Source organism: Lissotriton helveticus (genome assembly GCF_964261635.1).
Source record: "Lissotriton helveticus chromosome 1_1 unlocalized genomic scaffold, aLisHel1.1 SUPER_1_unloc_8, whole genome shotgun sequence".
Taxonomy (NCBI): domain Eukaryota; kingdom Metazoa; phylum Chordata; class Amphibia; order Caudata; family Salamandridae; genus Lissotriton; species Lissotriton helveticus.
Window position 1 is genome coordinate 5,045,132 of NW_027611725.1, and position 72,089 is coordinate 5,117,220.

Below are 72,089 nucleotides of genomic sequence, written 5' to 3' on the forward strand. Positions count from 1 at the left end.
GGGCGGTCACCCATTGCGTGAGATTTAATCCATCTACAGTTTCTACCAGCAATGATACCTGGGAACATTTCTCTTCATCCACATGGACATTGAAGTAGCCTTCCACAGTTAGATTGGCGTACTTCAGAGACAGTTGAGCGACGATGAGCGACGAGAGCTTTAACAGGTGGCAGGATGGGCTGTCAGGAGGTCTAAATACCAACATCCCAGCCACTGAGGAGGAGGGTATGATTCTGACACCGGTCAGAGCCTCAATGTACCCAATGTGCTCCATTCTCCTAGTGGAGCTCTCCAAACCATCCCTCAGGATAACTGCCACACTCCCTCCTATCTTGTTGCCACCCACCGATTGGCACAAGTAATCCGAAAGCCGTCGGGTATCGCCAGCATCAGGTCAGGGTCAGTGCCCTCCCTCAGCCAGGTTTCCGTTAGAAACATAAGATCCAGGAGTTTGACTCCAGGGAGAGCCAAATGTCCTCTGCGTCTTTGGGTAACGATCTACAGTTGATTAAACAGGCCTTGATATTAATGCTATTGGCCAAGGGGGGCACCAGAGGAGGCTTAGATGCGGTAATACTGCCACTCACCCTTCCTCCGCTAACCACCAGCTTAAAGAGGCATGTGCTGTAGAAATATTCAGAGGCGCCAGTCCCCAGGTCTATCTTGGCCTTCCCTGGACAAGCCGCTTTGTCCATGTTTAGAAGCTGATCGCCAGACCTGGCAATACGGGTCAAGGTAGAAAATCAGGCAGCATTGCTGGCGCTGGCCATGGACGGGCGCCGACAGGCTTGCTTTTGGCGCGTCTGCATCGCATCCGTGTTGCGGCTCCCATTAGGGGGTCAGGTCAGCCGGTCGACAACCAGACGGTGACCCTCAAAATGTCAGAAGGAGGGTCCTCCACTTCTGCTTCAGTAGATGCGGGGAGTATGGGTAAGTGAAAGGGAGGCATAGCGTAGTCTTCTCGATGGTTGGTGGAAGTTCAGGCAGTGGTTAATGTATATGGGTCCTTGGTTGTATAGAGCCTTGTGTGTGTGGGTCAGCAGCTTGAATTGTCATCTCTTCTGTATAGGGAACCAGCGGAGTTGCCTGAGGTGGTCTGTGATGTGGGTTTGTCAGGAAAGGCAGAGGATGATTCTGGCTGTGGCATTTGGTATGGTTTGAAGTCTCTGTAGGAGGTGTGCGACAATTCCTACGTGGAGGGTGTTGCTGTAGTCCAATCGGCTGGTGATGAGAGCCTGTATCACGGTGCATCTCACGTGACAAAGTAGCCTCTTGAACATCTTCTGAGTATTCACACAGTGTGGAAGCAGGCAGAGGAGACGGCATTGATCTGTGATCTCATGGTGAGGTTGTTGTTGATGATAATTTCAAGGTTTCTGGCGTGGTTGGAAGGAGTGGGTGCGGGTCCTAGGCCTGATGGCCACCAGGAGTCATTTCATGTGTTGCTGCTCTTGCCAAAGATCGGTACTTCCGTCTTGTCTGTTTAGCTGCAGGCACTTTTTCTTCATCCAGTCAGCGATGTTTGTCATACATCTGTGGAAGTTGGTTCTGGTGGTGGTGAGACATCGGTGAGTGAGAGGATGAGTTGGGTGTCGCCTACGTAGGAAATTATTTTGAGACCGTGGGATCTGACGATGTTGACCAGTGTGGTCAAATATGTGTTGAAGAGTGTGAGGCTTAAGGATGAGCCCTGGGGGATACCGCAGGTGATCTCCTTGGGTTCAAAGGTGGAAGGTGGGAGGTGGGTCCTCTGGGTTCTTCCGGTGAGGAAGGAGGTGGTGGAATCTTTCAATCAGTGTGTGGTGGGATATGGTTTCAAAGGCTGCTGAGCAGTCAAGGAGGATCAAAGCTGCCGTTTCTCCTTGGTCGAAGAGGGTTTGGATGTCATCAGTCACTATTATCAGGATGGTTTCGTAGATGTGATTGATGTGGAAGCCAGATTGGGAAGCATCGAGTAGCTGGTTCTGCTCCAGGTGACTCATGAGTTGATTGTTGATTATCTGTCCCAGTACTTGCGCTGGGAATGGGAGCAGGGAGATTGGCGAGTAATTTTGTAGTTCTCTTGGGTCAGCAGAGGGATGTTTGAGGCTTGCTCTCGTGCTTTAAAAATTGTAAGAAAGGGAGGCACTCAACCAGTGTGAGAGTTAGAAAAGGTCTCCCATGCCCACAATTCACCAGCTACTAATCCTTGAATAAGCACTCACAGTGTCAAGACAAGTTATATCTCTCATTGGTATGCAAGAAGGACAGTATTGTAATACTGCTGTTATAGCTATAACTATGGAGCATCACTTGAGTCTGGGCATCAATGTGATAGATGCCAATTTAGCCACCCTGAGTCTAGACTGTAAAGCTCTGCTAAGGTTACTCATACAATGTGGGTAGGTGTTTGTTGGGAGGGCTGTGTGAAAGACTATTACTAGAACACAGGTGACACAGGGTTTTGATGGTAGAAATACTTCTGATCAAATAGTTTTGATTTGACAGAAAAGCTTAGCAGGAAGAGGAGGGTTCCAAAATTGCAGACACAACACATATGACTGGGGAAAGCGCTGGATGTAGGGCTGGGCTGCTCGCCTGTAATGTGAGAGGGGTGAATGACCACCACAAGGCCCGACTGGTGACTGCATACCTCATTAGGCCTAAGGTGTGTGTCATCCATTAGTTCCGGAGATGCATGCTGGTTATGTGGGGGTTAATCATTTCTCCAAAATCTGGAGCTCGTGCCTCCATTTCTTTTCCTCAGCTGCCTCAGAAATTTACGTATAAGTAGAACCCAAAAAATTCAGGTACAACCACAATTCCTTGAGATAATGATGGTTACAATAATTAGAGAAGGTCCTTAAAAGTACTGATCTCCTTTTTTTTTATTTTATGTTTTTACAGATTACACTGCGTCATTGCCCTGATGATAATCCCTTGACTCAGACAGGGATTTGAAACGCATCTGCACCATTCCACAAACAATCCATGAGGGAATTTGATTAAACATTGCCCATAAGTCATGAAAGGGATACTCAACAAAGTTTTCAACCCCATTGACTTTAAGCTTTATCTCCTTGGTCAGCAACTCTCCCTAGAAAAAGATTTTAAAGAAGAATCTTGTTAAGAGAGTTCTGTGAGGTTATTCCTCAGTAAATTCTAAGACTGGTGTAATACGTTCATTAATTTAGGCGACTTTACTTGCACTGTTTTGAATGCTTATAACTGTATTGATTGTTCATTTATTCATTCATTAACTTAGCTGACTTTATTTGCACTGTTTTGAATGTTTATATTCCTATTGCGTGCATGGTTATTGTTCAAGAACTATGTAAAAAGCAAAGTGTATCACTCTATGTACAGGCGTGCATGATAATAATGATGTAAAGATCTCAAATGTTTAAATTTTTGCAAAGCAATTAAGCCAGAACCAAGATTATTCATGTATATTGGCTCCAATACCTGCTGGAATAAACAGCAGATCACTACTAAACAAGCGGGCCGGATTCCTTTTTTTTCTAAAATTGATTGCATCCTATCTGACCCCTTTTTGACCAATACTTTCTAAAAGTGGCATTTCCAAACACACAATTTAAAAACCATCTCTAGTAAATGAGGTCTTATTAAATACTGAGTTCAGAGAGCCTAAACTTTATTTTTCTATCTTATCCCTATGGGAAGATATGCTTGTAAAATGTTACAACCACACCGGCCCTCTTCATCACAGAACGTGTCCACAGGCCTAAACCATAAGCCTTGTTAAACCAATATAACCACTTCCGTAGCGACTGAGGAAGCATTCCCCATTCTGCCCTATAGGGCAAGATAGCCTTTCAATAGTGATAAATGAAATTGGCATGTTTTCACTATCAGGACATGTTACACACATCAGTATATGTCCTATCTTTCACATACACTGCACCCTGCCCAGGGTGGTACCTTGGGCCTACCATAAAAGTGTCCTATATGCAAGAAAAGGGAAGGTTAGGGCCTGGCAAGTGGGTGCACTTACCAAGTTGACATGGCAGTTAGCAAACTGCGCACTGACCCTACAGTGGCAGGCCCGAGACATCCTTTTAGGGCTACTCATGTGGGTGGCACAATCAGTGCTGCAGGCCAACTAGTAGTGTTTGATTTACCAGCTCCGGCGCACCCAGTGCACTTTACTAGGGACTGACCAGTAAATCAAAATATGCCAATGGGGAGAACCAACCATAATAACAATTTACACAGAGAACACATGCACTTTAGCACTGATTAGCAGTGGTAAAGTGCTCAGAGTCCTAAAACCAACGACAACAGGCCGGGAAAAAATAGGAGGAAGAAGCAAAAAGTTTTGGGATAACCCTGCAAAAAGGACCACGTCCAACAGTCCTCAATACCTGGGTGTTTGAATAAGCCTACAGGACCTGAGAGCACCTGGATACCCTATTGAGCGATTAGCCACGCTTTATAAATCCTGCTCGATTGAAGCCTTGATCACCATGGAATTAACAGTTATCTTTTCATAAACAAGTAAAGCGAAGCGAACAGTTTTTTTGTAGCGTCTATCCAAGTATCAATGTCTTCAGGATGGTGAAACACTGACCTATCAATTGCCCCTTCTGTCCATTTAATAACTGTGGATATATTTTTGTATACTTCCCACTGTGGCTCTTCGGTCATCAAATGGGCCCATACAGTTTAGTAGTATTATGTTTTTACAATGCTACTTGGTGGGAGCCCAGTTGGAGAAGAGCGTGGTACAGCACTGTTGAATTTGTCATGCCAGTTTATTATAGTAGAATCTGGAACAGGAAAAGGGCCTTGTCAAGATGCTTAGTGACCATGACTCAGCTTTGTAAACAGGACACATCACTGGATGTGTCATCCCGTCACCACAACCAACAGTGACATCGCAGACCACCTCAATCTATAGAAATGCAGGCATAGATTTGATAAAATTGATACAATGTCTCTTGCGTTTTGTTGCTGGTTTAAAATTTGCATTGTGCTTATATACGTAACCAAAAGAAGCACAAATGATAGACAGAATTTGGAATAAATCAAACATTCACCCCCAATCAAGAGATCGGGTTTAAATCCATTGTCATTTTGCTCACCATGCCGCGCCAGTTTAGACCCTGCCATATGCAAACCATTGGCTCTGTTCCTCATGGGAACAGTCTAGCTCGAAATGCAATGACAGGTCCTCCCTAGACCAGAAACAAGCATCCTGGGACCGGTTTTGGGGTATAAACCCTAATCAGTCAGCTTGAATCCAGTGCACAGTGAGCCCGGGTCCCACGTCTGGGCATACCCTTGGCCCTTTATATTGTTCCTCCCTAGGGTGGTCTTTCCTATGGTACAGTGGCTGTGCGGTAACCTTCTAATAAATGCCTTGTCACTTTCTGTACATTCGTATGGTTACTTCTTTAAGAAAACTTTTTCACATTCTCCAGGAACTCGCCCCGAGTTTTGCAAAGTCATTCCTTGCTTCATCACCCAACTCGCCCTTGCCTCCGAACACTACATATTCTTAGCAGATTTCAACTTCCACATGGAAGACCATAGTGATGCCAGCACTAATAACTTAATAGAAAGCATGAGCAACATCGGCCTCACCCAAGTGATCATCAACCCAACACACATCGTAGGGCACATGCTTGACTCCATCTTCATCTCCAGCAAAACAATCAAGTACCACCATGTCACAGAACTCACCTTGACCGACCACTCCATTGTCCACTTCACCATCACAGGGCACAACGCTACAGAACCGAAGCCAAACAACCCAGCAAACCTCAGCGCAACTTGAAAACTGTCTCAGACGAGAACTGGAACAACATTCTCCATGCCAACTGTCCGGACACAGCTCCAGACCTTAAACAGGCCATCAAGAACTACACAGACTGGATCACCGACTATGTCAAGTTCAAGTTTCAAAGCTTTATTCGATTATTAAAAAAATCAGTCATAAAAGCATACAATACATGTACATTCATATTGTTACACTCTAATATGACTACCCCATAAAAACAGGTTTGGTGCAGCTCAATAAAACAAAATAATTAAAAGACCATACTTTTCCTTGCGGCCACATATTTCAGAATAAACGTGGCTGTGTGAAAACAAATGTCAGGGTCATCTAAGGAAAACAGCAGCCTCATTGCCGAATTTACCATTGTAGTTGCCCGTTTTATAAATAGTGGTTTTAAATAGGCAACGCGAAGATGTTTATAAAGGTCACACAGAAATAAAAAATGCACAGCACTCTGTTTGGTGACCCCGTCGCATGGGCATGGTATAGAGGGATAGTTTTTCATAGCTGGGAACACAACCAAATGGTCCTCAATTCCGAGTCTTAGTCTAATAGGGACAAAACGATGAGATGGTCTGGTGACAACCTTTAAGTATTTGGAAAAACCAGATGAATCCCTATTGGAGTGATAATACTGAGGGATAGTTAACAGCATAGTAGAGTCTCTACGCGCTTGAGCTTTTTTATGTAAATAAGAAGACTTTAGCTCTTTCTTTGAAATATCAGAGAGGCTCTCCTGATCAGCCAGGAGATTAAGATTAAATAAATCCCTAGCAGTTGTCACAACATAATTAATCCATGGGATCAGTGAGCTTTTGTCTAAGCGGAGACAATCAGTAATAATGCTCCTCATAAAGCTAGGTTCTTTCTTATGCCAGATTGCTCTCCACACCGACTATGTCACCCCGCCGAGCCGAACAAGATCAGAGAATCCACAAAATGTGTCAACTTGTTTACCCCGCAACATTAGACCTCTCAATGAGACTGTTGTTGGCTAGAAAGAATATGGAGTACCAGTAAGGATCCAGTGCACTACACCACCTTCAGGACAGCGATCAAGCACTACCACCTCCTCCTTAAAGAAGCGAAGAAGAGTGCCCTCACATGCTGCATAGAGATCAGCTCTAACCACAGCAATGAGCTCTTCACCATCGTTAGGGAATTCAGCAACCCTGCGTCCACTGAGAAGATCATAACTTCCTTCTGGGATCTCTGCAACATGCTTGCTGACTACTTCCATTAGAAGATCGCAGTCATCTGCAGGGACTTTTGACTCTCAGCTCTCCGCAAGTGACAGCCTCAACATCCTCACACCCACTGACACTAACTCCGACCTCCGGCTGCTTCCTGAGACCTCCGCATTGCACAAGACACCACCTCTATAATGAAGTCGATGCACTCTGGGGTACCCACTGATCCATGCCCCTACTTTATCTTTAATCCCAGGATCAAGGTTATCAGCTTACAGCTCACAAAACCACTGAACAGATCCATAGCCATGGACTCCTTCGCGAAAGAGTGGTAACACGCAGAAGTGAAACCCCTCCTGAAAAAACCTTCAGCAGACCTAGTGCAGCTGAACTACTCGTGACTGATACCCCTGCTCTCGCTCCCAGCCAAAGTCTTCAAGAGGTCGATCAAAAGGCAGGTGACCAGACACCTGGAGCACAACAACCTCCTGGACTCCTCCCAGTTCGGCTTCCGAGCCAATCAAAGCACAAATAGCAGCCATAGATGATATCAGAGCCCTCCTGGACCTCAGTGAGACTGCAGCCCTCATCTTCCTTGACCTCTCAGCTACCTTCAACATGGTCTCCCACCAGATCCTGATCGACAAGCTCCAGCACATCGGAATCCAAGGAAATGTCCTCAAATGAATCGCATCCTACCTCACCAGAAAACTCAGACAATCAGACTTCCGCCCTTCTCCTGAACCCAAGGACATCATCTGCAGCACCCCCACAAGGATCCTCAGTTAGCCCCCCCTTCTTCTACACTTACATGATACACCTAGCCAACATAGTCAGTTCGCACGGGCGGAAGGTCATCTTCTACACCGGCTAGACCCACCTCACTATCTCCAGAGACAACTTATATAGGTGCCCAGCCAACATCACTGACTGGATGAAGCACAACTGCCTAAAACTGAACATGGACAAGACAGAAGTCCTCATCTTCAGTAACCAGGCATCTCCTTGTTTAAAAAACATTTTTATTGAATAGTTCAGGTGTATACAAAAATAGCTTTTCAATTAATACAAATGTTCCAAAGAAGTATCAATCAATTTAAAAAGGAGTATAAAAAACAGTTCATCACAGGGGGCCATAAAAAGAAAACACAGCAGTGCATCATAAATATTTAAGATAAAACATTAAACCTAGGAATAATAGCAGGACACAAATTCATCAATTACTACATTCTATCATCCCTCCAGCTCGCAAGGGGGGCCCAGATCTTTTGCCCCATCTCCCTCATTCTTCTACCCCTGCGAGCATACAGGGACCTTTCCATGTTATGAATGCAAAGCAATCTTGATAGCCACATCTGGAAGGAGGGAGCCGAGGTATCCTTCCACCTTGCTGCCAGGAGTATCTAAAAAACTGATATTGAGATCAAAACAAAAGCATCTCCCCACTTATTCAGACTTAATTTACCATCTAATCCAAATATGATCAATACCGGGGATAGGGTAATCTTGATCCCTAGCAGCCCCTCCAAAAATTTCTCAATCTCTGTGCAGAGTATCTTCAATGCACTGCATTAAAAAAACATATGTACTAAATTAGCCGGCCCTATAGAGCACCTTGGACACCTATCATCATCCCTCTTCCCCCATTCAAATAACTTGGATGGGGTAAAATAGAGGTTATACAAAGTCTTGTAATGTTGAGCCCTAAGGTTCGTGGAGCGAAATACATTATTGGCCATCTGGAGCGCTCTATCCAAATCCACATCTGGTTCCCCAAGCTTTTGCGCCCACGAGGCCTCCACCTTCTCCATATCATCTTGAAGTGTCTCGGATAGAGCCCCATATAATATACCAATCCTCGTGCCACCCCCAAGAACATAATCCATGATCTCACTTCTTCCACATGGATTAATCCGTGGTCTGATGGATGCAAGGGTCTGGGATATTTGCATATATTTAAACCTGTGTTTCCCCTCTAGTCCAAATTTTTGTTGTAATTGTGTAAAGCTCAATGGGGCAGCACCTACCCAGAAATCCCCGATTCTGCCAATTCCTTGCACATCCCAGACGGGCCACCCTCCATCCCTGCTCAGATGTGGAAAAAGTTTTGACTTCCAGAGTGGAGTATAATGATTATATTTGGGGATTCCTAGTATTTTCCTAACCATATTCCACACACCCCTGGCCCCATCCAGCAACTTAAATCTCTTTTTATTGTAATACCGACAATCAGTATTACGGAGCAGAAACCCAAATGCTTCATTCCCCAGAAATAATTCCTATATCGAGGGGAGGACAGTATTTAAAGTTTGGCTATTGGAATACCCGGAGAGGTTACCCACAAGTATCGCCATTTGGCTAAACAAAGTAGTGGCATAGCAATACCTAATATTTGGTGCCCCAAGACCTCCTCTTTCTTGCGGTAATGACAAAAATTTTAGGGATCTTCTTGTCTTCCCGTACTGCAAAAGAAAACTACTAAATGCTGAATCTATGGATTTTAGCACCTTTTCCCCCACCAAGAGCGGAATTGATCTAAAGAGATAGAGCAGTTTCGGGAGCATGGTCATTTTTAAAACATTAACTCTCCCCATTAACGAGAGGTGGATAACATCTATCCTCTTTAGCTCTCTGACAATTGAATCAATTAGCGGCTCATAGTTTTCTTTTATTATAGAATCCATTGATGAATTGATTCTAACAGCTAGGAAGTTAGCCGAGTCTATATATGTGGCATCCCTTTTAACCATATTGTTTGAGCATACTATCTGGGTCTTTTTTTCATTAAGAAAATACCCAGAACAACAGCCAAACTCTAAGGTAATTGCCTTCAAAGCCAACATAGCAGTGACAGGGTCAGTATTCAAAACTGCTAAGTCATCCGCATAGCCTAGCACATTTGTCTCGAAACTGTTCTGAACCACTGCTTTAATATCTGCACACCCCAGGATCTTCCTTATCAGTGGGTCTATATATAGTGCAAATAAAATGGAGGAGCATGGGCACCCTTGACTGGTCCCCAGAGAAATAAAAATGTTGTTGGACCCCCCACCCATTAGCTGAACTCTGGCATACGGGCTGGAATACATAGCCTTGATGGTCTTAATTTAGGGCCAAGGCCCCTCCGTTCCAATATCCCCCATAGATAAGACCAGGTAACACGATCAAAGGCTTTTTCAGCATCAAGAAGGATCATGGCGATCCGAACCTCCGAGGCAGCATGCGCATCAAACAGTGTGATAGGCCGCCTTATATGGTCCGTTTTTCCCCAACCCGGGATAGACCCATGCTGCCACGGGAAGACCAACCCACCAATGACCCCTCCCAGCCTATTAACCAGTACCTTGGAATAGATCTTAATGTCTGCATTCATGAGGGATATTGGACGGTACGACCTGGGATCCTCCTTCGCTTTGCCCTTCTTATGGAAGATTATTATGTTCGTCTCCTTCCACGAATCTGGAATCCTTCCGGTATTAATTATACCACTAAATAAGTCTAGTAATATAGGGGGCAAAATTTCCTGCAAGCATTTATACATTTCGGCTGGAATATTATCTGGCCCAGTGGCCTTACCTGCTGGAGAATTCTGGAGCGACATTAACACTTCACTCAATTCCAAATCTTTATCAAGTATATTCCTATCTTCATTTGTCAGGGGGTGCCCACATTCCTCAAAAGATATCCCAGTTGGATCTACCCTAACCTCTTCTTGATATAGTTTTTGATAGAACTCCATGAAAATTCTTTTAATATCTTCCGATTCCGTATAATCTTGATTATCCGCCTGTATTCTTTCTATCTGATTTTTACTACGCCCCTGCCTAATCCTCAATGCTAGTAACTTACCCGCCTGTTCCCCAGTCTCATAAATCTTTCCATTAAATAGCTAGTATTCATCTGCTCTTTTCTGAGCCTCTGCTTTATAGATTTCTGCTTTAAGAGCCAAGATCTTACATAAGCTTTCATTTACATCCTTCCCCTCTATGATGTCCCTTACATGTTGTTCCTCACCCACTACTAATTGAGCCATTATCTTCTCATGTTATTCCCTGGCTTTTTTCCTCTGGCTTGCCGAAAAGCTAATTACTTCCCCTCTTAGTGTTGCCTTGAAGGCGTCCCAAACGGTGTTACAGGAAGCGCTAAACCTATTTAAATCAAAAAAACCTTGAGTCCAGTTCTTAATGTGGTTCACAAATTCAGGAACTAATAAAAGTTTATTCTCAAACGTCCAGCGAGTGGGGAGATTTATGATATTTAACAGTTCATATTCTAGAACCAGTGGACTATGTTCAGATAGAACTTTCGGCATTTTACAGATCCCTATCCTTCTTATCTCCGAGCCTGAAACAAAGAAGTAATCCAATTTGGTGTATTTTTTGTAGGGGCAGGAAAAATAGGTATATCCTGGGTTCGATGGCTCCTAAGTGCCCCATACATCCACCAGATTGTGAGTATTCATTAGGGCAGATATGGCTTTGAGCACCTTAGGTTTACGCCCTGCATACGGAGTACTGTTAGCTCTGCTAGAAAAATCTGCGGATATATTAAGGTCCCCACAGAGTATTAGGGGATATGGCCAGTTCAATAGCTCCAGCTCTAATTTATCAAATATATCTGGTTCGTCCTGATTGGACCCATAAACCGTACACAGGGTGATCCCTATTTTTAGTTCAACTATGGCCCATCTCCCCCACGGGTCTGATAAGGAGCGTAGATGTCCCCCCAAATTATTTTTAGCCAATATGGCAACCCCCCTAACTATGGACGTCTGGGTAGAGCAGCCCACAAGATCGAAGCCCTTGATGTTTAATAAGTGTTTCTTCGACCAAGGCAGGTGTGTTCCTGGATACATAAAACATCCAAGCGATTCAGGCCCACAAAGCATCCTAGTCTCTGCCTTTTGAGTCCTTCATTCAGGCCCCCTACATTTAGTGTACAAATCCTAAGTTTCCTCATCATATCCTTGTTCACAGATTGATCCACCATATAATGAAATGGTACCAGTACTACACCTAGAACTAATATTTTTACCCCTTTTTGTAACCAGGCATCTCCTTGAAGCAACGCATTGAGGTAAGCAGAATCTGGCTTCTTTCCCTCCCCCACCGACCATGTCAGAGACTTCAGCATTGTCTTGGACAACAAGCTCTCTATGAAGAAGCAAATCAACATGATCTCCACCATCTGCTTCCTCACAATGCGCATGCGCCGCAAGATCTTTAGATGGCTCTCCACCAGACATCTGCAGTCCGCCTCCCTCCGAGAGTCTAAAGCACCTGGCACGGAGGCCACGGTTAATCCCAACTGGCAGCAAAGACCTGGAATGAACTCACCCTGCACCTGAGATCTGCCTCATCACTGAATCTGGAAAGGACTCTGGACCTGGCTGTTCAACTGATCGGCCCTTCCGGACAACAACTCCTCACCCAGCGCCTTGAGAACCTCACTGATGGTATGCTGCGCCTAATACCCATTGATTGATTGACTTTGTACATTCATATAGATTTTTCTCAGTGGGGACTTTCTGATGCAGTTTTACCTCTTCCTTGCCAATACATGCCTTGCTAAATTTAGTGCGATCTTCAGGGTTGACTTTTGATGTCGAGTTAGCTCTCCATTGATGAATGCATGGTCACGTTCAATACATTTATAGAGTTTCTCTCCTGTGTGAACATTCTGATATATTACATTTTGTTTCATAATTGATCCCTTGTCACATTCTATTCATTAATAAGGTTTCTCCCTAGTGTGTGTTTGTTTATGCTGCATTAGCGTATTCTTCCCGTGGAAGACTTTATTAAACTCTCTACATACACTGGATTTCTTGCCAAGTAGATTTTCAGATTTCGCTTCAGTTTTCAATTTATTATGAATGCTTTGTGGAATTCAGTACATACATATATTTTCTCCCATGTGTGAACTTCCTGATCTTGTGTTACATTTTGCTTTGTAATAAATCCCTTGTCACATTCTGTAAATTCATGTGGTTTCTCCCCAGTGTGGACGCTGAAATTGCTTTAACACTCTCCTTAAAATAAATACCTCGTCACATGCAGTGCAGTTGAATGGTCACCCTCCATTTGGAATAAATGCGTTGTCACATTTTGTACAATTATGTGGTTTCTTTCATTTGTGTACATTCTGATGTATTTTTAAACTTTGCTTTGGAATAGCTGCTAAGTCACATTCACATTGTTTTTCACCAGTGTGGAATTTCTGATGTAGTATTAATCTTCGCCTAGTAATAAATGTCTTGTTGCTATGTACATTCATAGGGTTTCTCTCCTACATGGACTATCTGATGTTGCATAAGATGCGACTTTCTAATAAATGCCTTCTCACATTCAGTGCAGTCGAATGGTCTCTCTCCGATGGGGATTTTCTAATATTACTTCAGCTCTCCATTGGTTATAAATGCTATGTCACATTCAGTACACGGATATGGTTTCTCCCCAGTGTGGAATTTCTGAAGTAGCGTTAGCTCTCTATTTGTTATAAATGCTTTGTCACATTCTGTACATTTATATGGTTTCTCCCCAGAGTGGATATTTTGATGTCACTTAAGCTCCATGTTTTTTCTAAATGCTTTTTCACATTCTGTATATTGATATGGTTTCTCCCCAGTGTGGACTTTCTGATATTCCATTAGATTTGACTTTCTAATGAATGCTTTGTCACATTCTGTACATTGATATGGTTTCTCCCCAGTGTGGACTTTCTGATGTTCCATTAGATTTGACTTTCTAATGAATGCTTTGTCACATTCTGTACATTGATATGGTTTCTCCCCAGTGTGGATTTTCTGATGTAGCTTTAGCTTTCCATTTGCTATAAATGCTTTGTCACATTCTGTACATTGATATGGTTTCTCCCCAGTGTGGATTTTCTGATGTTGCTTTAGTTCTCCATTTCTTGTAAATGCTTTGTCACATTCTGAACATTTATATGGTTTCTCCCCAGTGTGGATTTTCTGGTGTTGCTTTAGCTCTCCAAGTGTTATAAATGCCTTATCACATTCTGTACATTGATATGGTTTCTCCCCAGTGTGGACTTTCCGATGTTCCATTAGACGTGACTTTCTAATGAATGCCTGGTCACATTCTGTACATTGGTAAGGTTTCTCTCCAGTGTGGATTTTCTGATGTTGCAGTAGGTATCCATTTCTTAAAAATGCTTTGTCACATTCTGTACATTGGTATGGTTTCTCCCCAGTGTGGATTTTCTGATGTAGCTTTAGCGCTCCATTTACTATAAATCCCTTGTCACATTCTGTACATTGGTATGGTTTCTCCCCAGTGTGGATTTTCTGATGTCGCTTTAGCTCTGGAGTGTTTATAAAAGCTTTGTCACATTCCATACATTGGTATGGTTTCTCCCCAGTGTGGATTTTCTGATGTAGCTTTAGCTTTCCATTTGCTATAAATGCTTTGTCACATTCTGTACATTTATATGGTTTCTTCCCAGTGTGGATTTTCTGATGTAGCGTTAGCTCTCCATTTGATATAAATGATTTGTCACATTCTGTACATTGATATGGTTTCTCCCCAGTGTGGATTTTCTGATGTCGTATTAGCGTTCCATTTCTTATAAATGCTTTGTCACATTCTGTACATTTATATGGTTTCTCCCCAGTGTGGATTTTCTGATGTAGCTTTAGCTCTCCATTTCTTGTAAATGCTTTGTTACATTCTGTACATTTATATGGTTTCTCCCCAGTGTGGATTGTCTGGTGTTGCTTTAGCTCTCCAAGTGTTATAAATGCCTTATCACATTCTGTACATGTATATGGTTTCTCCCCAGTGTGGATTTTGTGATGTCGTTTTAGTTGTCCATTCATTACAAATGCTTTGTCACATTCTATACATTTAAACGGTTTCTCCCCGGTATGCATTAGTTGATGCTGGTTTAGGTTCTTCTTCCTTATGAACACTTTATTACAGTCAATACATTTATATGGTTTCTCTCCAGTGTGGATTTTGTAATGCTGACTTAGATTCTTCTTCCTATGGAACACTTTATTACATTCTGTACATATATATGGTTTCTCCTCTACGTGGACACCCTGATGCTGCATTAGGTCTTTCATTGCAAAGAAAACTTTTCCACAGTCAGTCAATCAATATGGTTCTTCTCCAGTATGATTTTCTGATGTTGCACTTGCTCTTTCTCTCCCTAATAAATGTGATGTCACTTTCTAGATATTCATACGGTTTCTCTTCTGTGTGTTCTTTCTGATCCAGGTTAGATCTTCCTTCGTAATGAGAACCTTATCAGACTTGCTTCAGTATGTCAGTGTGTTATTTCATCAATGTATACCAGGTGATCCCTAAGAGCCAAGTACAGACCAGATTGGGCAGTTTGGGTTTTCTGCTGTAGAAACAGACTTACGCGAGGCATTAGCCTTCAAGGGAAGAATTTTCGAGGTGTACTGTTTTTACATCACTTCCTACACAAGTGATGTTTAATGCCTTCACCTTTTATGTTCTTTCCTGCTTTTATGTCACCTGTTGGAAAAAAATTAAAAAACACTGAATAAGCTTAAATGGTGGGTCCATCACGAAAATCTAGTGGCATTTAATGAGACATTTAATTGACCACATAGACAAGTGCGCAGAAAAAATTCTAGATTACACTTTCAATGTAAAGATGCAATAGGCAGAGCAAGGGCATACGATCCTTCCTTGACGCCCTCCTATCGCGGAGTGTAGACTCAAGGAGAAACCAAGACTCCAGTTGAGTCTTTTGTCAGCGGTTCTGTGTAGATCCATAAGTGTCGGATTTGATGGGGCCAGAGCCTCAGCATTTACGTCCAAATGTGCCTTTAATATGAGGGAAACTTCAAAGAGTGGTTTTGAAGTGCACCAGTATCTCTTCCAATCCCAGCATTCACTCCAGACTACCAAAGGGAGTTATCATTCCTTTGTATGGGGTCAGTCTACTACCCTGTAAAGGGTAAGAGTGGGCCCCTTCCTCCTATCTGCGCAGAAAGACATATTGGGATGCAGATGGATGCAGATAAGTGCTAAATCACACCCAACCCTTGCAGTGTCTGTGGCTCTCTAGAAGGAATACACAAAGGGGTCGGTCACCTAGGCCAGACGTGTATTAGAGACAGGGTGTAAGGCACAAAGAGCAGTACAAGCAAAGAAAAGTCCACTTTCTAAAAGTAGCTTTTCTAAAATAGTAATGTTAAAACCGACTTAACCAGTGAAGAGGATTTATCATTACCATTGCAAAGATATGAAACATGAAACGGCTACTCCTTTCCAATCAGGAATTACAGCTGAAAGAATTCCCAGTTCTAGCCAATTAGGGGAGTAGGCCTTACAGCAGTGAAAAAATAATTTAGCTGTTTGTCACTACCAGGACATGTAAAACATGGAAGTATATGTTCTGCCTTTTACTCAAATAGCGTCCAGCACTTTGGGTTCCCAAGGCCCTTCCTTAGGGGTGACGTATATGTAATAAAAGGGGAGTTTAAGGCTTGGCAAGTAGCTTTAAATTCAGAGTTGAAGTGGCAGTAAACTTCACACACACACTCAATGCAGTGGCAGGCCTGAGACATGGTTTCAGGCTGCATATGTGGGTGGCACGGTCAGTGCTGCAGCCCACTAGTAGCAAATAATTAGCAGGCCCTGGGCACATGTAGTACAATTTACTAGGGACTTATAAGCAAATTAAATATGCCAAGTAAGTATGAGCTCATGGTACCATGGTTAGGGGAGAGAGCACTGACACTTTAGCACTGATTAGCAGTGGTAGCTGGTGCAGAGTCCTAAAACCAGCAAAAACAAGCACAGAAAATGGAGGGAGGCAGGTAAAAAGTTGGGAAAAGATCATCCTAAGGCTGCCAGGTCTAACAGAGCCTTTTCCAGGGAATGGACCACACAACAAAGAGCATCACAATAATGGCAGAAAATATAATCAATTGCTGCAAGGGAGTCCTCTATACTATCAGAGAGCATGCGATGGGACCCGGACAATAATCTGAGCATCTTTCACATGGTGTAACTCCAGAGATGAGGCTCTGACCAGATCTACACAAGGAATACGAGATTTACAACCATAATAAACACAAATTGGCAAAGTCAAGAAGTCTCACCTTTTAGACTTATAGGCTTTGTAAATGCTGCACAACACCAACAAAGAACAAGCATTTGCAATGCAATAGGTCTCACATTTTTTAGAGTTGGAGCTAATAGTGTAAATATACATATTTTTTCCTTATGCGTTTAGTAGTGGAAGGATGTGATGGCAATTGTGTGTTTTACAATTAATTTATAATCAAGTGTATCAATTGTTTTGTGTTTCTCGTGTATGGGGCTTACTGGGATACAGTGTAAAGCAATCCTGGGTTTGTTTTAGCAAATGAATACTATGCAGTTATTAAGGACACAACGAGAATGCTTTATTACATAAAGGGAAATGCCGGGTATGGACATATTGAACCCAAGAGAATAAGAGTCACCTGATTATTTTATTTGTGGGTATTTAATAACGTTAAGCAGCATGATGGTGCTAATTTTACCTGGTTTTTAACACCCTGTTGGGTGGCTGCTATGAATCTCGTGTGATTATCCCTAGGGCCCCTCAACGAGCAGAATAAAGAGAAAATTCCAGGTTGTAACTAGTTGGTTTGTGCACAGACTAATCAAACCTCGCCGGAGGTTGTAATGATAGGATGAGAATGGGACAGACTGGGGAAGCAATGGATGCATAGGCATGGGGAGCAGAGACACGATGAGCAGGGCTACAGTGAGACAATGTGAGCTGAAGCAGACACAGGAATTACAGGTTATGAAGGTAGCGATACATAAACCAAAGGGGGTGTATTTGGGGGGTGGACACACATTGGAGCATGGGGTATCAACCAGGCATAAGGTAAAAAGAGGAGGATGAACACCCGTCAAGGCACAGAGACTGGGGGTGCAAGCAATGGAGACACAGTGGGAGCGAAGATGACTGGTGAGAGCTAGCATATTGCAGGGAGGCAGGGATACAGTGAGCACATACAGCTGCGGAAAAACCAAAGTGATGTACCTCTGCGTGAACCCATTAGGAGGTAGCAAAGAAGTGTCCTGAATTTTTACTCTCATCGTCCTAAATTTACACCCATGCCAGTAGGTCACCCTAGGTGCTAAGGGTGCATAGAGCGCCTTGGTGGGCCTAGGAGAGGGGCAAAGGCTAGTGCCTGAAAGGCGAGCAAAGCAGCGTGCTTTAGGTGAAGGAGACCAAGAAAGTGCTCCGAGGAGAAGGGGCAGTGAGGATTGCTTCAAAAGAAGGAGATTGTAAAAGAAAAACTCAGTGATGGTGAATCACCTTCTCATTGACATGGAGTCATCATGTAAACCTACCTGGTCAGTAAAGCCTTTGAGGGTGTAGCCATGTCAGGTTTTCACAATATCCACCTGAATCTTATTTACATGCGTTAATGAAAATGGGATCCAGAATGGGTGTGTGGTCTGGCCCTCATCAACCTGTGTTGGGTGACCCTAATTTGTAAACAATTAGCAAGCATTATCACGATGCTTCCACAAGTAGAGGAGGCATCTTTTTGATGCTAATAATCATATCCAAACTTAAACTCACTTTTATAAAAAAAAAATGCTCTAGCTAGGAGGCATTTGTTATTGATATGTATTGAATGACTAGAATATTGCCTTATTAAAAATACAAGCATTTTGAGAAGGCAAGCTGCCTGCCAAGAGTACTGGTTATTCCTTCCTCCTCAAGTATCACACACGGCTCGCCACTAATAGAAAAGTACTTGACTCCTGGAACTCGAAGGGATTTAGAATATAACAACTCTAAAGAGGGTTCATTTTACAAAGTTGAGTTTTTAACAAACCAGTGAGGTATAAGAGCCCACTTCAGAGAACAGAGCATACTTCAGAGGTCAAAAGGTTCGAACACCAGTGGGGATGACTAAGACCCTCGTTTCAAAGGTCGTGCAAATTTGGCTGTGATATACTGCTTATATATCAAAATGGGGCGGGGGGGGGGGTGTAGAAGCATTCTGGGAGCCCCACTCAGCTTCCGGATATATATCACTAAATCTACTCACTTTCCGCCAATGCGCACTCTAACCCATCCTCCCTTTGCTCCGGACTCAACAATATTGCCAAATGGATGCATGAAAATAAACTTAAACTCAACGGGGGAAAGACCGAACTCCTTCTTTTTGGTAAAAATGTAGCCCTGTGGGGCCCTCACCATTGGCCGCCTCAGATGGGGCCTCTCCCTCCCCCCTCCAAAACTTCTCGCAACCTTGGCGTCATCTTTGATGACCAAATGTTCATGAAACAACAAGCGGTCAGAGTTGCTGCTACCTGTTTCACTATCCTTAAGTGGCTCAGGAAGATTTTATGGATGCTTCCTCAGGACACATAAAAAAGCGTAGTCCAGGCTCTAATAACATCTAGACTGGACTACGGCAACATCTTGTACTTCGGAGCCTGTAAGGAAGTAACGAGGAAACTTCAGACGGTACAAAACGTAGCGGTTAGGCTACTTTGCAAACTGCCTAACAAATCCTCCACTTCCACCTCTTTACGCAACCTTCACTGGCTCCGAATTGAAAGCCGCACTAAATTCAAAGCCATGTGCTATATGCACAGAATCAAATCAGGCAAGGCACCACCCTATCTTAGCACCTTAATTCACCAATACTGCCCTTCACGTGTCCTTCGTTCCTCAAACCAGTATAAGTTTTAGGTACCCAGGATTAATCGAGCTAGAATGGGTGGACGCTCTCTCGTATTTAGCGCCCTCCCTCTGGAATTCTCTCTCCCTCCACCTTCGTACAGAACCCTGTTACCTCAAATTCCGTATGAATTTAAAAACATGGTTGGTTAACCAATAGGCTATTCTTCCCAGGCCCGAAGTCTCTTTACTGTGCCCTCCCTCATCCTGTCCTTAGCGCCGGGAAACCTCCGGGTAGCTGCGCGCTCTATAAATATAATAATAATATAATAATAATAATAAATCAAAAAGGAGTGGAGCCAAAAGGTCTCAAAGGATCTGGCACAAATGTGTAGAAGACCCTCAACAGCCATTATCCGCCATTGGTATGTTTATTGCCATTGGTGTAATCTTGGCTGTTAGCATATTCGGATCTTTTGTTGGCCGAGACTCATTCAATGTTTACTCAAAAGGTTCCTTCTCTGCTGTTGCTCTCTGGCCGAGACTCATTCAATGTTTACTCACAAGGTTCCTTCCCTGCTGTAGCTCTCTGGATGAGACTCATTCTATGTTTACTCACAAGGTTCCTTTCCTGCTGTTGCTCTCTAGCTGAGACTCATTCAATGTTTACTCACAAGGTTCCTGACCTGCTGTAGCTCTCTGGCGAGACTCATTCAATGTTTACTCACAAGGTTCCTTCCCTGCTGCTGCTCTCTGGCTGAGACTCATTCAATGTTTACTCACAAGGTTCCTTCCCTTCTGTAGCTTTCAGGCTGAGACTCATTCAATGTTTACTCATTCTCTGTCTTGTAGCTGCATGCCTAGCGCTCACCGGGTTTGCACAACTCTGCCGTTATCCCAGCTGAAGCGGCAGTGCTGCTCAAATTAACTTTAGTTATCTGTTTTGATAATTAACACATAAATAAAAGACATTGTCATTTAAAATGCCAATAGCTTAAACTCTTGTAAATGCGAGACCTATTTAATTTAAAAGAAGTGGCAGCCATTATCCCGGGCTGCTTGGAAAGTGAAAGAGCGTATGGTGGGCTGAAAGTTGCAGGAACAGTTACTCGGGTGACAATGTGAACAGCGTGGTCGGCGCGAGGTGGTAGGTGCTAAAGATATATACAGTGAACAATTAGTACACCACCGCCGGACTTGAGCACTCTGCCGATTCCTCGCCCACCGGAGATCTAAACCCGAACGATCGATCACTTTTTGGATCGACGCACTGCCCTCTTTGGACTGACTTTGCCTACAAGCTTCCACACACCTGGTGCATCCATAGCCGCCGGATCGACACAGGACGACGCCGCGGCTGCCTTTCAGCCAACCTGTCCCACACAGAGCACTGCACATGAACCCAACCCAGTCCTGATGATGATCCCGAGTCATGGGGATCGAAACGCCGTCGACATACCAGCGCAGCCATAGGCGCTCTTCTCAGAATGGTTCACGAACATCATAATTGCATTCAAGTCAATATGTACTGCTGAAATTATCCGGAACCATACTGTACTAATTGTTCACTGTATATATCTTTAGCACCTACCACCTCGCGCCGACCACGTTGTTCACATTGTCACCTGAGTTGCTACTTCCGGTTTTCACTCACAAACCACGAGCACCACGTGCAATTTGGGTTGCAAAAAATTGTATTTATTAATGTACTACAGTGCCGTTATAACTGTAAATTATTTCCTTTTCCCTTCTTCACCTTTCCTCAAATAGTTTATATAAATGATGCCATGGGTACATGCTACAACGGGGGCGTGGCTTGGACGCCGATCAGGATGGCGGTGTGAGCCTGAAGCTCCGAGCCTGATCCCGTCATATGTCCTGCAATCGAACGCGCCCGGGCCGCTTGTGGCACGGGAGCCGCTGCACGGAGCACCAGGGGTACAGACGACCTCTGTGGTGGACCGGCGCGGGCCTACCGGCGGTGCCTGGACCCGATTGGGGTCGTTAGAGGAGCTGCGAGACGGACCTAAGATGGCGGCGGCCCGGAGCTGAGAGAGCTCACCGCTGGGGCGAACGGCGCAGCAGCCGGGACACAGCAGAGGGAACAGAGCGGTGAGGTGAGCGGACGGGGGTCCCAGCCGTGGAGGGCTCGTTGGAAGTGGGGGCGGCGGAGAACGGCCCCCGCTGTACTGGAGGTGTTGGACCGGGGTGCCCCTCCCCCGGTGCCTGAAGTGCAGGCTGTGTACTGCGAACGTTGCTGCCCGGCAGGGCCAACTGGTGACTGTGGGGGCGGCGTGCTGAGCCCCTGCCCAGGAACTGGAGGAGCTGGCCGGCGGTGGCTCTGCACGGCTGCCTGCGGAGGAGTTGGGGCTGGAGGACTGGGGGCCGGGAGCGGTGCACGGCCCCGGAGCGGACTGTTGACCCCGCGCCGAGGATCCTGGGGGGCGCCTGCGGGCCAGCAAGGAGAGTGCACCCGAGGTCGGGTGCCCACTGACTGGCGGCAGGGCTTGGACGCCGCGGTGAGTCGGGGACTTGAACTGCTGCATGGGCATAGGGATAAAGCGGATGTGGAATAACGCCCCAGGGCTGGACCGGTGCGGAGTAGCGCTGAGCGGCCCGCTGGACACCTGGTACTCCTGAGTAGCGCCCTGCCTTCCTCGCCTGGGAGTAGGGGCACTGGCGCTAGGGATCACGTTGAGCGGTGTGGAGCAGAGCGCTGAGACAGCATTGAGGTGCGACAGGTTGATTGGGGGTGATCGCGACCTCCCTGCACAGGGACTACCAGACAACGAGCAGCCATCTTTGATGGTAGGTGAGAGCCTGGGGGATACCCGGAGACAGACTCTTGGTGGGGACCGCCACTTTTGAACCACTGTGTGTACGGGGAATCCGAAGGGCCTACTTCGCTGATCGAATGAACGTTGGGTCCGGGCTTACCCCCGGAGACGGCCTTGGTCCGATTTCCGCAGAGGGCAAGATGGCCGCCGAGGGAGGCGAACTGACGCTACACCGAGAACGGGAACGGGCGACATTACAGGTTGTCGATGGAGGAGCCCATGAGGACCAGGAAAGCTCGCCGCAGCAGAGGAGGCTGACGGCGAGGCTAGATGGAATACTGGAGGCGATAACCGCGACCAAGGAATCCCTGCATCAAGATATAGCGCAGGTGGCCACGGGGCTCGGCCTCCTGAAGGCGGACCACGCTAAACTCAAGGATAGGGTGAAAGAAAACGAACTACTGCTGCAGGAGCTGAAGCCGGCGGTGGTGACCGCAGAACATAAACTGACATCCTCAGTCGCCTGGCGACGATTGAGAGGCGCGCAGAAGATTCCGAAGGCCGCAATCGGAGGAACAACGTACGAGTGGTAGGCCTGCCGGAGAAAGTGGAGGGGGATGACGCGGTGGCGTACATGGAGACCTGGTTTAAGACGTCCGTGGCCCCGGAGGGACTTTCCCCCTTCTTCTCTCTGGAGCGGGCACATAGGGTCCCGGCCCGTCCGCCTATGCAGGGTCGCCCCCCAGACCGATGGTGGTCCGCCTGCTGCACTTCAAAGACCGTGACCTATTGATACAGAGGGCTCGCTCTGTAGGCCCCTTCCAAGTGGACAATAGTCCGGTCACGGTCTTTCCTGACTATACACAGAAGGTCCAGAGAAGTAGGGCCTCCTATCTGGCTGTGAAGAAGGAGCTGAGGGAGGAGGGCATACAGTACTCTTTGCTCTTTCCGGCGAAGCTGCGAGTGATCCTAGATGGTACGACCCACTTCTTTGAAACTCCTGATGAAGTGTGGTCGTGGCTCGAGTTGTACCGCGCCGGCACGGATCGTAAAGGAAAAGGGGGTAGAGAGAGGCAGCCGTTGGTCAAGGTGAGGAAATAACAACGCCTCCGCAAAAAGGATAAACTCAAGAGAGCGCAGCAGGCGGACCAGATGGCGGCGGACAGGAAGGGAGCGCTTACCGCGACGGCGATCATCACGGGCTCGCAACAGGAGAGAACACTGCTGGACTCGGACTCTGGCGAAGAAGATGGCAAATCTAAAGGGGACGTTTCGGATGGGGATAGCTCCGGGGGGCCGGCGGTCACCCCACAGACGGCGGATGGTCTGTTTAATGAATAACACTGCCTACGGACCCTGAGTTCTGGCCTTCTGCTGGAGCGTGCTGCCCTGGTGCTCTGAACATTGGCAGGTACTGTCCGGAACTGATGTTGGGGGTCGGGGGCTCGGGGCGAGGGCCTCGGCTGCTCCGGGTCGGCTCTGACTACCCCTTCTGTGGCCCTTAAGGCCTTCTGTGGTGGCGACTGCAGAATAAGGGAATGGGTGTTTTGTTACAGGTTTGGATGGGGTCTGATGCAGTGTTGTTAGGTCCTGTTCTGGGGAGTGGGGTTAAGGGGTTTTTTGGGGCGTTTTGAGTGGGGGGTTCAACTGCATTGATGTGGGTGGCGGGGTAACTACGAGACAGTGGTTGGGAGGTGGCAGCAATGGGGACGTTACCTAGGTTGAAATGCCTCACGTGGAATGTTCGCGGACTTCGAACTATGTCTAGACGGTATAAGGTGCACGCCCATTTGGTGAGGCGAGGTGTCCAGATTGCACTGTTACAGGAAACTCACCTAACCAAGCACGAATGTGCTGCACTGCAAAGGAGGTGGCACGGCCAGGTGTTTGGTACTGGGTATTCAGCGTTTGCCAGGGGGGGTGTTGATATGGGTGAGGGCGGGGATCCAGTTCCAGGCTACGAATCAGTTGGTCGACCCTGAGGGACGATTTGTGGTGGTAGAAGGGAGATTGAATGGCCGAGATGTAGTGCTGTGTAGTGTGTACGCCCCCAAATCGGACCAGGCCCGGTTTTTTGACGGCTTGTCGGGCTAGCTGGCGCACTTTCTGGCGGGCCCCATTATCCTTGGTGGGGACTTCAATTCAATTACTGATGTTACACTAGACAGATCGCATCCCCCACTATCTGACTCCCCAGTACGCAGGTTAGCAGCACATAGGAAAAATTGGCAGGAGAGTTGGGGCCTTGTAGATGTCTGGAGGGAGCAGCATCCTGAAATTAGGGATTATTCCTTCTTCTCGGCACTGCATGCACTGCACGTTAGGCTAGATTCAATCTTGTGTGGCGGCCTGTTGGCGGCCATGGCAACACATTCGGAATACCTGGCTAGGACCATTTCAGACCATAACCCCCTATTGGTGACGGTGCAGTGGCAACAGGCGAGGTCAGCGGTTCCATCATGGAGACTGCAACCAGCTGCATCAGAGGATCCGGTGTTTGGTGACACGGTCCTCCGGGAAATCGAACATTACTTTGATGAGAATGAGGTTTCTGCCACCACGAGATCGGTTGAATGGGATGCACTGAAAGTGGTGGTGAGGGGCGTATGCATGGGCAGGTTACCGAATGAAAGGGCGACGGTTGTGGCTGGACTGGAGAAGGCGGAGGGAGTGTTGAGTGATCTAGAGCAGCGTAGACCGGAGCAACCAGAGTTGCAGGAACGATTGCTGGAGGCGAAAGAAGTGGTTGCAACAGAAACGGAGCGTTTGCGATGTTTTGATTATAAGTTGTATGCCACCAAAATACATGCAGAGGGGGATAAGGTGGGCACACTACTTGCTAAACTCGCTAATCCGGATCCTAGAGGCTCCCCGGTCATGAACATTAGAACGGAGTCGGGGGAAGTTGTTTATTCACAAACGGCAGTTGTGCAGCGCTTCCAAACGTATTATACGAATCTCTATAAGAGCCGACTGGAAGTGGAAGCCCCGGAGATTGGGGATTACCTAGGGACGGTTTGTCTACCGGTGTTGGAGGCAGAGGTAGCGAAGGAGTTGGGGGGCCCTATCACCCTGTCAGAAATACGGGTGGCCGTCAAGCAGATGGAGAGGAATAAAACACCGGGGGTGGACGGCCTGCCGATTGAATTCTATGCAAAATTTATAGATGTTCTGGCACCTAAGCTGTTAACAGTATATTCTGAGGCACTGACGTTGGGACGCTTACCCCAATCGATGAGGGAGGCGTTGGTGATGCCGCTCCTGAAGCCTGGCAAAGAAGCTTCAGGTGTGACGTCGTATAGACCTCTGTCTATGCTGACAGTGGATTATAAAATTTTAAGCCGCATTTTTGCCACTAGGTTACTTCCGTACATGACCACACTGGTACACCGGGATCAGGCCGGATTTATTCCGACCAGAAGCACCTCTCTGAATATCCGCCGACTGGTACGCATACTGGACGATGCCTTGGACTCGGACCAATTATCAGAGGTCTTGTCGATCGATATAGAAAAGGCTTTCGATAGCCTAGAATGGAGGCATTTAGATGGAGTGCTGGAGAAGTTCGGCCTAGGGGATGGATTTGGGCGGTGGACGAGGGTGCTGTACTCATCCGCTACAGCCAGAGTACGGTTGGGACCCGTCGTATCATCGGCCTACCAGGTGGGTAGAGGGACGAGGCAGGGGTGCTCGCTTTCCCCCCTGCTGTTTGCTTTGGCGATGGAACCGCTGGCGGCACGGGCGAGATCGGGCACTTGGTACAAGGGGATTGTCTGCGGGGCGGAGACTCACCATATCTCACTATACGCGGACGATCTGTTGTAGTACCTGGAGGACACAGGGAGGGCATTGGAGGGAGCAGTGGAGATGTTGTCTGACTTTGGCAAACACTCGGGCCTTAGAGTCAATTGGAATAAGACGAGTGTTTTCCCACTGCGGGCGAATACACGGTATCCCCCTCTCGCCGCGGATGTGGTTTGGGAGGACGCATGTTTCACATACCGGAGGGTCAGCATTTACCATGAAACCGGGGATCTGTTGGAGGGAAATGTCGGTCGTTGTATAAGGACTTTGAGAGGTAGTATGGCTTTTTGGGCCTCCCTCCCACTGTCGGTGCAGGGCCGGGTGGCATTGCTAAAGATGGTGGCTCTCCCGAGATTGTTATATTACTTTGGTGCCCTACCAATTTGGATCCCGCAGCGGATGTTTAAGGATCTTAGGACAATGACCAGCGAGTTTATCTGGGGGCGTGGAAGGCGTAGGGTAGCTTTGAACACTCTGATGAGACCCAAACTTGATGGAGGGTTAGCGGTCCCCGATTTTGAATTGTATTATCTGGCGGCTTAATTGCAGGTGTTGACGCTGAATGTAGCTAAAGAATTTAGAGGCCCGGAACGGGAACGTGGGACCGGGATACAACGGCATGTCCTCTCGTACATAATACTACGGCAGAAATTAGATTTGAAAGGCCTATCCGTGGAAGAGAAGACTCTTCGGCTGAGTTGGAATAGAAGTCTGCGAAGGGCGAAGGCAACTGGGGATGTTGACTGCGCTCCCACATGGGGGCGACTGGTCCCCGTTGTTAGATTGGGAGGAGCAGGGTTTGCTAATGGTGGGGGATTTATTTGTCGACGGGATGTTGGCCCTCTTCCGGGTCCTGCAGGACCAGTATGGCCTCCAAGATGGACACTAGCTGTTGCATGCAGCGGTGGTGGCAGCGATGCAAACGTACTGGAAAAGGGGCCTCACGGAACCGGACACCACCTTGGCTTGCCAATACGTGGTGATGGCGGCGGGACAATTATTTATTTATTTTATTTTATTTTGAGAGTTTTATACAGCGCGAACAAGATCTTTGCAGATATCAGAGCGCTTTACAAGTAAAAAATACAAAGTAAAATATACAAAGTAAAAATACAAAGTAAAGAAGCGAATATACAAAGTAATATATGAGGTAGTTAGGTACAAGGTGCTAGTTACATAGGTATGTCAAAGGACATGAGGTAGGTAACAGGTGTGGTAGTGTAGGTACACTGAGTATAGACAAACAATTGTGTCAATAGCATAAAGTGCAATAGCAAGGAGCATATACTTGCTTAAGCGTGTTTAGAGTATTTAGAGTTTAAAGGTGGGCCTAGTTGAGGTGGGTGTGTGCAGGATGTATCGTCCCACAGGTGCGACAGTAGAAGGGAAGTAAGGATCGTTGAGGTGGAGAGGGTAAAGTGTGCAAAGTCAACCAGGTGCGTCAACAATATAACAATATACATAATCAACCAGGTGCATCAAACATTATAACAAAATACAAAGAGTGAGCGTATACAATTACGTAATTCGATAATACAGGGTACACTAGGCCATGGACGGGCAGGACTTACAGCGCAGATTCATGAGTGATACGTAGAAATAGGTCATGTGTATTTTGCCATGAGGATCGCTTTAACTTCATTCTTAAAGATAGTGTTGGAGGAGATGAGCCTTGTTTCAGGAGGGAGTGAGTTCCAGATCCTGGGTGCCATTCCTGAAAAGGAGCGTTTATACGTTTTTTCCTTCCGAAATCTTCGGGGTTTTAGCAAGAGATTGCTTGTGCTCCTAGTAGTTCGGGAGCCACCCGAAAATGTCAACTTTTGAGTGAGGTAGGCGGGTGAATTCAGATGCACAGCTTTGTGTGTCATGCATGCGATTTTCAGTTGGATTCTGGCTTCAAAAGGTAGCCAGTTCAGTGATTTAAAGTCCGGGGAGATATGTGAGTGTTTTTTTGAGCCTGTGACGAGTCTCGCTGCGGCGTTAAGGGACGCTCTTAGGGGTGCCGTAGTAGTTAGGGGGAGCCCGCAGAGGGCGGTGCTACCGTATTCTATGTGCGGGATGACTATAGATTGTACTGCAGTTTGGAAGTCTTTGGCAGGAAGGAAGGGTTTAAGTTTTCTCAGGGTATTGATTTGGAAGTTCGCTCCTTTGGTTGCCTTGCTGATGTGCTGCTGCATGTTGAGATTGGTGTCAAGTGTTATGCCTAAAGATTTTGCTGAGTCTACTACGATGGGCTGTACATTTAGAGCCGTTAATTGCTTAAGCCATGTTTGAGCCGTGGATATTTTAGCGGGAGGTGAGATCAGGAGGAACTCGGTCTTCAGAGCATTGAGTTTGAGGTGATTCTCTGCAAGCCAGGATTGGGTGTTACTGATCGTGGTGTTCAGCAGCATGATGTCCTTGGGAGATTGTATTTTGAGATAAAGTTGGGTGTCGTCGGCGTACATGTGAAAGTGCACATTAGAAGCCTGTAGCAACGTGGTGAGAGGTTCCATAACTAGGTTGAACAGTGTTGGGGAGAGGGAGGATCCTTGAGGGACGCCTAGCGATACCGGTACCGGAGAGGACAGCAGGTTGTTGCTTTTGATTCTTTGTGTCCGGTTGTGTAGAAATGAGGTGAACCACTTTAGCACAGTCCCAGATATGCCCATTCTTGTGTTTAACAGTTCGAGTAAGTTCTCATGTTTAACTGTATCGAATGCTGAGGAGAGATCCAGAAGGATGAGGAGACAGGTATTGTTTTGGTCTAGGATTTGGAGGGCATCGTCCACTATGTGAGTCATGGCAGTTTCGGTGCTGTGCCCTGCTCGGAAGCCTGACTGATGAGCGTTTAGGAGATCAAACTTATCTATGTGTTTAGTCAGTTGTAGTTGAACGCATTTTTCCAACAGTTTAGCGAGAGTGGGAATGTTTGTAATAGGGCGGTAATTGTTTAGATCAGTGGGGTCTGCTGTTGTTTTTTTTAGTAGCGGTGTGACTTGGCCTACTTTGAGGGCGTTGGGGATGGATCCTTGTTGAAGAGAGCTATTGATAATCTTAGACCAGAGTGGGAGAAGCCACGGGGAAAAGTCTTTTACAGCGTTAGCAGGAAGGGGGTCAGAGAGGTGATTGGAAGGTTTCAAGGCGCTGAGCAGTCTGCCAATTTCTTCTACGGAGTAAGTGTCAAAGGATGACCAAGTAGCATTGTTCTTTGGTTGAGGTATTGCTGAGTGTCGGGGGTTGGAGTACAGGATAGCGTCATTGAGGAGATCGCTTCTTATTCTCTCAGTTTTTTGGATAAAGAAGGCAGAGAAGTCTTCGCAGGAAGGAGTAACGTCCATGGAGCTGATTGTCTGGGGATGCTCTTTGGATTGTGTTCTGACTAACTCAAACAGTTTTCTTGGACGATTTTTAGCTTGGGCGAGCTGGAGGCTGAAGAAGTCTCTTTTTGAGCGTTTTATTTTCCTGAAGTAGGCGTTTCTCTGTTTCTTTAGACTTTTTAGGTGTACTGCAGAAGGGGCTGACCTCCAGGTGCGCTCTGCCATTCGCATCGCCCGTATATCCTCATTGAGGCTTCCGTCATACCATGGGTTGGAAGTCTTCTTGGACGAGACTCTTTTCAGTTGCATGGGCGCCACCTCATCGATTATTGTGGACATAGTATTGAGATAGTAGTCAGTCAGAAGTTGAACGTTTGTATCGCCGGGAGGGGGAAGTAGCCGATTGCAGCTGTTAGGTGGTAGGGAGTTTGGGTTGAGTTTCTTCAAGTCTCTTTTCCACACTTTGTGCTTAGGGGGTTGAACTGAATTAAGTCTGGTTTTTTCCTTGATGATGAAGGAGACAATATGGTGATCTGACCAGTCATAAGGTTGGATTGACTCCAGTTGAATAGCGCCCTCTTTGGAGATGATAAGGTCAAGGGTAGAACCTCTCTTATGGGTCGGGCTGTTGCATATTTGGTTGAGATCAAGTGCGTTGAGTAAGCTTTTGAGGCTGTTTACCACTGTGTCACTGTTGTCATTCCAGTGGAGATTGAAGTCGCCAAGGAAAATTTGGGTGTGCTGTCGTCCTGAGTTGGCTGTAATTGTGTCCATGAGTTGTTGGACGAAGGAGAGATTGTCCCCAGGAGGGTGGTATATAATGTGTAGTGAACATACCGGTTTGCTTTCGCTGATGATATCAAGGCAGAGGTATTCACAGGAAGTAAGAGAGGAGACGGTCACTTTGGAGACTGAGAGGTTGCTTCTGTAGATGCAGGCAATTCCACCGCCTATCTTTTTGTCCCTGTCAAGTCTAATGATACAGTAATTGGGGGGGGACTAGGATATCCAGTATAGGTGTGGAGGAGTCAGACAGCCATGTTTCAGTCAGAATGGCTAGGTCCAGTTCCAGGGACATGATGAGTTCGGCGACCTCCGTGGAATGTCTTTGGGCCGATCTGCAGTTGAGAAGTATGCATTTAAGGCTAGGGGTGCAAAGGGTGGAGGATGATTCCAAAACGAGGGGTACATTAGTGAGGTTGTTGGGGACAGCGCCTCTGTTGTTATCCTTTTGGTGCCTGAGGTGGTTAGATATAATCGTTGGGATGGACATGTTGTTGGTAGCTAGTGGCTTTTGGGGAGCCGGGTCGTAAGAGTGGAGAAGGGTGTGTACGTCAAGGTCAGAGATCGTGTTGGTGGTGCGTCTGGGGCGATTGGTGGTATTGCAAGAAGGGGTAGAAGTCCAATGTGGGGAAAGATGTGTGATGAGGCGAGAAGGAGGGGTGGAGGAAGTGTTGTTAGGTGTAGAGGAAGGAGGAATATTGCGCTTGGTAGTAATGAGATTGCAATTGTTATTGCGTTTGTTGGTGTTGCGAGGGGGGATAGAAGTCCGGCGTGTGGAGAGTTGTGTGGTAGGGCGAGTAGGCGGTGAGGGGGACGTGGTGTTAGGTGTGGTAAGGGTGGTGATGGGGGGGGGTGTCTGATGGGGTGTGTGATGAGCAACTCTTTAATGGAGTGAAATTCTTCTTTCAGTTGGAGGAGGGTGGACATAATAATGTCCAAGGTGATGATGGGCGCGGTGTTGGGGGAGGGTACTGGCGCTGAACCGGCGAATACGTTGACAGGGGTAATTAAGGCGGTAACGTGCCTTCACTCCAGAATGCTACGTGACGGGTTGGAGCCGCTGACTACCCTCAAAGAAAAGTTGGAAGGAAGCCTGGGTAAACCGATACCGGACGCGGTTTGGAGCCAAATGTTGGAGAGGACATGGAAGGGTAGCAGAAATGCCCGCTTCCAGCAGGTGCATTTCTTTGTGCTGCATAGGGCTTACCTAACCCCGGGGTAGATTAGACGTTACTTTCGAGTGCAGGACGCGGCATGCCCAAGGTGCTTAGTGCCGGAGGTAGAGCTGGAACACCTCTTGTGGGATTGCCCGAAGCTAGGAACGTATTGGCCCGAGGTGGGAGAGCTTTTGAACACGGTCACTGATAGAGAGGTGGAATTTGACATGGCGACGTGCCTCCTGCTCTGGTTCCCCCATACCAAACGGACAAAAATTACGAGTAAATTTATATACCTGGGACTCCTATTAGCCCAGAGAGAAATTACCTGGCATTGGAAATCCAGGGAGGGCCCGTCGTTCAGAAGATGGATGAATGAGTTGTTGAAGTGGTCCAGATGCGAGAGTGTGGTTCGAATGCGGCAGGCCACCAAGACGGGTAATGAGAAGGGCTTGGAGGCAGCGAAAGCTTGGGAGACGATTGTGCAGGCGTTGCGTGACTACCTGACGTTGGATGAAGGGCGAGAACACTCGGTGAATGAGGTGATGTGAAACCTGGAAGAACGATCAGCTGACCCAGATAAGCAGAGAACCCTAGAGCCTAATCCCACGCTTATTACCCACATCAACGGCAGTAAGAGGGGGGGGGGAGGGTAGGTTTTGGAATCCCGCTGTAGCTCTAGGGTGGATGCCTGTAGATGGGACTCATAAGCAGTGCCAGACAGAGCAGAACCACGGTGTATGGACTCTTGGGATTAGACGTAGTAGTCACCGAGGGATCTTAAGACAGTCACCAAGGGGGGGTACTAAAGAGGAGCTGCAGAGGCGGGCACAGTTGATACTGACGTAGCTGGAGAGGCTACCTAACTACACTAGGCGGGGCTTTGGGTAGGGGGTTTTGTTGGTTGGAAAATGCAGATACTACGTTTGGTTGATGTTTATGTTTATGTTTGTGACATTTTTAGAGCGCACAATACCCGGAGGTGTCTCGGCGCTAGTGTGGAACCGTCACTGAGGAGGAGAATTTATACTGGGAAGAGCCATGTCTTTAGTTTTTTCCTGAAGCTGATGAGGGTCGGGGCGGTTTTGATGTGGAGTGGCAGTGTGTTCCAATGTTTAGAAGATGAGATGATGAAACACCTGTCGCCCCAGTTGACCTTTTTTGTCCGAGGGACTTTCAGCAAAAGTGCAGAAGATGAGCGGAGTATTCTAGGGTGCTCAAGCGGGCGGAAAGCTGATCTGAGGAACTGAGGACCCACGTTATTGATTGCCTTGTAGGTGATACACAAGGCCTTAAATATTGTCCGGCTCCTGACAGGGAGCCAGTGTAGTTGACGGATGTGAGAGGAGATGGATGTGAATTTGGGAATGTTTAAGAGGACTCTAGCCGAGGCGTTCTGGACTAGTTGAAGTTGGTTGAGGACTTTTTTCTGGGCATTGAGGAAAAGGGCATTACAATAATCAGTTTTGGAGAAAACCAATGTACTAATCAAAGTTCTGCGGGCTGATGCTGGAAGGTAAGGGAGCAGCTTTTTAATTCTTTTTAGAGTATAAAAAGATGAAGAGACCACTGAATTGACATGATGCTGAAATGTCAGTTTGTCATCAAAGATGACTCCAAGGTTGCGGACCTTGGTGACCGGTTGAGGAGGGTCTCCCAATTCCGATGGCCACCAGCACGAGGACCAGATGGGATCCAACCTCCCGAATGTCATCACCTCTGTTTTATCTGAGTTTAATTTAAGACAATTAGATGACATCCAGGAGCTGATCGCCCTCATTCCCATTTGGAAATTTGCTGCCACTGATGTACCATTATTGTGTACAGAAAGCACAAGTTGGGTATCATCAGCGTAGGTTGTGAGGGCAATTCCATAAGATGTTATTACTCTCGCTAAGTCCGCAACATAAATGTTGAATAGTGTCGGACTTAGCGAGGAGCCCTGAGGGACGCCACAAGGAAGAGTGAAAGTCTGGGAAGTGAAGTGGGCCAATTTAACTGTTTGGGGACGATTAGCTAGAAAGGATGCGAGAAGATCTTTCGCTTTGTTTTTGACTCCTATAGCTGAGACACGGTCGATCAGGGTGGCATGATCGACCGTGTCAAAAGCCGCAGAGAGATCAAGAAGTATCAATACCGCAGCTCCTCCATTGTCGAGGGTCATTCTGATTTCGTCTGCTGCCTTGAGGAGCGCGGTCTCAGTTCCGTGACCCCGTCTGAAGCCAAATTGGGTCTCGTCTAGTATGTTGTTCTTGTCTAAAAAGTTGGATAGTTGCACGTTCATCGCTTTTTCAAAAATCTTAGCAGGAAAGGGGAGACAAGCGATGGGTCGGTAACTGGCAGGAAGGAGGGGATCAAGAGTGGTTTTTTTTTAGAGTGGCCTAATGATGGCCTCCTTCCAGACTGAGGGGTAGATGCCCGTAATAAACATGGCATTGCAGATGGATGTCAAGGCAGGAGAAATGGCTTCCGGGATCCTGTTCAGGATAGTAGGTGGACAAGGGTCAAGAGGAGATCCTGATTTGGTGGCAAGAATGAGTCGATGGACTTGTTCTTTCGTTACAGCTTCAAATGACGAGAAGCAAGGTGTGTCATAGTTGGGAGAAGGATTAGATGAGGTGGAGGAGGGGACTTGGGTAAAGGCTGAGAAAATATCAATAACTTTCTCCTTAAAGAAGTTTGCGAGCGAGTCGCAAAGGGATTGGGATCCATTGAGGCTGGGGGAAGGTGGGTTGGAAAGGTGAGTAACCACCTGAAACAATTCTTTAGCTGAGTTTTTTGCCTGGGTGATTTGAGAGGTGTAATAGGCTGATTTTTCTGTCACGATAAGGTCTTTATATATCGAGAGGGCGCTTTTGTAGGTAATTTTTTCCGATTCGTTATAGTGGCGGCGCCAACGTCTTTCAAGGTTTCTACACTGTTGACGCTGCAGTCGAAGGGCTTCTGTAAACCAAGGAGCTGAGGGGGAAAGTCTGGTGCGAAGAAAGGTTTTAGGGGGAGCTAGGGTGTGACAGGCCTTATTTAGGTTGTAAAGGTAATTAGCGGAAGCTAAAGAAGGATCGTGTTCATTGGTAATAATACTCTCAGATAGCAGAGCAGAAAGATGTGGAAGATCAATATTTTTCCAATTTCTGATGGTGATTGGGGAGTTGGCTGGAGGGTGGGAAGGTGACGTTGTCAATTTTAGGGCAAAACAAACTGCCGAATGGTCCGTCCAGATGAGGGGGGTCACATTTGACACCGAGATGTTTGGGTTGCTTGTAAAAAGTCCGTCAAGAGTGTGACCCGCTTTGTGGGTGGGCTGGGTGACAATTTGCTGTAAGCCGGCAGCTGCTAAGTCATTAGTTAGCGTCATTGTGTCAGGGTCGGACAAAGCCTCGAGATGAAAGTTAAAATCGCCCAATATGGTGAAATGAGGTGCGCCTGCGGAGAGCTCAATTAAGTTATTGAGATTATTAAGGAATTTCGATCTGGTCCCTGGAGGGCGGTAAAGTAAAATGCCTGGAAATGATTGGGTGTCCGAGATGCCAATAGAGAAGGAAGAAGCCTCGCAGTTGCTGTGGATAAAGTCAGTAAACTTGACTTTGAAGCGATTTTTGTGTATAATAGCTATTCCTCCGCCCTTGCGTATTTTTCTGTCGACTCTGCAGACACTATAGTTCTCGGGAATGGCTGCTCTGAAGTCTGGTCCTGAAGAGTCATTGCCCCATGTTTCGGTGGTAAATAAGAGGTCTATATTATGTGACTCGATAAAATCTGAAATTTCAGTTTTATGTTTCGGAACTGAACGAACATTAATGAGTGCTGCAGAGATCTTAGAGGGTATGGTCGAGGATTGAGTGGGGGAAGTGCATAAAGGACATTTGTAAGGACCAATATTAAGATCGGTGTGACATAAGTGCGGTAAGGGATGCCTCCCCTCTGTTAGGACGTTCAGGTTACGAAGTTGGTCGGACGTATAAGTAACGGTAGAGGATGTAGGAAGCGAGTGCGGCTCACCAGAATCGAGGTGGCTGGCCTCTGGCGCGGTTTCGGCGCGGACGAGCGCAGACGAGCTTGCCTTAAGCGCGCATTCGGCGCGCATTCGTCGCGCCCGCTGCGCTCGTCCGCTGCGCTTCCTCCACATGCACATGTTTTAATTAGAGGGAGTGGAGTAGAGGGGGCGTGGCCTGTGTGCACGCCTGTGATGGCGTCAGCTAGTAGATTTTGCCGGGGATTGCAGCTGTGATAGAATCCACAGCGCGGCGAGCCAGCGATTAGTAACTGCTAGGTGAGAGCTAACACACAACAACAATAGTGACTTTAAAATGCAATGCTATTAAAATTTTACAGTTTTAGCAAAAACTCCCGGCTTTTCGCCTCAGGAGTAAAGGTCCCATAACTGACCACAATTCCAACATGGTTGACGGGTTTACGCTCCTGTTTGTTTACACAAGAAAGTTGCAGGAAAGCATGTTGTGCCTGCAGTATGAGAAACTCATTAAAGAAAGTAGTGTTTACAGACTAAATTAGACATACCATGTAACAACAGAAGTAAAAGGGTAAGTCCTCATGGGAGGTTACAAAGTAAGACAAGACGGTACTAAGGAGGGACAAACACGCCTGTAAACAAATCAGAAGTCAGTATTTACAAAGAATATTGACACACACCAATGACAAATATGGGCAGACAGTGGGCAGGGCTTCACGTCTATTCTCGAATACAGCATGCCTCGCAGAGCAGCACATGTGCTGCCCAAGCTCGACCTAAAAAGGCAGATCTCCTTTTCTTTGTTTAAACTGAACCTGCAATGGGGCTTTTTGACCTGCCTTTCACCTTGGCTGTTGGCTCTGGCAGCAGACATCATGTCACAACTCACTGTAATAAGTTATTATGGTCGAATTGTGGCCAACCGCAATAAGAAAACAACAGATCTACTCTATATCTACTCTACTGTAATAATGTATTAGATTCCAGCTGAGACGTCACAGTGACCTCAGCAACATACTATAGAGAATATGAAAGGGAGGTCGCTGGACAGAAATGTCGCTGCCGCCTAAATAAAGTGAGACTTGACAAATCCCTCTCTCTTTCTTCAGATCTTTGTCCCCTGGAAATTCTTCTTCAATAGCTGATAAGGATGCACTTATTGAAACACCTTTCCTTACTGCACTGCTTGAGTTGCTATATGACAACATGAATCTATCTAGGAGTTACCAGGCATCATATACATGGTTTTGATACTTAAGCTACATAACATTTTGGCCACAAGTGAAAAACAACTGATTGTTAATACTAAAGATCTCACATTTTTCATTAAAAAGATGCCACAAAAGTTTAAAAGAGCACCGGGGGAAAGAAGATGGAGTGCAAGACCAAGAACTGTAACATAAATAAAATATCCCTACCATATGTAAAGAGTATATGGCAAGTCAATGGGAGGTCCATGACTTTATCTTGCAATATCCTTATAACGTAAACCAGGGGGCAGTTCATACCTTAAATTATTCACAAAGTATTCACACACTTCTAAATATAATCAGCAAATGTGTTCTATTATGATATGTTGCAAATTTCTTTCCCACAATAAGTAGTTCTGCCTTCTATATGGTACAGTTGTGTACAGCACCCAAATAGATGAATGCCTCATATGAACAAAACCATACCACAGAATGCCTGAATCACATGTTTAAAAAAAACACAGATAGGAATTCCTTATAAAGAAAGCTGATTGACTCAGAGAGGAAGCTTCAGATCTTGAGGTAAAGCAAATGGAAGTTAACCTGGTCAGTTATTAATGTAAGCAGGGGTAAATGCATATGTGCCACGTGGTCTACACACACAAGTAAATAAATAAATAAATCTGCATATCTTCAAGAATAAGGCTGGTTTTCATAGTTGTTCCTATTTATTTGCAAGACTGTTGTTTTCCTTTTAGTGAGAGGCCGATTGCACAAACATGTTAAGAGGGTGCTGTAATTAGCACACGCACACATGCAAATGCCATGGGGAGATCGGTCCTCATAGCACGCTAGTCCTCAAAGTGGTGTGTGTCTTGTTTTGCCAGTGTTTACCGACACTGGGAGAAGCTACCAGTGTATATGAAAAAATAAAACACACACACACACACACTAAAAGTACTTAGATTTTGAAATGTACTGGTTTATGCAACGAAGGGGAATCCAAAAATCAGCCGGGTGCAGGTTTGTGTTTCTGCGCATGTTTGGAATGTGTCACGTGGAAGGTCCGTGAAGGCCCTCGAGGGAGTGAAACGCTGAAGGAGGAGGTCAAGAACAACAGGTTGTGGTGAAAACTTGCTGGGATTGGATTTGTTAAAAAGATTGTATGCGACTTTGTACTGTTCTCCTTCAGGAATACAACTTACTTTAGGTCAGAAAGTGGTTTCTCCAATGTATCTGTCAAGGGATAAACTTCCGACAGAATTGTCGTTTCTTCCTGATACTCTTTGGGCTACTGGTCCTAATGATGTCGGTCTCCTAGAAATTCCGCCATATGTTGTAACGTTAAAAGCCAATGTTCAAATTCCACGAATTCCCCAATATAGAATTTTTAGTGAAGGTGAGAAAGCTTTGCTAGCGATCGTGTACGAGCTAATTGAAAAGGATGTGATTGAAGAAACAAGAGGCAACGTTTGCAATAGTCCTGTTCTGCCTGTTTTAAAACAAACTGATCCCTCTCAGCCACCCGTGTACAGATTTGTGATCGATCTCAGAGAGGTGAACAAAATAGTTGTGCCACAATTCCCAGTTGTCCCCGACATTACCACATTATTGACTATGATTCCAGCTTCCGCCACTTGGTTCTCGGCGATTGACTTGAAGAATGCTTTCTTCAGCATCCCGATTGCCGAGGAGAGCAGGGATATTTTTTCCTTCAGCTTAGGAGGACGCAGCTTCCGCTTCAAACGCGCTCCCCAGGGTTACTGTGAAAGTCCATCAATATATTGCCAAGCTCTAAAAGCGCAGCTCAATACGATTATTTTACCTGAAAGCGCTACTCTTGTGCAGTACGTTGATGATTTGCTCATTGCGGCAGATACTGAGAAAGCATGTAAGAAAGCCACATTGTCATTATTGCGTCACCTGTGTGATTTGCATCACAAGGTGTCACTTTCCAAATTACAATACTGCCGACAAGAAGTGACCTACTTAGGTCACCTCTTATCGAAGGAGGGAAGGAAACTGACCCCAGAAAGAATACAGGCAATAGCGAAATTGGGTGTGCCAAGAACACAGAGAGAAGTGCGTGCTTTCTTGGGCATTACATCGTACTGTAGACAGTGGATTCCAAATTTTTCGTTATTAGCCAAACCTTTGGTGGCATTAACGTGTAAAGATACATCCAATCCCGTCCCTTGGTCTGAAGAGTGTCAGAAACGTTTTTCTGAATTGCGCACAGCATTATGTTCGGCTCCTGTGTTAGGTAACCCCAACTACAGTAAGCCTTTTACACTGTATGTCCACGAGAAACCAGGTTGTGCATTGTCAGTGTTGACTCAAATGTTTGGAGACAGGCAGCGTCCATGTGCATATTTTTCATCGACTTTGGACCCGGTAGCTAAAGAATTGCAGAGTTGTTTAAGAGCCACAGCAGCAGCAGCAGCTGTTTCTATTCGACAGTCTGCTGGTTTAGTAATGAATAACACCTTGATCGTTATGGTTCCCCATGCAGTAGACACGTTATTGAACAGAACCAAGACACAGCACTTAACTAGTGCTCGATTGTCAGGTTACGAATTAACCTTGCTAGCCAGTCATGTGCACATAAAACGATGCAACGTGCTAAACCCAGCTACGTTGTTGCCAATTGTAGAGGAATTAGATGTTTCAGAACAGCACGATTGTTTTCTTAAAACGGAGGAAGAAACGAAAGGGAGAATAGATCTTTTAGATACTCCTCTTGCGGAATGTGATGGTACATTGTGGGTGGATGGTTCATGCTTCAAGCTCCCGAATGGTGACACGACTGCAGCATCTGCTGTCACGACTGCAGCATACAATTGTTGAAACTGCACGTATTCCACATAATTCAGCTCAAGCAGCGGAATTAATTGCACTTACAAGAGCATGTGCGTTGTCAAAAGGAATGAAAGTGACTGTCTACACCGACAGCCAGTACGCATTTGGAGTGGCTCACAGTTTTGGACGATTGTGGAAAGAACGTGGGTTCCTGACTTCGCATGGAGCTAAGATTCAGCATGGTCAGTTGGTGAATGAGCTTCTTGAATCACTGACCTTGCCTTTGCAAGTGGCGATTGTGAAATGTAGCGCTCACAAGAAGGTGACTGATGATGTTGGTCGTGGAAATGCATTTGCCGATGAAGTCGCGAAAGAAACCGCAAGGAATGTGATGAGCCGAATGTATGTTGCAGGCCCTGCAAGATGGGTTGGTGATGTTGGAATGTGTGAAGACACGATAGAGAGTGTGAAGTCTATTCAAGCTGAAGCTACAGAGAAGGAGTTGAGCACGTGGAGAGAAAGTACGGGTAGAATGGATGCGAATGGTTGTTGGATTGAACTATCAGAACATCAGCGATGGTTGTTACCCGATGCGTACGTGCTTGCAGTAGTTACAATGGCTCATGGAATGGCTCACATCAGTGTGAAAGGGATTTGCAAGTTGTTGGCTCCAATATGGCAAAATTCAGGAATTCCCAGGTGTGCGGAGAATGTCGTCAAGAATTGCATGGTGTGTCTGCAACACAACCCTGGTAGGGGAACCCCAACTCCAGCTGGTCATTTTGCGCCTCCTACGTATCCGTTCGAGGTTTTGCAGCTAGATTTCATCCACATGGAGAGGTGCAATAACTTAAAATACGTACTCGTTGTTGTTTGTGCTTTCTCAAGATGGGTAGAAGCATATCCCCTAAAAGACAATACTGCCTTGTCCACAGCGAAAACCCTTGTAAAGGAGTTCTTCCCTAGATTTGGAATGCCTAGAATGGTCGAAATAGTCTTTGGCCGCCCGGCCAACATATGGGGAGTGCCTAGACCCACAAAATTCAGCGAGATAGAACACCCTGTTTTGCTTGATTACCTGTACGAATTAACGGCTAAATTGCGTGTTTTGCATCAACAGGTACGCGACACCCTGCCTCCGGTCTCTGAGACTCCAGGACATGCTATAGAACCTGGATCCTGGGTGCTGGTAAGGAACTTCCAGAGGACTAAGAACGACCAGCCCAGGTGGACCGGACCGCACCTCGTCCTTCTCTCTACCAGATCGGCGGTTCGAGTGGAGGGGAAGAAGGCCTGGATCCACGGGGTCCACTGTAAAAGGATCCCTCTACCTCTGCCGTATGACCAGTGGGTCCAGGAGGGTGTCGGCGACTCAGAGACTGACACCGTGCCCCGTTTTCTACCTTTCAGTGACGCACGTGTGAAAGGAACTAACTCTGAACGTGAAAGTGAGAACATTTTGCAAGAGGCTGTGCCACCATCAAAGCAATTGAACACTACAGAGCCTGAACTCTTGTTTTTGGATCAGACAAAACCAGGGAAACGAAGATACAATTTGAGACCGAGAAATACGAACTAATAAAAAGATTTTCTCCCCCCAGGTACTATTTTTGAAAGTGCAGCTCTCCCATCTGAGAAACTTGCTTATTTTTGTTTTTCGAACCGCCATCCGGGTTCCGCTGCTAGGGCCGCGGTTGCTCAAAAAAGTCTTTGGGGTACAGCTGACGACGTTAGGTCGGTAGTTCCGGTTAGTCCAAGGGAGTTGCCCTGGACCGACGGAAGCATCCCATAGCAGAATCAACCTCCCACCGCGGGCAGCATTTTAGAGAGGATGGAGTTTCCCGATGGAGAGAGACCTGCCAAACCTACGAACTTTAAACGCAGATTATGTAAAGTGATGACAAAGAAAAGTTTTATAATATTGTGCATATTTATGCTATTCAGTGTGATGATATTTTTAATAAGTTATGTCTTATTTTCTTTTCGTGTGACATTTGCACCCACTGCATCGCCCATGCCACCTGCTACTGTTTCCCCTCATTCTTTCCACCCTCTTCCTGACCATGAATCCAATAGAAGGTTAGAGTTCATTAATAACTCCTTTGTTCAATTGTTACACCAACACCAACTTGTACTGAACACGACTAACTGTTGGGTGTGTGGTCTTATGCCTCACACAACGGATAAAGGTATCCCTTATCTGGTTCTGCCTTTCAGTCATAATGGTTCTGTGTGGGCATACAGAACAATGTTCATATGTGCACGTGAGGTCCACCCCCTACGTTCTTTAAAAGATAACCCCAATAATAGCGCTCTGGTTAAGGGTATAGTCGACATGATTAAGGGAGAAACCTCTTACGAAAATACCCCGAACGATGAGATATTTGCATATGTAAATTGGAACGTGACCGGATATGAAGCTACTCTTAGTGAGAAACAGCAAGCTTAGGGATCGCCCCCGATCTGGATTGTACCCCATCAGGGTCACCTGTGTCTGCAAGGTTTTGGCAAGAATTCCAGAGCTCAGTTAGGGAAGAGTGTCTGTACGGAAACGTATGTTTTTGGATCCCAAACTTCCCCTGTGTTCTTGGCTGCTAAGGGTACCTATTTCATCTGCCATGATAGAGCCTATACATGGTTGCCCCCTGACTTTTCGGGCTCGTGTTTTGTTTCATTCCTGTTGCCTCCCACCTACACAGCAGCAGCAGATTACCACAGGACAAGGTTAGTTAGAGGTGTCTTGAGTAAAGAAGACACTGCAGGTCAAGAATTTGGGGACTTTGCAAAGGGTTTTTTGCCGTTTTGGGGATCCATGGCTAACAGCAGGAACATAAGGCAACTGACAAGGGTAGTTGAGTCAACCGTGATTGAAACTGCCGGTGCCCTTAGTAACTTGACCGCTGAGCTCCAGTCGGATCGACTTATGACCCTTCAGAACAGGGTCGCTTTAGATGTCATTCTTGCAGACCGAGGTGGGTATGTAGATTGATCCAATCGAGTTGCTGTATTTTCATCCCAGATAATGCTCCAACGGTATACCAGGCCATCTCCAAGCTACATAAGATTTCCGATTCTATTCATATGGATAAAGGAGATTGGTCGTTAATAGGATGGTTCTGGGAACTGATATCCGTCTGGGGATGGAAGATTCTGATGGTCATTGGGATGGTCTTAGCCATTCTTTTCCTGTTCTGTCTGTGCGTGCAGTGTGCTCCAGCAATATGTGGCCTCTGTGTTACATCATGTGTGAGGAAACCTGTATCAAGAGACGAGATAAGTACTAGGATGATGTTACAGCAACATCTCAATGACTTTAGGAATATAGATCTGGACTCAGATTAACATGAGAATAGATTGATTGCCTATGTAGGGGCAAAAGGAGGGATTGTAGTACTGAAAATTCTGGACTCGTGTAATATGTCTGCACTCGAGAATAAAACGTAGTCGTAGATTGACGAATTGGGTATCAAAAGACCGAGAATGACGAGTACATCATGAACAAGTATTTTCAGTATATTCGAGTGACGATTTCACCTCGAAATCGTCATTCTCGTTCTGAACCCCCAGCTTCCATCTTATGTATGGCAGCCATTTTGTGAGTTGCCCTTTACATAGGCTTATAATCCGGCCAGATTCGATTCCCAGAGGACACGTACACCTTAATCGACTTTCCTATGACCTGTGCAAGTTGGAACCATTGCCCCAGGCTGAACCTGTTAGGTCAGTTCCTCTCCCAGTGGCCGAATGTGATAACATCAAGGCTCAGCAAGCCATAAAACCTTTTCATCACACACACACCTGCCTAATCTTGCTCACATCTGTTCCTGCTCTTTTCTCTCATTGGTTTTATGATGGGGAGGTGCCCGTTTTTATTAGGGGTCCACTGATATCTGATGGAAACTGGACCTTGCCGGGTAATTTATTGTGGGCTGGACAAAGTGAAATATGGACATGTCATCATGACTCTGCTTTTTCTTTGTATTGAAACTATGTCAATGATATACTGTAAAACCAGGAATGTTTGCCTGAAGCTTAATATTCTGTATAAGAAGAGAAGCCTGATTTTGTAAAGTCGAGCGGTCTCCTGAGAATATACTTCGCGTGTGTTGTACTTCTAGGACACTTGTTACCTTGGTTGCAGCCAATAAATCGATCTTTGACTTCACCTAGAAGACTGAGTTTCTGTGGTCTGAATCAGGAAGAACTCGAGGTCTCTGGGTGTACCCTGACACCGCTGGGTTACCGGTTCTGTGCCGGTTCCTAAAAACCCAGTACCTCAACAGGACGTGAGCCCCTACACCCCTCCCACTACACTGAGACCTAGCTGGGCTACACTGCACCCCTTCCATCACACAGGACTGGAAGTTACCTGAGCCACTCTTGTGGGAATCACTCCCCAATGCCTCTTCAGACACTCTGGAATGCACCAAAGTGTCTGCTTCCAATGTGAGCTCTCTGGGGTCAGAGAACTCACTCTCCAACAGGTGATGGCATAGCTCTGGAAAACAGGGACTTAAAATATGCTCTCCCAGAATTGGATCACACAGCCCCCTACAAGGGTCAACCAAACTATCCTTCACCTCACCATCCAGTGCCTCACACACATACTCCACAACACTCTCCTGAGATTGGCAAGACAATATCTGACTGTCTCTGTCCCACAACCCAAACTCTTCTGGGGGGTCTCCACATTCGCATTCCAAGACTTCAACTTTGGGGGAACTCCTCTCCCTGTACCTCTCATCTAAAGTCAGTAGAGTGTCCCTCCCACTACTAGGACCAAGAACCCCTACGACAGTTACCCTATTCCCTTCAGGGACACTGCGCACTACTGGAGCTACCTCATGTCCTTGAACCTCCTGGTGTATGTTAACCCCCTCCAAGTCAGGTGCCACATCTCTGTGTGTGTGTACTACTCTCCCAGCACTAGATACCTGAATGTTGCTGCCACCATCTGAGCTGGACTCCCCCTCCAACTCAGCAAAGCTCAATCTCTGAACTACACACCTTTCTTGTTGCTGGGCTGAAACCCTCATGGCCTCAAGCCACTCGAGCTCCAAATCAAGTTTCCTTATTATCAAGTCATGCTCAAACTGCCTTTTCTTTTCTTCCAGGCCTAATTTCCTAGCTTCTAGCTCCAGTTGAACATTCAGTTTTGCCATCTCCATTTCATGTATCCTGGTCTCCCTCCTGTCTGCCAACTCCTCTGGCGACAGACCTCGGGCAGAAACACTGCTACCCAATGGGGAGGTTGCACCCCTCCCTTCTGGACCCAGTGGCCCCTCCAGCTGCTGTTCTGCATCCTCAAATTCACTCTCATTTCCAGGGGCATTCCTTGCCTCGACCCAGGCCCTCAGCGCCTTTTGGAACTACTCCCTTCTGGAGAGTCCGGTCATGGAAATTTTTACATTTTTGCAGAAGCTCCTGAGCTGTTTGTTGGTGTAGTTTTCTAGTTTCTCCCAATCACAGTCAATAGATGAAATGGATGCTGCCTTATCCCTTCTCACTGAACCCGGCATGACTTTTCTTTAAAAATGGAGATCTCTTGGTAAAACAAAAATCACAAGTATGTGGCTTCGTTAATGGTATGAACTCACTACGTGGTGTTCACCAATCACTGTATATTAATTACAAATGCAAATTCGAAATCCTCACCGCTGCCTCCAATGTTAGAATTGAGGGTCTCTGGTAGGCACAGATAAGGACTTGTGACAAGCAGGGACCCTCTCCTCTAGTCAGGGCAAGGGACTTACTCTTTAAAATAACCCCTGCTCACCCTCTAGGTTGCGTGGCGCGAGCAAAGAAGGCTAAACTTCAGAGCGTTATGGGTTAAGCATTTGTAAGTGCATACAGTAATTCAATGATAACACCACAAAAGGGATACCACACGAGGTTTTGTATCAAAAATAATTACTTTATATAAGGCTTAACACAAGAACCAATTAAGTTTTAAAATTAGGCCACAATACTATTAGAAAGGAAAGTTTTACTTCACAAATGCGTGTCTTAATGGTCTCTGCGTGTCACACTGACTGCGCGGTTCTCTCGTGTCTTAAAAGAGTCAAAAACGTTGCGGACTCGCTGGTCCGATGCGCACACAGTCAGGGGCGCCTCTCACAGTACCTTGAAGTTCGTAGGGGTCGACGCGGATGATGTGGCAGGTGAAGGTGTCCCAGGAGCGTGCGTGGGCTCTTCTCCGGTGCGGGCCTGGCTTGGTTAGATGCCTTGGTTCGGGGCGTCTGAGCAGGGCTGCAGGACAAAGTGGACGGTCCGGGTCATAGCGGCTTCACAATGCGGCGCGGGATGCGCGTCGTGCCTTGGAACGGGGATGCCAATCCGAAACCAGCGGCGCAGTACGGGGCGGCCGGAATGCCTTGAGCGTACGAGCCGTACTCTTCAGTGCGCGGCTGCGGGTTCGGGAGTTGGGCGCCAGGGCTGCCGGTCCGCTTTGCCGTACGGGGCAGATTCTCCTTGCGGGGCGCTCCGGTTTTTAACTGCCAGCGGCCGGGGCGGCGAGATGAGCAGTGCGGCTCACGGGTGGGAGGGTGCCGCGGGGTGTAGGCAGCCCGGCAGTGGACAGTGCGTGTTACGGCTCGTACAGACCGGAGCCACACGTGCGGGCGGCCATAGACACGGCTGCAGAGTAAACAGGGTTTCAAGTCACACTTAGTTCGCGGCTCCAGTGGCAGGGCAAGTTTTGGGCAATGTCCAGTGGCTCTTCAGGCAGAAGGAGTCTAATATTCCTGGGACTCCATTAAGGGGGCAAGCTCACCCCCAAGCCCTTGGAGATTTGGTTGAAGCACACGTTCTGCAAAGTCTCTCTCAGTCTTTTCCTCTCCTTTCTCAGCAAGGCACCCACTGCAGGCCAGTCCCCCAGGTCAGGGACAGTACTCCTCCTTCAGCTTTTCCAGGTCCTTCTTGGCGGGCAGAGGTTCTTCGTGGTTCAAGCAGGAACAAATTTCTTAGGAGCAGGGCTCCTATATTTTACTGCATTTCTTTTGTTCTTTCAGGACAGGGGGCCTTTGCCTTGTTCAGTCCAGTTCAAGAGCACTTTGTTGACATGATGCAGGCTTCTGCTTTCAGGGTGCAGGGCAGAGACATCAGACGCTCCACAGGAGGTGGAGCCAGCATGGTGGTGGCAGAGCACAGCTCTATTCAGAATCAAGGGGCGCTCCTCCCACCCATCCTGGTGTAATCTTTCTATTCACCACCTGGCTGCCCAGCCTGTCTCCTGGAATTCCCCAGCCCTGTCACACACAGAAACCAGACAGCAGATACACATCCTAGAAGAGGCGGGCTGAAATGGTTAGGCAGGCAAATACCAACTTTCTAAAAGTGGTATTTGCAAACACAGAACATTAAAATAAACTTTACTAAAAGATGTATTTTATTATTCTGAGGTCAGGCATACTAAACTCAAATTGCTACCATGTTCCCTGAGTCTGTTGGGATCATAGAGTGTAACAATTCCAACAGCCCATTCTGGCCTATGAGAACAGGTAGCCTTACAATAGTGAAAAACGAAAATGGTTGTAATTCACTATTAGGACATGCCGCACACATCAGGATTTGTCCTACCTTATCCGTAAAATGCACCCTGCCCTTGGGCCTACCATAGGGGTGACTAATATGAAGTTAAGGGATGGTTTAGGGACTGGCAAGTGGGTGCACTTGCCCAGTCGGCATGACAGTACCAGACTGCACACAGGTTCTGCAATGGCAGACCTTAGAAACATTTCACCAGGCCGCTTATGTTGGAAACGCATTAACCCACTGAGCTATCCATATAAAATGCAGTCCTGTAATATGCCGGCAGACTCTCTGCAGGAGGCGCATTAACCCACTGAGTTATCCATATTAAATACAGTCCTGTAATATGCCGGCAGACTCTCTGCAGGAGGCGCTTTAACCCACTGTGCTATAAATATAAAATACAGTCCTGTAATATGCCGGCAGAATCTCTGCCGGAGACGCATTAACCCACTGAGGTATCCGTATAAAATACAGTCCTGTAATATGGTGGCAGACTCTCTGCAGGAGGCGCATTAACCCACTGAGCTATCCATATACAATACAGTCCTGTAATATGCTGGCAGACTCTTAGCAGGAGGAGCATTAACCAACAGAGCTATCCATATAAAATGCAGTCCTGTAATATGCTGGAAGACTCTCTGCAGATGGAGCATTAACCCACTGAGCTATCCATATAAAATACAGTCCTGTAATATGCTGGCAGACTCTCTGCGGGAGGAGCATTAACCCACTTAGCTATCCATATAAAATACAGTCCTGTAATATGCTGGCAGACTCTCTGCGGGAGGCGCATTAACCCACTGAGCTCTCCATATAAAATACAGTCCTGTAATATGCTGGCAGACTCTCTGCAGGAGGTGGATCAACCCACTGAACTATCCATATAAAATAGAGTCCTGTAATATGCTGGCAGACTCTCTGCAGGAGGTGGATCAACCCACTGAACTATCCATATAAAATAGAGTCCTGTAATATGCTGGCAGACTCTCTGCAGGAGGCGCATTAACCCACTGAGCTCCCCATATAAAATACAGCCCTGTAAAATGCATGCAGACTCTCTGCAGGAGGCGCATTAACCCACTGAGCTATCCGGATAAAATACAGTCCTGTAATATGCTGACAGTTTCTAATAATCCAAATCGGACCTGCACTGTGGTACTCCCATTGGCATGGTCCGATCACAGTGCCGTTTTATTTGAACTGAAAGAGTCAAAAGGCCTTCAACCCAGGCCTGAACCCATAAGGAAAATTACAAAAAGAGCCTGGAAAAATGCAGATTGTTTAGAATCAGAAGGGGCACTGAAGAGAACCTTGTGCCCTCTCCCCTCTCGGGTGGACGAGGCTACGTCGGCCTATACAGATTGGATAAACACAGCATGCAATAAATTAGTTCCGGTTAAACAGCGGACCCCTAAACGGGCCCAACCCTCAGCCCCCTGGTACTCAGATGATTTAAAGAACCCAAAACAGCCCATAAAAGATTAGAACGGGCATGGGGGAAAGGGTATAAAAGCAAGGATAGAGAAATGTATAAGCATAGTCTCAGAATCTATAAGGAACTATTGCTGGAAACAAAAATAAGTTCTTTACAGAACACAGTTCTCAAGCTAAGTCCAATCTCAAAAAACTCTTTAAAACTATTACTAAACTTGCCGCACCAGCCCCATAGAGCTTAAGTAGTCCTGAATTGTGCGAAAAATTTGATCCTTTTTACCAACAAAAGGTGGAATGTATTTTTTCTACATTCACTTAAGCCCTAAAAGGTGAAAGAGTGCAGCCGCCTAAAATAGAAACAAATAGACCCAACCCTAAACCAGTTTTAGATAAGTTCTCATTGCTAGAAACATCAATCAAACTTTTGAACTCTATTCGATCAGGGTCTTCCATGGGCCCATGTCCGGCGTTTGTATTGAAATTAATCCCGGAAGTCATAGGGTCAGCTCTTACCCCTTTGCTCAACACCATATTCACCACCGGCACATTTCCAAGGGACTGGAAGAAGGCCTCTAACCTCCCTCTATTAAAAAAAAAACTGACTCTGGTTCCTAAGGACCCAAGTAGATATAGTCCAATTTCACGGCATCCGCTTCTTGCAAAAATTGCTGAAAAGGCTATGAATACCCAGCTCAGTGTATTTCTCTGAACCAATAATCTACTCAACCAGTCTCAATACGGGTTTAGAAGTGAACACAGCACGCAGCTGGCCTTAAATCTACAGAGGAAGTGAGGGAGGCCTTGGACTGTGGAGGCAAGGCAATACTGATTATGCTAGATTTGTCAGCGGCCATTTACAAGGTCCATCATGAAGTTCTGATGGACCAGCTGTCTGAAGCAGGGGTACAGGTTGCTGTTTGGAACCTCCTGCAGTCCTTTCTATCTGAAAGAACACAAACAGTTGATCTGGACGACAACAACATGTCAAAGCTGTTTCCCTCCCTTGTGGGGTGCCTCAGGGCTCATCGTTAAGCCCAACACTTTTTAATGTGTACGTGATTTCTCTGGCATGATTGATAAGATCCTTTGGCTTCCAACTCACCTCCTATGCGTACGACACTCAAATTGTGTTATCTCTTAGAGATGGGGAGGAAAAGGAAACTGGGGCACGTTTTCATGATTGTATGAAAGCCATCTCAGGGTGGATATCGACTAACTGCTTGAAACTAAATTCAAGCAAAACAGAAGCCATCATATTCGGGACTAACCCACACCTATGGACACCAGACTGACGGCCAGAAGATTTTGGTATTTGCCCTGCTCCCAACGGGAAAGCAACAAATCTGTGGGTGTTAGTGCATAGCAAACTTACGTTTAGTGACCACATAAGCACGGTGGTGTCAGCTTGTTTTCTGATACTCAGAATCGTACAAAAAATAAAGCTTTATCTTCCAGAAGAAAGTCTCAGGACGGTGGTCACAGCACTTGTTATGGCACTTCTGGATTATTGCAACAGCCTCTGTCTGAACGCCCAAAAACAGCTCATTAACAGGCTTTAGATCGCGCAAAACGCGGCAGCCAGGTTGTTGACAGGGACACCTAAATTTTGTCAAAGAAAGAACTAATACAACTATACTGGCTTCCTGTGAAACAAAGGGTACGCTTTAAGGCCCTCTGTACGGCATTTAAAGCCCTCAATGGAATAGGCCTGACCATCAGAGGCAAAGATTCAAATGGTATGTTCCTGGAAGGCTCTTCGGTCCACAGGAGCAAAACAAGTTCTAGTTCCTATATTTTAAAGAGCCAGTTGGGGAGCTAGGAGTTTCATCGCGTGCGCATCTAAGGTCTAAAATGACCTGCCGTTCCATTTGAGCAATTCAGCAGATCTCCTCTCTTTTAGAGGGGGGCTGAAAATATGGCTGTTTACTCAGTGACATAATTTCTCCTGATATGCAGTGCATAGCGCCAGGACACCTCAGGGTAACCGTTTCACTCTAAAAGTTTAATTAACATAACATGCACTTCCTGCTTTTCTTTTCGAACTAGAGCTCAGCTGATTGTGGGCCTTTTGAAAGTATTTATGTTAATCACAGTGCCCGTCAAGGGCTGCATTTAACAAATACTTTCAAAAGGCATACAATCAACCCCAAAGCTGCACTCTATTTAGAAAAGAAATGCAACAAGTCTACAAACATGAGGTGTGCTTTTAGAATCATCTGAAAGAACAAGTACGTGGTTTTAAACTTGATGCATTTCTTTTCTAAATATAGCGCAGCTGTGTGGCTTATTGTTTGCCTTTGAAAGTATTTCTGCTAAATGCAGCCCATGACGGACGCTGTGATTAACATAAATACTTTCAAAAGGCCCACAATCAGCCCTGCTGCTTTAAGAAAAGGAATGCAGGACGTTTAAAAGCACAACGTGTGCTTTCAGATGATCCTAGATGTTGATGAGTAGTGGTTATGGAATTCATGGAGAAGAAGGAGATGGGGCGCCAAAAAAGACTGTTGCACAGTGTTGGACGCGTGCTAGGGCTATCCCTGGGTGGGAGTGTTAGCCCCCTCCCGAAGGTTGGGTCTAGTTGCTCCACTGATCACAGCGTACGTCATGGGCTGCATTTAACATAAATTATTTCAAAAGGCAAACCGTCAGCCCCGCATTTAGAAAAGGTATGTAGTAAGTTTTATATAGTGGGAACTCAACCCAAAGGTATTGGAGCAATTTACCTGATTTTCTTTTTGAATGTATGGGGAGAGTCATTGATTTGCAGAGAATCACAGAATGTTAGTCTAACCCGAGACAGAAAACCCATCGCCTAAGTTGGCAGCTCGAGCATTAAGCTACAACCTCTACCATAAGAGCAGAAGCATTTTCAATTGATATACAACTTTATGCAACGAACAACCATTGACAAAACCAATAATCCTGGCTTCTTGCAGGCAGAGGCGCAACTAGAGCCACATTTCGGGGGGAGGGGCTAAGAAAAAATGTCGGGGGCTGAAACTTTAAGGAGTAGGCAGAGTGGAGCTGCAGGGGCTCTTGGAAGGGGTGAAACAACATCAAGCCTCATTAACATGCACATGGTCTTTTTAAGGACCTGTGAAGTGCTCGGGTGCGGCTGTGTGTGTCCCCGGGAGCCGTCTGAGCCCGGGCTGCCACACACGACCGGGGGGGGGGCGAAGCCTTTTTATTCCAAAGGGTGTTGCGCGCCTGCTTGTAGGTGTAATGATACTTGTATTATATATCTGGATGCAATGACAGAAGAAGCAAAATATCAGTCAGGTGGCACACTATGTTAAGCTAGCTTAATTGATTTTAACCCACGTCCTTAAATGCATTGGTCAAGCCTTTTGTGAGACACCCTAGTTTTTTCATCCCACTTAAAGCCTGGGTCTACATGCATGGTTAGGTTCTTGGCGCACAGAGCTTTGGCTGCAGCACACAGAGACCTTACTCTCTCGCACACAGAGGATACAAATTTGGCTGCATGATTTAGTTTTATATAGCGCAAACTTGACCCGGTATCGGGTATCTGAGCGCTTTACATAGCACCAGTTGCGTTACATGAAGACACATTCATTTTTGTGAGGCACTGGGAGATTAAGTGATTTTCCCATAATCACAGGATGTTCAGCGCCATTGCCGAGACTCTAAACCGGTTCCCCAGATTCGAGGTTGACCACCCTAGCCGTTAGGACAACTCCTCTCCCTTGTCATTGTCAAATAAGGTACAGTCGGTGTCTACCAAATCTAGCACTACAAAAGCAAAACAATCAAACTGAGCACTGAAAACGTTATTTATTTATTTATTTGATTTATATAGCGCATTATAACCCAGGGGTCTCTAAGCGCTTAAACTTTCATATGCCACCCAAGGTCTCTTCAAAGCGCTGAACATCAGGGATAAGGAAGTGAAACCAATAAATAATCTTTCAGATTTATAAGTTAGCATGGCCTTGGTCAGAAGAAATAGATAAGATGATGGGTCTAGGAGCCTATAGAGTGAATACATTTGTCCTGCAAGATACAAGCATTTCTGAAAGACATTGCATTGGAGGCAACAGTAAGGTATTGCGCCTGTAACCAGGGTCCACCTGAAGTAGAACTTATCCTCAATAATAACAGGATCCTTACTCAAATTCAGATTGTAAGGCGGCAAGGGAAAAATCTGGGTCTAAAATCCAGCTCTCACTGTGCACCTTCCTTTACTCCTTGCAACTACCATCACCCCACCAATCTCTAGAGAATGAACAGCACTAACGGTGGCAAGACAGCCTTTTTACATGTCATCATCGTTAATTAGGCTTTATCGGCTTCAAGAAAAACCATAAAAGCACCACAAAATATATGCCAAGCCAGAATTTCTTTTGACAAAAAAATCACTACAATATTTTACATATAAATGAATTAAAAATATACAACATCCTTAGCTTTCCGAATAGTAACTGTGTCATTGTACAGCATATCAGTAATGTACAAAGATGCTGGAGAAAAAAATAAGAGCTGGCCTGCATTGCCGAAAATGCATTGCCTTTAAAAGGGGTAATACATATTGCTTTCTCAGTGCAGCATGAAACTTGCAAAAGAACATAGAATGCTTTGTTTCTATCACCATGTCTCCTAGAATACGCCAAAGTTTACTATGGTTGACACAGATGATGGCACTCGACAATTCCATAAATGTCAGGTATATCGGCACCTTCTTCACCACAGTATACTTCCATGTGAACAAGTTTAGGTTTAAACATTGTTTGACGGGTCCCCTACCCTTATAAAAATCCATACTGTAGCTCTGCAATCGTTTGCTGATTCTCAACCCAGTCCTTTATTCTTACAAGCAAAAATTCTCCCCAGAACTTTTACCAATGACTAATAGAGAGATGGGACTTTACAGGTAAGGGTCACCACAATTAACTATTTTGAATATGGGCACAATCACTGAAAGAGACCATGTTTCCAGAATCCCTGATCTGCACACAGAATTCAGCACATTAGTCAACAGTGGGCCCCAAAGGTTTATATTAGCTGTAAAATAAGTCAGTAGGTATACCACAAGGTCCTAGGGCATTCCTACTAGCTATCGTCAATGGCAGCTGTTATAGAGGGAATATTGCTTGCGTGGTATTGTAATTAAATTAGTGACTGTGTTTGTGAAATCCTCCCCATATTTCCCAGGTGTTGGTCGCCCTGGAGTAATGTTGCAGCCAACGCTCCTTGTACCCTCACTAAAAAACATTAACAAAGCCAAACAGCTCTCAGATAACATGCGAGGTAGTTGGCTTTGTCAATGCTTATTTAGATATAATGCAAAGCTCACAAGCTGCTGTGAACATGACAAAGAATAACACAGTCCAAGGCCGCGGTGCATTCTGGGGTGTCAGCGCTTTGCTCTGTTTGACTTTACTTTGAGCCGCAGTCTGTGCAGCATGTCTAAACAAACACTGGCAAAGCCAAGAGATTTAGCACGGGTGAAATCTCTTGGCTTTGCCAATGATTGTCCAGGACCTGTGCTCCGAGGACATAGATACATAATTCACGAATGGTTTATAAAAATGCAGATCATAAACTGAGGCTTGTAAAGGCCCCAGGCCTCGAGGAGCCTCCAGAAGGAGGAGACACAGGGTCCGAGGGGTCAATGCTGAGGAATGTGGGTCGATGACAGAGATGACCCCCCTCCCTCCTTACCCCCCCTTACCCTCCCCTCCTCAGCCCCCCCTCAGACTCACCAGCCTCACAGCACCTTGAGATGAAGCCTCCGCTTCGAGGCGCCCTCGGGCTGCAACTAACGAGTCACACTTCCTGGCTGCGACAAGGGAGGACGTCACTTCCGGAGGTCTGTATGTGGATCTGCGCATGCCCCACCCACTGGCTACGGATTTATGGGGAAGTGAGTGTAGAGGAGGTAGTGAGTGTAGATCTGCGCATGCGCAAAACTCGGGTCACAAGTTTGAGAAAGGAGCCATGTTAACAACTGCGCATGCGCGGACCGTCGGCTACGAGTTGGGATGCGGACTTACGTTTAGCTGTCTGCGCATGCGCAGCGCGATCAGTATACTAACTCGAAAGCTGCCCGCCGAGGTCTCTGCGCATGCGCAACGGACTGTGCTCTAACCCGCCAGATGCCCTCCGAGGTCTGCGCATGCGCAGTGTGACGAGCAAGTACCTTGACAGGTGACCCCTGACCCCGGGTGTGCTGCAGACAGAGCAGGAGCCCCGGTGCAGGGTGGGTACAGCGTCATCACTGTTTGTGTTGATGGGATTTCACAGCACCAGTGAGTGCTGAACCAGACCCAGGATGAGGAGAGTCACTGGACACCCAAGGGGGGGGCAGAGGGGAAGGATTATATGGGGTCCCCTGGGGGAGAGGGGCAGGAGGGGGGGGCAGAGATGAAGGATTCTATGGGACCCTCTGGGGTTGGGAGGGGCAGAGGACGAGCAGGGAGTAAGATGGGATGGTGCAGAAGTAAACCTGTGTATGAGGTCTTTAGAATTGGCGAGGAGCAGAGAGTGATCAGGGAAGCTAAGATGTGAATGGGGCCATCAGGGTGGGGGTGTGTATAATGAAGCTGAATGCATACACACACGATGTGAGGTTTAATTATATTCTTTATTCCGGAGCGCCGGGATTACCTCGCTGCTTGCTGCGGTCGGCGCCAGGCAAACAATATGGCCGCCTTCCGTTTCCCGTCCCCTCGCTTCCTGTTCCGGGGACGGAACACTAGAGCGCTACCACATATCTCCCCCCCTTTATGCATAAATCAAACAATGTAACAAAAGTCTTACTTCCAGTTCATATCATAGTCCTTAAATCTCTCCGGTACCTTTACTCTGCGTCCTACTCGGGTCTCCACTCTCTCATCATTCCTCTCTACTCCTGACGCCTTGTTCTCAGTCCGCTCTCTCGCTCTTTCTTCTTCTCTGTCCATAACACCCTTTTTACTTCCTTCTTTGCCTCTGCTTCTCTCACCCATGTTCTCTCTCTCTTCTCCTTCTCCACTTGCTGTTTGCCTCTCCGCACCATCGACATTCTCTTCTTGCTTTCCTCTACCTTCACTTTCTCCTTCTTCGAAGACATGCTCTGCTCCTTCTTCCGTCTCCTCTTCCCACTTCAGTATCTTGCTGCACTTCGCCATCCTATCCATAGACCATATTTTTCCATCACTCAGTAGGGCTGATCGGTCATAGGGCTCCACTACCTTCAGGGGTGGTGAAAACTTGCTTTCTCCTTTTCTCTTCATGATGGCCAGCTTTACCCGGACCCAATCACCCTTTTCTAGCTCTGCTTCTCGAGTGTTCCGTCTCTTGTTGTAATGAGCAGTGTAGACCTCTTGTGCTCTCTCCAGATTCTTCCTGACTACAGCCGGTGACCACTTGCTCTGTACAACTAACTTCCTCCATGCCGTGTTGTCTTTCGTGAAGGCCTCCCTACCTCTTAAAACCTTGAAGGGGCTGTAGCCTGTGCTACCTGGTGTGATGCGGTAAGCCCAAACCATTTTCTCCAACTCTTTCTCCCAGTCCAGACCATCCTCAATGGCTGCTTGTATGGTACCCATAATCACCCGATTGAAACGCTCCACTTGGCCATTCCCAGCGGGGTGATAGATTGGTGTGTGCTTCACTTCAATGCCATTTCTGGTGGTAAAGGCAATCCACTTCGCCGAAGTGAATTGGGGTCCATTGTCGCACGTTATGATCCTTGGGATACCTTCCCTGACAAACGTGGCTCGTAAAAACCGTATCACCGCTTCTGTGTCTGCATGTTCCAAGATTTCTACTTCCGGCCATTTTGAGTATTTGTCGATGATTACAACTGCGTATTTCTGAGTTCCTGCTTTATCCAGGACTGGACCCATTATGTCCACCGATATCATCTCCCAAGGCCCATCCGGAATCGGGAATTTCCCCAAGGGCGGTCTCAACATGCTCTGGGACTTGTCTGCCTTTGCACATGACTCGCACATGCGCACATGACATTCCACTTGCGCATCGATGGACGGCCACCAGTACGCTTGTCTGGCTAGGGCCTTCGTTTTCGTTATTCCTTGGTGCCCTTCATGTAGTAAGGACATCAGATGATCCAGAATGTTCTGTGGTGGGACCACTTTGTCACCTCGGAGTAGGAACACAGGGTTCTCCGCCAATGACAGCTCATCTCTGACTTCCCAGTATCTCTTCAATTCTTCCTTCAAGTGTCTTTTTTCTGGCCATCCATGGACTACATATCCTTTCACAGCCTCCAGATCCGTGTCCTCCTTGTATGCCTTTTCCCAATCCTGGGCACTTATCACTTCTTCTGTGTCCTGAATGGTGGCCACCACGTAGCCTTCCCAGTCTCGTCTCTCCTCGCTCTTCGCGTCTTCCATGGCCGCAGCCCTACTCAGGAAGTCTGCAACTTTGTTCTGCGGTCCCGGAATGTGTTCTACATCATAGACGAAGTCTAATAGTCTGAGGGTCATCTTGGCAATTCTGGGTGTTGCGTGATCGTGACCGCTGGATGTCAGTACACGGACTAGAGGTTTGTGGTCTGTCTTCACTAGGAACTTGGCTCCCCACAAATATTGCCTAAATTTCTCCATCGCCCAGACCACAGCCAGCATTTCTTTCTCCACGACGCTGAACTTCTCTTCATTGGAGGCCAGCGAGCGGGAGGCGAAACTGATAGTCGACAGCTCACCGGATACTGACTTCTGCATCAATACCGCCCCCAGACCGCGGTCACTGGCGTCAGTGGTAAGGATGGACTCTGCACTCGGGTCGAATCCTTTGAGGGGAATGGCTGTGCTCATCTCCTGCTTGAGTGCATCGAACTCCGTTTGCTCTTCTTTCCCCCACTCGAATCTATTCTTTTCCTTGAGCAGTTGTCGAATAAAGTGCGTTTTCGTGGCGAAATGGGGAATGAACTTGCTGTAATACTCGGCCATTCCCAGAAATGACCGAACATCTTCTTTCTTCCCTGGAGTGGGTGCCTCCATAATGGCTCTCATGTTTGTCCTCTTAGGAGTAATTCCTTGTCCACTCACTTCATGGCCAAGATACGTGACAGATTGGACTCCCAAATTGCATTTGGACCACTCAGCAGTCAGCCCGTTGTCCTGCAGTCTTTGTAACACTTTGTGGAGTTTCTCATTATGGTCTTGCTTCGACTTCCCCATGACTAGAATGTCGTCCTGAAAGAAAAGGACATCTTTCAAGTCTTTTAGTAGTCTGTGCATAATCTTTTGGAAGACTGCCGCGGCTGAAGCCAGTCCGAAGGTCATCCTCACAAACTCGTAGCACCCAAAGGGTGTGATAAATGACGTGAGGTGGCTGCATGACGGATGTAGCTTCACTTGATGATAGGCCGACGACAAATCAACCGTGGAGAACCATTTGACATCTTTTGTCTTCGCCAGCATTTCATTGATGCGTGGCAGGGGAAATTTGTCTATGATGATGTTTTTGTTCAACTCTCTGAGGTCTACGCAGAGACGTACCTTGCCATTTGGCTTTTGGGCTACAACTAGGGGTGAGAGCCACTCCGCACTCTCGATCGCTCTGATCACACCTTCTCTTTCCAGCCTGTCCAGCTCTGTTTGCACTGCTTCTCTACTGCGGAACGGGATATTCCTCACTTTGTGCACCACTGGTTCAGCTCCCTCCTTCAGCTTTATGAGGTGCGTGTATTTACCCAGTTCACCAATCTGGCCGTTGAATACCTTGGGGTATGCCGTCTGCCACAACTTCACATCTTCCTTGATCTCCATGTCTATGAGTAAGACTTTTTCGATTCCTCCCGGGTTGAGCTGGATCCCCAACGCTCCTTGGTCCTTCCAACTCAGCACCGATGGGCCCCTCTCTGCGACATAAAGCTTGCAATTAGCGTGGCGGCCCCTGAATTCAAACATGAGAGGACAGTACCCCAACATGGGAATCTTTTGTCCAGTGTATGTGACCGGTCTCACATCCATAGGTAGAAGGGTCTCTTTGATCCTTGGCGCAAAGTTGTCTTCCCAAACTTGCCTTTGAACGATGGATATGGGCGCCCCACTGTCTGCGATCATCTCCAGTGGTATTCCCCCTATGTGCATGTCAAGTCTGGGTCTATCTGAGTTTGAACCATCCATCTCTAGTACCTGGACATCAATGTAAAGGAATTCCTCTCCTCGCTCCTCGCTCCTGCCTCGAGTGGTCGCTCCCCTGTCTCCTCGTTGAGACGTGGTATCGTATTGCGAAGCTGCATTGATTGTGACATAGTTTGTTCTAATTACGCCAGGAATATACCAGCGCTTACATTGCTTGGTCGCTGCTTTGCTGGCTTGCTTTGATTGTGACCTGCATATTGTTTGTACGATATCCCCCGGCGCCCTGCTCTGACCTCCCCTCCATTTTGTATTGTTGTTGTTGTGCTCCGTTCCCTTGAGCCCGCCCCGCCTCCCAGCTGAGCCGCCCTCCCACTACCAATATACAGCGCCCCCTGACCTCGCAGCGCTGTGATCCACTCCTCGCTCCTGCCTCGAGTGCTCGCTCCCCTGTCTCCTCGTTGAGACGTGGTATCGTATTGCGAAGCTGCATTGATTGTGACATAGTTTGTTCTAATTACGCCAGGAATATACCAGTGCTTACATTGCATGGTCGCTGCTTTGCTGGCTTGCTTTGATTGTGACCTGCATATTGTTTGTACGATATCCCCCGGCGCCCTGCTCTGACCTCCCCTCCATTTTGTATTGTTGTTGTTGTGCTCCGTTCCCTTGAGCCCGCCCCGCCTCCCAGCTGAGCCGCCCTCGCCCCTCCCCCCCTTCACCATCCCTATATGACCGTTACTTTTGCGCGCAGCGTCCACGCGCAGCGTTCGCGCCCCAGTCGCGCCGAAGGTGCGCCAAAGGTAAGCCCGTCTACGCCCGTCCGCGCCTGGACCGCGCCCAGCGCCATACCCCCTGGCCCTCATATTGCCCAGCCCTCCCGCATTACCTACGATGCCACCACCCTCCTAGCCCTTAACCCCGGCCGTTCCACCAACTGCGTCCAAGCCGCTCCTGGACACACCCATGGACCTTTCTCATGCTACTCCTGCAAATTCATCGGCACCGTCAACAACTCCGCTACGCTCACACCTCAGATTCCCGACCCCAACCACCTACAATGCATCTTGCTCAACACCCGATCGGTCCACAGGCACGCCATTGACCTATGGAATCTACTAGACACCATCTCCCCGGACGTCGCCTTCCTTACAGAAACATGGATGAACGCCTCCTCCGCCCCAGACATCACCATTGCCATCCCAGAAGATTATAAGATCATACGCAAGGACCGTACTGGCCACACAGGAGGAGGAATCGCTATCGTACATAAGAAATCCATCCACATCTCAACCAGCTCTGACGTCAATCTCGCCAACTCTGAACACCTTCACTTCCAGATCCACATCGACCCCAAGACCACACTCAGAGGCACCCTCCTTTACAGGCCACCAGGACCCCGCGCACAATTTAGTGAGGACATCACGGACTTCATCACTCCACACGCGCTCCCCTCCAAAGATTACATCCTTCTGGGAGACCTCAACTTTCACCTTGAAAAGAACAACGACCGCAACTCCACCACCCTTCTGGACAACCTCGCCAACCTCGGACTTAAACAACTGGTCACTTCCCCCACCCACATCGCAGGTCACACTCTCGACCCTATCTTCACCTCCAGCAATCATGTCTCCTTCAGCCACACTACGGCTCTCCTCTGGACTGACCACAGCTGCGTTCACTTTACTTACAACAAACCCAAACCCAACAACCACCCCCAACCAACTCTGCAAAGAAACTGGAACAAAATCACCATCGACCAGATCTCCTCATCGCTTCTCCTTAACCCCCCAGCCCACTCCTCAAACCCCGACCAAGCCGCCACCAACCTCACCCTATGGCTATCCAACAGCGCCGACATCCTAGCACCACTGAAAAAACGACAAAGCAAACTTGGCAGCAAGAAGGCCTCATGGTTCATCGATGATCTTAAGAAATCCAAGAAACTCTGCCGCTCCCTTGAGAAGGCCTGGAAAAAAGACCCAACCACCAGCACCAAGGACGCCTTCAAAAACGCCACCCGCATACACCACCAATTGATCCGAAAGGCCAAGAAAACCACCTTCAAGGAACGACTAGATAACAACGCCCACAACAGCAAGGAACTTTTCAACATCGTCAAGGAATTTACCAATCCCTCGGCCAACTCTAACGACATCACCCCCACTCAAGCACTCTGCGACTCCCTAGCCTCATTCTTCCACAACAAAATTGCAGACATCCACAACAGCTTCGACAACCAACCCGGAGACCAACCCACCCAACCATCTGCTGGACCTTCATCCCCCTCGAACATCCTTAATGACTGGAACCCAATCTCCACTGAGAACACCATCCGCCTGATGAACTCCATCCACTCAGGATCCCCCACAGACCCATGCCCTCACCACATCTTCAACAAAGCAGACTCCATCATAGCACCGCACCTCCGAGACGTCATCAACTGCTCCTTCGAATCCGCCACCTTCCCGGAAAGCTGGAAACACGCTGAACTCAGCGCCCTTCTGAAAAAACCCACAGCGGACCCCACCGTACTCAAAAATTACCGCCCCATCTCGCTCCTTCCATTCCCGGCCAAAGTCATCGAGAAAGCTGTCAACAACCAGCTCGCCGCCTTCCTCGAAGCCAACAAATCCCTCGACTCCTCACAGTCCGGCTTCCGAGCAAAACACAGCACTGAGACCGCCCTCATCGCAGCAACAGACGACATTCGAACTCTACTGGACAATGGAGACACAGTCGCCCTCATCCTCCTCGACCTCTCCGCAGTCTTCGACACAGTCTGCCATAGCACCCTTCTACAGTGCCTCAGAAACATCGGAATCCAAGGAAAAGCACTGGAATGGATCACCTCGTTCCTCACCGGAAGAACCCAGAGAGTCCGCCTTCCACCATTCAAGTCAGAGGCCACTGAAGTCATCTGCGGCGTACCACAAGGATCTTCACTCAGCCCCACCCTTTTCAACGTATACATGAGCCCCCTCGCGGCCATCGCCCGCCAACACAACCTCAACATCATCTCCTACGCGGATGACACTCAACTGATCCTATCACTCACCAATGACCCTAGCACCGCCAAAACGAACCTTCACGAAGGAATGAAAGAAGTAGCCGAATGGATGAAACACAGCCGTCTGACACTGAACTCAGATAAAACAGAAGTCCTCATCTTAGGTACCTCCCCCTCCGCATGGGACGACTCTTGGTGGCCAGAAGCCCTTGGAAAAGCACCCATCCCGACAGACCACGCACGGAACTTGGGCGTCATCCTGGATTCCTCACTTTCAATGAACAGACAAGTCAACGCCGTCTCCTCATCCTGCTTCAACATTCTTCGCATGCTCAAAAAAACATTTCGTTGGATCCCCACCGAAACTAGGAAAACGGTCACCCACGCTCTGGTCACGAGCCGACTGGACTATGGAAACACCCTCTACGCCGGGACTACCGCTAAACTCCAGAAAAAACTCCAACGAATCCAAAACGCCTCAGCCAGGCTCATATTAGACATCCCGCGTAAAGAACATATCTCCGATCACCTGAAAAACCTCCACTGGCTTCCCGTCAATAAGAGGATCACTTTCCGGCTCCTAACCCACGCACACAAAGCACTCTACGAAATCGGACCAGAATGCCTCAACACACGACTGTCCTTCTACACCCCCTCCCGCCAGCTTCGATCTTCCAACCAAGCCCTTGCCTCTGTACCTCGCATCAACAAGACCACCATGGGAGGTAGATCCTTCTCATACCTGGCAGCTAAAACCTGGAACTCACTGCCCACTTACCTTCGCCTTACCCAGAACCACCTAGCATTCAGAAAGCAACTTAAAACGTGGATATTTGACAAGTAATTCCCCACCCCTCCTTTAGCGCCTTGAGACCCTCTGGGTATGTAGTGCGCTATATAAATTCTCTGACTTGACTTGACTTGACTCTTCTTCCACTGTGTCTTCTTGGTCGCTAGTCTCTTCCCGCTGTCCTTGGTCTACAAAACGTACCATCGCGTTTTTTGGTTTTCTGCGACACACTTTTTCATAGTGTCCGAAAATGTTGCAGTAAGAGCATTTGGCTCTGAAAGCGGGGCACGCCTTGTCTTTTCCCAGATGGGCATTGCTACCACACCTGTAGCATTGGGGTTTTCCTCCTTTGTTGGACCTGCTGTCCGTCTGGTGTTTGGTGGTGTTGTCAGATCTTCCACCTCCCTGGTTCCTTCGTGTCTCATTCTGCCTCGAACGGTCATTTCTATTTGGCGTCATTACCTTGCACACGGTTTGCGACTCTAGGACGTCCTTCTTTGCTGCCTGAGCGCACCTTCTTGACAACTCTGCTTTCTTGACCATCGCCCAGATTTCTTTGAGTGGGGCATCTGCATTCACCCACAACTTTTCTTGTATGTGAGAGCTGGAAGTGTGCATGATAATCTGGTCCCTGATGAGTTCATCATGCAGCCCCCCAAATTTGCACGTGAGGGCCAACTTCCGCAACGCTACGACGTACTCGTCTACCGTCTCTCCGCTTTTTTGCTTCCTCTGAAAGAAGTTGAATCTGTCGATGGCGACGCACACCACCGGTCTGTAGTGCGCATCTAGGTCAGCGATGGCGTGATCAAATACCTCTGTGTCTGCGGAGACTCTCTCTCCTTTGACAATGGTGTCATATACCCTGAGCCCTTCCGGGCCTAGATTATGTAACAAGATCTTCTTTTTCCTTTTGCTTGAGAACTGGGTGTCACTTTCTTCTTCCAGTGCCTCCAGATAGTTAAGGAAGTACCTCTTCCAGTCCTCCCATGTCCTTTCTGGTTCGCCACTTTTTGTCAGAAATGGTACCAGTTGGGTGAGGGACGTGCTCTGGGCTGCCATCGCTGGTGCATTCTTTCTGTTCACTGCTGTAGTGATCGTCCGCCTGGTCGGACTCCCTGGAGCGTCCTGCCCCCCTTCGTCTTCTTCTCTGTACTCTTCGTCACTTTCTTCCCCTTGTCCTCTCTTTGTGGGGTTCGATAATGCCGGTCGGTTGCCTCCTTTCTCTGGTCTGCCAGGGTGCCTGGTCACCTGCTAGAGACCACGGTGGTCTAATCCTCTCGGTACCTTCGTGCACCTTGCCTGGGTGCCCCAGATGTCCTGAGGTTCTCTCTGTCCTCCATGGTTGCTGCTCAGTGGGGTTGTCTTCATGCCCTTTGCGCAGGTTGCAGACTTGGGTGCTGCTGCAGTCTCAGGGGGTGCCAGACGTTGTTCGCGCCAATAACCTGCTGCGCAGCGGCTCCTCTGCCGCGCTCCGGGTGTCTGTGCGTTTCCCCACGCTGTGTGCGTGCACTCGCGATGTAGTCGCGTGTGTGTTCTTGGGTTTTAAATCCCCAACCTCGTCGCCATTATAATGAAGCTGAATGCATACACACACGATGTGAGGTTTAATTATATTCTTTATTCCGGAGCGCCGGGATTACCTCGCTGCTTGCTGCGGTCAGCGCCAGGCAAACAATATGGCCGCCTTCCGTTTCCCGTCCCCTCGCTTCCTGTTCCGGGGACGGAACACTAGAGTGCTACCACAGTGTGTAGAAGGAACAGGCGGGGGTAGTGCAGAGGTAAACCTGTGTATGGCGTCCCCTGGGGTGGGAAGGAGCAGGGGGTGATCGGGGAGCAGGCAGGGTGGCGCAGAGGTAAAGTAGTCTCTGTGCTCTGAAGAGACTATGGAGCAGGCAGAGCTATAAAAGTTGTGTCTGTTGGTGGCTGAGAGTGAGTAGCTGCAGCTCAGGAGGGTCCTGCACAATGCAGCATCAGGAGCGTGTTTAAATGCAGACAGTTGGAAATCCAGCCACCTGCCGTTAACCAGCCCTGAATGTGTGAATAAATACAGCGCTGTGTACCTTTTATATGAGCATTTTACCTTTGTGTTTATTGCTTTTTTTTTTTGCAGAGTTTTATATAGCACAAACTAGACCCGAACTGAATCAGGTATCAGAGCGCTTTACATAGCACCAGTTACGTTACATGAGGACACGCATTCATTTTAGGCACTGGGAGATTACGTGATTTGCCCAGAATCACAGGAGGTTTTTGGCGTCGTTACCGAGACTCAAACCCAGATCCCCAGGTCCGAGGTCGAGCGCCCTAGCCGTTAGGCCAACTCCTCTCCCCTTTTATTAAGCCTGTTCAAAAATGTACCGTTATATCTGTGAACAGAGGGACAGGCAGCATATGAGTTGCCCAGAATCACACAGTTTATATAACCAAATCGCTTCAGCACCTCGTCAGGGGGCGCTAGTTATACAATTCTACTTCAGGACTGGAGGCTCAGATTATTGCTTCTTTTTCTTTACTGCAAAAAACATAGCAGCCAATGAAAAACATTTTAACATTATACACAAAATTACATTTCCCATTATATTTTGCATACAGCCACCAACCATGGTCCAGGAGACCATATAAAAGTCATCATGAACATCATAAAAGCCTCTTTCTTTGCCACTCGCAGCTGAGATAAGTGGCTCTTCTTTTCTGATAATGATTGATGTGTATGTGGTTTACTTTTTATTGTACCTTGCGTGATCTTCCCTGGCCAGCTTTTTCCCCACGCTGTAGCTTGCGGGTGAACGAGCTGCCTGCCTTTTTCTTGTCTCCACTTCGGGAGGTTTTCCTTTGTGCACCCGCTTCACGTTGCGGCCTCTGTCACACTGGTGTCTCATGCCCTCCCGCTTTAAGGAGAGGTCTAAAATTGCCTTTGTTTGTTTTGCTTTTTCTATCACTCTTCAGAGTGTCTTTTATTATAGTGGTCTCCGTGTAACACGCATCGGCGCCTTTCCTGATATCAGACCCGATATTAAAACAGATCCCTGAGTAGACGAACGTGCATAGCCCAAATGGGCTGGTTTTGGGCTAAGCACGATCCTTCTAAATTTAGCCATAGCGGGTATTGGCGCTCGGCTTACCCCCGCATAACTGAATGCAGTGTGATCCTGGTGCCAGCTTGGTAGCAATGATTAGGCTGTCCTGTTGAGCGAATGTACTCTCCATTAAATCCTTGGCTCGTGATGTCCTGGACTTCTGGGGCTGCTATAATTTGTGACTACAGCTGGTGCTGAGGAGCTAAGTGCTGGAATGATTGTTGATCCGTGTGCATATTGGATGGCTCGTTGGTTGGAAAGACTTGGCATTTACCCTTCATTTACTAATAAATATAATTAATAATGGAAGATTGGGTTCCCTTTGAGGAGGAGGAGTAAGAGTGCTATTATGAGGAACAACAGGGACCTCTTTTGGAAGATAATTGAGTTGACACTGTGGATGCTTCTGTACAGCAGTCGGTCAACAGGGCTATTGAGACTGCTGTCCCCATCACAGTGATTCAGGCTCTGGATGCTGCCCTTAAACCTATCACTGTGTGATTGGAGAGTTTTGTGGAATAACATGTCTTTCAAAATCCACCAGCACCAGATCCCCAAGCATGTTCTTCAGAGGCACCCAGTAAAGCTAAAGCCAAGTCTTCAGAGTGGCTTCACGGAGGCGTTATGATGAATCTCCCTCACGGTCATATGGGTGACAATGGTTATTCAGTGCCCTCGTCTTCTGCAGTTGCACAGTCCATCGCAAAGATAAGAATCATACTGATATGGACACTACTGATATGGATTCTACCCAATCAGAATATGGTGAACCACCTAAGAAGAAAAAGGTGAAGAAATCTGCCTCAGCTAATCCCCCTGTTCCTGTTCTGAGTACCTCCAATCCATTTAGTTTCAACCCTCTGGACATAGTCAATCCCCATTCATCGGATTGGGCCCCTGTTCCTAAAGTGTCAGAGTACCTTCATGAGAATCTGAGAAAGAGTTTTAATAAGGAGGTGTGTAACCCCCTTCAGGTACTGAGACCACAAAAGTAAACTGAGGCATGCTAGCCTTCTTGAAAAAATTTGCAAAGAATCCGAAGAAGGGAACTACCTTACATGACATGTTTTGATAAAGCCAAACCAGAAGTAGCATTTAACTGCGAGGTTCATAATGCACTTAAGAGTATATGGTGTGGCAATATCATAGAACAGCTATAAGGACATGGTTCCGAAAGCTGCAGACAGGCTCAGCTCACATAAAACCAAGCACTCTGCCTTCAGGATTGTTAAGGCCTGCCATAGGAGTGACTTATAGGTGCATATGTGTCTATATATAAGGGTAGATATAGGAATACTACATGTAAGCAAGGGGTGATTACACCACCTTGCTCCAGCTGAGTGATCAGCCAGTTTTGTCAGTTTGGATGGCCAGCCAGAGGTGGCAAAAGATATGCTGCAGCCCCTGGTAGGCTTGGGTGCACCTATGCCCTGGGTACCTATGGTACACTCTGCAGGGGCTCACAGGAGTGACCCTAATCCCAATTGGTGATGTACCTAAAGTACATGGTGTGAAATTTAGAGAGAGAACAGCAGGGCTGTGGGTCTGATTAGCCACATTAAGTCGAAAACTAGTGAAACAAAAAGCAAAAAGTGGGGTGACCATAGGAAAGCAGACCCTACTCTCCTACACTGATATTATTAGATCTCCCCGCAGTCTTTGACACCATCTCTCATCCAAGGTTCTTGAAAAGGCTGCAGGCAATTGGTGTACAGGGTCTGGCACTTAAGTGGCTTCAGCATTTCCTGACAGACAGGCAGCAAACTGTCATCCTGGGCCCGCACTCATCACGCAAAATGGGTTTAGACAAGGGTGTCCTGCAGGGCTCATGACAGAGCCTCACTTTGTTCAATATCCATATGGCCCGTTAGCGAAGATTGCAGAGCACTTTGGCTTTGAGATAATATCCTACGCTGATGACACCCAGCAGATGCATAGTCTAGGCCAAGACCTGATAATAGCAAAAAAACGTTTCGCATCAGGAATGCTAGCAATCTCCAACTGGATGCCCGAGAACTGTCTCCAGCTGAACCCAGAAAAGACGGCAACATGCTGCTTGGAAAAGCCCCCTCCATCCGGTCGGATGGCTGGTGGTCCCACCAATTGGACACTACCCCCGTGCACAAACTAACTGTAAAGAATTTGGGGATAAAACTGGACCACTCATTAACGATGAAAGATTAGATTGCGGCAACTACAAGCGCATGCTACTACAATCTGCGACTTCTGCGCAGAATTTTTCCATTCCTCCCCACTACGGTCCTTAGAACTCCAGTCCAGGCCATGGTGATAAGCAGACTGGACTATGGAAATGCCCTTTTGGCAGAAGCTAGCGAATCACTGGTCTCCAAGCTCCAGATGGTCCAGAATACGGCAGCTAGGCTTAATCTGAACCGCCCTTCTGGAACTCCCTCAGCACCTTTGCTGAAGGAACTGCATTGAATACCAGTGAAGATGAGTTCCCATTTAAAGATCTGTTGCCTCACATACAATGCCTTAAAAGGCAAAGGCCCTTTATATCTCTAAAGAAAGATTACAGTTTACAGAGGAGCTCTTTTATAGTCTGGCCCACAATGTGGCTTCAGGGTCGCCTCTAGACCCCCTCCCGCACAGGATCTGGAAGGATTATGGGCCAGAGTTGTTTCCTTGGATGTATCGGATCTGTCGCCAATCACTTGAGGAAGGCATAGTGCCAGAAGCATGGAAGCAGGTAGTAGTTACCCCCCTGCTTAAAAAGCCTTCGTTGGACCCTACTATTCCGGCGCACTTTAGGCCTATATCCCTCCTGCCCTACCCAATAAAAATAGTGGAAAAGGTGGTCAGTAAGTCCCTGTCAGGATATCTGGAAGACAATGGCTTATTGGACAGGGACCAATTCGGCTTCCGCCCAGGCCACGGAACAGAAACTGCATTGGCAACCATGCTGGATACCCTTCGAATGCGAGCCGACAATGGTAATTCCTCAGTCCTGGTGCTGTTGGATATGTCGGCCGCATTCGATACGGTTAGCCATGCGTTTCTGTTAAGTAGATTGGAAAAACTGGGCGTGAAGGGCAAGGCCCTGAGGTGGATACAATCTTACCTAACAGACAGACAACAGGTGGTGACCTTAGCACCCTTCTCATCTCCCAAGTCCAAGGTCTGTAATGGAGTTCCTCAGGGCTCCTCGATCAGCCCTATTCTTTTTAATCTTTATTTGCAGCCTCTGATCCCCATGATCAAATCCTATGGAATTGATTTAATAAACTACGCCGATGACACCCAATTGGTGTTCTCCCTAGAAGGAAAACAGGCGGTGACCATGGAGACCTTTCAGGACTGCATGAGTAGGGTCTCCAGGTGGCTGAAAATAAACTCCCTCCAATTTAACGAAGGGAAGACGGAGGTGGTTTATTGTTCGTCAGCCAAACTGAGTCACCAACCTTCTTGCGAGATCAGGCTTGCGCCGGGAGCTGATCCTTGCATCCCAGTGAAGACTGTGCGTAACTTAGGGGTACTGTTTGATGCAGATCTCCAAATGACCTCCCAGACCAATAAAACCATCAGTGTCTGTTTTGGATTGTTGAAAGCACTCAGACAGATTCTGCCCCTTTTGCCTGATGAGTCTAGACCGCTAGTGGTCAGGAGTGTGATCCTGGCCAGACTGGACTATTGTAACTCTCTATATCTAGGAGCCCCCTTATACATCTTACAGGGGCTCCAGAGGGTCCAGTCTATAGCGGCTAAGCTGGCTCTCAAAAGACCTCGTAGCTCTTCCACTACGTTGGCGCTTAGAGATTTACATTGGCTGCCAATCGGGAGCAGAATCGCATTTAAGTCCCTATGTATTGTGTATAGAGCCCTGCACAACATGGGACCTATTCCCTTACAGGAAAGGCTCACCTGGTATAAGCCTACAAGGTCCCTGCGCTCCTCCAGCTTGGGTCTGGCAGCAACTACCAGGATTAGGAGATCAAGGATGGGAGGCAGAGCTTTCTGCACTTCTGCATCTAGGCTGTGGAATGAGCTCCCCCAGAATATCAGGCAAATGGACACCTTGCTGGGGTTCAGAAAGAGCCTGAAAACATGGCTGTTCGTCAAAGTTTGATTTTTTCCTGAGCCTATCTAACAGTCCAGGCGGTTTGTTTTTGTAGGACATGACAGCCAGTGTATTGTTTGTTTCCATCTGACTACTTCCTGTTGGCGCCAGGATACCCGTAGGGTGACAGTTGCGCGTTACAAATAATAAATACAATACAATACAATACAATACACCCCTAGCCACAATCTCAGATCCAGCGACAAAGCCTTACTGTTCCCCCCCCCCGCATCCGCCAAACACACACTGGGGGAAAGGACTTCTCCTATCTTGCTCCAAGGTCATGGAACAAACTTCCCTTAGCCCTGCGATCCACTCCTGATTACAGTAAATTTAGGAAACTACTTAAAGCCTACTTATTATGAACCATCTGATACGTGTTTCCTGTTAGGATCCGCATCAGCGCCAAGATACCCCCGGGTGAGTCGTGCGCTGTAGCAAATAATGTTAACATGACATAACATAGGTGGGTGCGATGAGTGCTGTTTCCATGCTGTGGTTGGCATTAATCTGGACTTGGTGGCCTTGAGGAGCTGGTTGTTGAGGAGGTAGTTGGTCAGACGCCTGTTGTTAGATTTGGGGGTCTCTAGTTGGCACAGGTAGGTACTTGTGACAAATAGGGACCCTCTTCTCTAGTCAGGATAAGGGAGTTACACTCCTAAAATAACCCCTGCTCGCCCCCTTGGTAGCTTGGCATGAGCAGCGGGGCTTTACTTCAGAGGCGTTGTAAGTTAAGCAGTTGTGACCACATACAGTAACCCAGTGACAACACTACAAATGGACACCACACAGGTTTTATATAAAAAATAAGTAGACTTTATATAGAGTTACCACAGGACCATAAATGACAAAAATACACACTATGATTACTCTAAGATGGTAGATTTAAGTTTAGTTCAGTTCAGTTTTTAGAAGCGACACTCTGCGTTAATGTACCTTAAGTTGCGTTGCGCTTCCACGACAAGAAATGTCGCAGCGATGGGAAATGCGGCAAAGTTCAGGTACAGAGAAATAAAGACGTGAAGATCTTCCCGATGCAGCACGCTTCTTGGGGATGCGAGAAGCTCTCGGTTCGATGCGTGGACTGCAGCGACGACAACAGCTCCAGCGGCCACGCTCTTCTCCCACGATGTGTGAAGCTTCCGCTCGATGCGACAACTACAGCGGTGACATCCAAGATGTGACAGCAGCAGCTCCGACGGCGGTGCGCTTCTCGAGGATGCAAGGTGCTTTTGGTTGATGCGGTGCAATGCGACAGTTCCAGTGCCGACACCCTCCTTCGGAGTTGCGACGGTAGGAACAGCGATGGCGACACACTCCGACCTCGCTGCGAGATTCTTCTCCTGATGCGGTACAGTGCAACAACTACAGCGGCGACACCCTCCTTCGGAGTTGCGACGGCAGCAGCAGCGACGGCGACATGCTTCCTCTTTGTTGCGGCACGCTTCTCTCCGATGTGGTGCAGTGCGACAGTTCCAGCTGCGACACCGTCCTTTGGAGTTGCAAAGGCAGGCACGGCAACACGCTTCTTATTGTTGAGTCACACTTCCAGCTCCTTGTGACACGCAGTCCCTCGGAAGGCCCAAAACAGCAGCAGGCACTTCCAAAGAACTCTGGGGAGCTGGGGAGTGAAGTATGTTGTCCCTGAGACTTCATCAGGAGGCAAGCTCTTTTCCGAGCCCGTGGAGATCCTTCACAAGTTGAAAGCAAAGTATACAAAGTTCCTGTCTCCTTCCTTTGGCAGTAAGGAAACCACTGCAGGCCAATCCCCCAAGCAGCACCTCAGCTTGGGAATAGTCTCTCCTCAGTTTCTTCAGGTTCCTCTCCTCAGTAAAGGTTTCTTCTTGTAGTCCAAAGTGATCTAATTTCATGGGATCAGGGTCCTAGTATTTATATCCCAAATTCTTTGTTCTCTGAGGGGAGAGGGGCCTTTGCCCAGTCCAAACCAGTTATGAAATACTCTGTTTACCAGACTTCTCATTTCCTTTCACAGTGCAGGGCATTCACATCAGACGCACCACAAGAGGTGTAGCCAGCATTGTGGAGGGCAAGTACAGTCCCGGAGCACTTTGTTTACAGGACTCCTTCTCTTCTTTCAGTGTGCAGGGCAGAGACATCAGCCGCTCCCCATGAGGTGGAGCCAGCATTGTGGAAGGCAGGCACCGCCCTATTCAAGGTTCAGGTGCAAATCCTCCCATCTAGATGCAGATCTCCCTATTCACCACCGGGTGACTCAGCCTGTCTCCTGGAATTCCCCAGCCCTGTAACTTACAGAAACAGACATAGGAATACACAACCTAGCCGAGACAGGTTTGAACGGGGTGCTCATTGTGATTACTGGGCCACTTTTCCACCCGCTGTGTCCTGTCTGTGGGGGCTAAGGAGAGCACTTGCTCACACCATCGCGAGGGGAGAAGACTACATCCCCAGGTGCCCTAGCGGCATGACTGCCACCGACGGAGATCGAACGCGCCAGGAGTCGCATTAGAGGGCGTGAGAGCCTCCGCACCCCGGGACGCGCGCGAGCGAAGCCCGGGCCAAGGGCGGGCTCGTCCTTGCTCTTCAGTGACTGTCAGAGGCTGGGCTGGGCCACATCTCTAACGTCCCGGTTGGACCCTGTGAGTTAAACTCCGTATATACGTGGGACTGTTACTGGAGCTATCTTGTGTATTTAAGGAGAGATAGCATTGGTATCATTAGTATTGTATAA

The 72,089-nt window shown here is 47.3% G+C and overlaps 1 protein-coding gene across 1 annotated transcript; it reads right to left on the reverse strand.

Moving 5' to 3' along the window:
• Window positions 1–7,977: 7,977 nt before the first annotated feature.
• Window positions 7,978–54,171, reverse strand: LOC144806483 (uncharacterized). Its single transcript, XM_078672838.1, has 2 exons — window positions 54,090–54,171; window positions 7,978–15,479 (listed from the first exon to the last, which is right to left on the reverse strand). The coding sequence occupies exon 2, from the start codon at window positions 15,059–15,061 to the stop codon at window positions 13,532–13,534; it is 1,530 nt and encodes a 509-aa protein (XP_078528964.1). The 5' UTR covers window positions 15,062–15,479; window positions 54,090–54,171; the 3' UTR covers window positions 7,978–13,531.
• Window positions 54,172–72,089: the final 17,918 nt, after the last annotated feature.

Excerpts from the sequence above, each read along its gene's own strand:
- LOC144806483 (XM_078672838.1), bottom strand. The coding sequence starts at position 15,061 with ATGAAAGACCTAATGCAGCATCAGGGTGTCCACGTAGAGGAGAAACCA.